General features: G+C 42.6%; 1 protein-coding gene across 1 annotated transcript; it reads left to right on the top strand.

The window, feature by feature from the left end:
* Positions 1–14,618: 14,618 nt before the first annotated feature.
* LOC308304017 (transmembrane protein 47-like) lies at positions 14,619–38,967 on the top strand (the record flags this gene model as incomplete). Its single annotated transcript, XM_080748572.1, has 3 exons — positions 14,619–14,826; positions 26,009–26,149; positions 38,786–38,967. 3 exons carry the CDS (start codon positions 14,619–14,621, stop codon positions 38,965–38,967), a joined length of 531 nt encoding a protein of 176 aa, XP_080604698.1.
* Positions 38,968–72,089: the final 33,122 nt, after the last annotated feature.

The following is a 72,089-nucleotide window of genomic DNA, read 5'->3' as shown; positions in this document are numbered from 1 at the left end:
ACGCTCAGAATTTTAACAGCGTGGATAGGGCTGTCACGATATGACATTTTACATGACGATTAATTGTCACTCAAATAATTGGCGATTAACGATTTAATTGTGTTTTTGTCGTTGACAATTACATTTCTGTTTGGCTTTTAGGCTTTGAAGTTGCACATGGCAGATATGACACAAAACCTAAATACATGAAGAAATTACTGACATATTTGACAACTTACTACTTAAAAAATAACATTGATAGTGGAAATAGCCGATCTACAAGCTCACAACGCGTCGCGATGCGACGCATTGTGAGCTTGTAGATCTGCTATTTCCACTATTTATTTCTGACATTTTTCAACATTCACGATTATGACGATTATGACAAAATAATTGCGATAATGTCAAATAATCACGATTAGACGATTATGTAATAATTGTGACAGCCCTAAGCGTGGAAGGTGGATGCTTGAGTGGAAAGACGGATGGATGGATGGATGGATGGATGGATGGATGGACGGACAGACGGATGGATGGATGGACGGACAGACAGACAGATGGATGGATGGGGGATTACAGGGCAGAAAGCAGAGCCTGACAGAATTTCCTTTCTTGGTTCTCCCAAGAAAGGAATTGGACCATGTGGGGGAGTCATGCTTGCTGCTGGGTCTCTCAAGTAGCTTTGTGTTGCTCGCTCGGCAGATTTTGTAATGAGGGGGGATTTTCTTTTTTTTTTTGGAAGCGAATGACAGCATGCACTGTGACAGTTCCTACTGAGGGAGGGGCGCTGACAGGAACTGGGCATTACACAGTCCGTGGGTGGGCCTAAAAGACTAGACCCCCCCCAGATAGGTGGCATCAGTCTGAAGCACTTATTTAAATGCCAGCTAACAAAGTGAAAACCCCTAATCCACAGCACCAGATAATGATAGTGGTAAGAGCGGAACAGAACTGGTACACAACAGGGGGGGACAAGAGAAAAGCTACAGTATAGACTGAATTCTTCTATGTATTCAAATTACCCTATTTCTTTTATTTGTTTAAAGCGCTATGGCATTTTCAGGTACAGAGCAATTATTTACTTCACTTGTCTTGGGCATGCTGTCTACCATGACACTTGAAAATTAGAGTGTGTGTGTGTGTGTGTGTGTGTGTGTGTGTGTATATTCTTTATTAGGATGTATGTATATACTAGCCAAGTAAACTGGCAGGAGGAGTCTAGTTTACGAGGATATGTATATGTCACGGTTTGTTAGAGAAACAGGACGGTCGAGAAACGGAGCACTCGTGGTGCCGCACGGGGCGGAGCAAGCAGTCGCCACAACAACGTCCTCCAGGCGGAGCCGCTCGATTGTCCACGACATTGCAAGCGGCGCGAAGGCCAGCGGACCTTGGTCCTGCTCTTCGCGGCCACGAGCGCCGCAGGCGCGAGTGGCCGCGAAGAGCGGGCCAGGGCCGCGCGGCCGGCGGAGCGCCGCGCGAGTTACGAAGCCGTGGTGAATGCAATCGTTATATTTATGCCCAGGCCGTAAGGCCTGGGCAAGCCCACGATAAACGCTCATAGTAAGCTAATGGCTAAGCTAATGGCTAAACACCGCCCAGCTAGGCTAGTAAATAAAGAAAGAGAGTCGCAAACGAGTGACGTCAGCGCCTGCACTAGTGAATGGCTGTCTATGGGCTGTCGTCGCCATCTGGTGGTGATTAGTGTGTGGTGAACGACAAAACAAGCGCTCTTACTCTTACCGTCCTGAGTTACCCAAACATACTGTAACATATATACTGTACTGTATGAATGTACGGTACTTACAGTATTTATGGATGACGTATGTATCCTGTGTACTGTATGTACAGTATGTAGCATAATGTGTATGTAAATCTTGCCCAAATACAGAGGTTAACCTACAATTTACAATAGTAATGATGACAAAGGGACAGTGTAGTGATAAAAGATAGGATCTCATCTCATCTTTTCTATCTTTCTTTTTTTTTTTTTTTTTTTTTGCATAATTCTGAATAGCTGAAATTTAAATGTCTATTTTTAGGGTCATCATTTCCCTGCTCTTCTGTACCTGCCTGAGGCAAAAAAGAATAAAGAAATGAGTGCAGACAGAGTAGACGAGGACGAAGCACATGACAGTCAGACGCTGAACCAAACATCTCAGGAGACCTCCTCCAACAACCCCACTGGGCTCCTATGTCAATGCTGTCGGGGCCCAAAACCTCTTATCTCCGTATTCTGACTGTTTTGTGTTCTTTCTTAAATTAACATCCCTTCTCGATTATCACACTACAGCGTCACGCAAAAGCATCAAAAGTAGCAGATCTACAAGCTCGAAACGTGGCGCGAAGCGACACGTTTTGAGCTTGTAGATCTGTTGCTTTTGATGCTTTTGAAGAGAAGTAACAGCTGGACATGTGAGGTTTCCACCCCGACAGAGAGGATATAAATGTATGAGCTACTGTACTGTATATGCATGAGGAAAAGGTCTCCAGATGAAAGCTGGACAGGAGATGATGACATGTTGTTCTGCATCCATGCTCTCCAACAGAGGGGGTGGATCCTGTCATCTTGACATGTGTCACTACTGGATTGTCTTACAACTGTCTGCTTATGTTTGTAATAATGAAGACCAGTAAGACTCCCTAATCGGGAGATAAGCGACCGTAGGTGGCTTATCTCCACAAATAGGGCAAAAATGTGTTTTTCCAAAATCTTCCTGATCCATGTTGATGACATGAGTGTAGACATGCTGTGTAGTGATATTCGTGATTTTAGGGCCAAAACTGTAGGAGCAGTGTCCAAAAATGTGTTTTAAAAATCGGCCTGAAGGTGGCGCTAGAATAGGGCCATGTGAGAAATGAGGGGTGGGGTCTCCGCGTTGCCTTGGCGGACGAATAGGTACCGGCCCCGGCTCTCCCGGACGCTCCTAGCCCGAGTTACGGCATTTTATGTGCGCTGCAGTGGCAGGGGGTCCTCCACTGGGGGCGCCACCACTTTTGCATCCGTTCTGGAGCAGCAGGAGTCGGTGGTCCCCGGGAATTCCCCATGAGCAGCCCCGTTGGGGTGGTCATTTGGTCATTTTTGCACATTTGGTCATTTTTTACATCTGGGGGTCCCCCAGGGACCCCAGGTCCCTGGGACTCCGGGGGTCCTTGGAGGTTGTAGTTTGGCAGGCAAGGAGTGTGTGTGTGTAAAATCTGGCATGGATCGGGTCAACGGGTGCGGAGATATAAGCAGGGAAAAAGTGTGACGTGTGACGTGTGACGGACTCACTGACTCACTCACAGACAGCCTGTGGAGGTTTTGGTAGTAAATGCGACCTACGGTCGCAATAAAGACATTTTAATAACTGGCAGGTCCTTGCCAGGAGGAGTTACTTGGAGCTATTGCCCTCAGGGTCGTCGTTAACTCTGTCTGAACAAAATAGAACCAAATGGAATGGATCCATTTGCCATTTTGCTTATGCTCGCGCCTCTTGGTTCTCGGGACTCCCTTTTTTGCAGGTCTTTCAGTCCGAGTGTATCAAAAAAGCACCTCGGTTAAGGCAGCGGAAGCTTGTGATTGGCTGCGCGGAGGTGCCTGTTAGGTCCGACCACCTAAACCTAACCCTAACCCTAACCTCAGTAAAACTAACGCTGGTGAATGTTAACCTGGTGAAATGCTAACCTGAAGACGCTGGTGAATGCTAACCTGGTGAATGTTAACCTGGTATGTTGCTGCTTTTTTGATACTCTCGGACTGAAAGACCTGCAAAAAGGGGAGTCCCCTTGGTTCTCCAACATCCCAACGTCACTAAGACTAACACTAAGCTTCGGACCTCCCAAAACAAACCGATTTTAGACTTCTTCTCTGCCTTTGAGCCCATGACCCACCTAGTTCCAACACACTACTGCTAGTTTGGGATAGCTCAGGGTAGAAGAAAGGGTTAAGCAAATATAACTGAGATAGGTATTTAAGATAGTCAAAGGGAAACAGTGCCCTCAATTACCCTCATACCTGTCTAACTACTTCCCCAAAGTGAGGGACACTAGAGGGAGCCTCCATTATCTGGTAGCGCTCAAATATAGAACAAACAAAGTTCTCGTTCTACAGCTCTGAAACTGTGTGGAAATGTGGAATGATCTGACACCATCCATCTAAGCAGTGGTTCTCAACCTTTTCAGGCCGCGACCCCCCAAAATTATCATATTTTAACTGGCACCCTGAAAAGCACTAACACTTGAGGCATTACATTTTGTATAACACGGTTCTATTGTGAAAATAGCAGATCTACATGCTCATTGCTCACAAGCATGTAGATCGGCTATTTTCACAATTGCTGCCTCTAATATTTGACAATTTGGCCAATGTTTCATTTGTCATTTTAGAGGTACTAGAAGCAAGCGTCTAGTCGGCGACCTGGCCAACTCGGAACAATGTAAATAGGGAATGAATGCCCCGCCCTTTAATGCAAACCCCATTATACCTGTTTTCATAGGACCCGTTTTGACCATCTGTCTGCCTGTGTCCATTTATGCCCATATATGGAGATATCTGTATCTGTCTGTCTGTCTGTCGGCGTCCATTTTATGTCCATATATGGAGATCACTGCAGTTATAGTTCTGGGTCCATTTTATGCCCATATATGGAGATATCTGTCTATCTGCGTCCATTTTATGCCCATATATGGAGTATCTGTCTGTGCCTCCAACTGTGTTGCAGACACAGTGCCGGTTCCCCCTTAAATGCAAACCTCATTATACCTGTTGTCATAGGACCCGTTTTGAACATCTGTTTGCCTGTGTCCATTTATGCCCATATATGGAGATATCTGTATCTGTCTGTCTGCGTCCATTTTATGCCCATATATGGAGATCTTTGACCATCTGTTTGCCTCTGTCCATTTATGTCCATATATGGAGATATCTGTATCTGTCTGTCTGCAATCCATTTTATGCCCATATATGGGGGCATTCATTTTATGCCCATATATGGAGAACGCGCGTGCCCGTGGGACGAACGGTTCTCGAGATACGCGGATTACATACATACATACACACTCACACACTCACAGAGATTTTTTGTTGACTCATGTGGCGTACGTGATGTCAGAGCCTTTTATGAAGTGATGTCACAATGAGTCAGAGCTTTCGCCGATTTCCTCCGGAACAGCCTGATGTCAACAATCAACCCCGCATAAGGAGATTCCGAACGTTTCGCGCCGGTTCGGGAAAACCGCGCGTCGGGTCGGGTCGAGACCCGGCACTGCACTCCGTCCCGCGGCGGGGAACGCGCGTGCCGAATCTGAAGCCGGTGGGACGAACGGTTCTCGAGATACGCGGATTACAGACAGACGCACAGACAGACAGACAGACAGACACGCAGAGACTTCTCGCATTTATAGATAGATTAAAAGGTCCTTAAATTGTGACTTTAGAAATGTGCCAATACCATCTACACACTTAAACTTTATGTTGGTTTGTTTACTGTTGAGTGAGAAAACAATGTTGGACATTAACTCATTGCATGCCAGGCCCGATAGTCCCGAGATTATTTCAATGTCTTTCCCTGCCAGGCCCGATAGTCCCGAGAATTTCCGCCATTTTGAAAAAAAAAAAAAAAAAAAAACATTTCAAAAAAAAAAAATTTTCAAAAAAAATTTCTGACCCCAAAAAATGTAGTAGGCATGATAGAAATCGCGAAATTGCATGTTTAACCCCCATAGCAACCCCATCTATCAAACATGGCAGCCATCTTTGTTTACATTTTAGGAAAACATAATGGCTTCTATCTCATGAATGCCTGAACGGATTTCCATTCGGATTTTTTTGTTTGAAAGCTGTGAGCAATGTGGACACACGTGGTGCATTATCTAGGCATGGGTGTGCATGATCCGTGCACTATGAATTACATGGAAGTCTATGGAGACCAGAGGCACCGTAGAGTACGAAGGTATGTTAAAATGGCGGGGAATGTGTTAAGTTAATCATCTGGGGACCCCCAAAATGATTTGGGGGTCCCAACCCCCAGGTTGAGAACCACTGCATTAAAGGATATGTAACTCTGGTTTCTTTAAAATATTGATCTATCAGATCAAAGGGGGAGGTAAATGTAAATGTCCAATATATTGTTTTGTACATGTAGTGTTTGTATTTGTTGATGACATATATTATTTTGTTAATTTTGTATGACATGTTGATGAATTGAATACATAGGACCACAGTGAAAACAGGTCCCCACTCCCCAGGACTTTTTTTTGTATTATCCTTTTAGATTTAATTACTGTGTGACATGCTGTTTACATTTCTGACTAATAAAAGTATTCAATCAATCAGTAGGCCTATATCAAATTGTCTTGCACGCGCATGTGCAAGACACCAGTCATGTTGCCATACCTTAGCAACAGGCATGATGAGTTTATTTTAAGTAAATGTCCCCCTGTAGCCAAGGTATGGCAGCTGCTTTACCTTGCCATACCCAATTGACACCTCTGCCAGGTCTCCCACATGACAGTCCAATATCTCCAACCACCAAAGGGATATCCTATGGACTGTGGAAGATGTTAGGCTTCTAAGTCATCGGGCTGAGGCAGCGAGTCACTCTGCTACACTCACCCCCCTTTTGACCTCCTCCCACGGGGAAACTCCATCTGGGTCACTGCACCATTGTAACGCCCGGGATTCGAACCCGGGTCTCCCACATGAAAAGTCTAATATCTTGGACATAAGTCGTCAGTATTTCCCGTCCTCGTATTTTTATGTGTGAACACTGGCTGCTAAACCCTTTCACCCTAATAGGATAATAAAGATAACTTTGAAGAACATCGAAGGATAGGTTATTTATTTTACCGTTATAGCACATAATGGTAAAATAACCACCCTTGTAGGCCTACAGTTGTAGGCTCCAGAAATCAATGAGACATGTTCATTTTTGCTTTATATCCACTAGATGGTACTGTTGTATTTCACACAAAGTGCTTGCCTGCTTGGCCAGACAATGGCCATAATATGAGGTACTTATAGGTTTAACCTTGTGTAATTTAATAGCCCACTTGTCTTTTGATTAAGGGTTGATCTAGTAGCCTACATTTAAGAATCTGAAAAAAAGAAAGAAAAAGAAAAAATATTTCAACCTTCATAGGAGATAAAAATAAAAAAAGAATAAAAGAAAGAAAACAGTGATGCATACAAGAGTGTAATGATTGATCTCATAAAATATCCTTTATAGCCTATGACATCAAGTATGGATACTAATGACAAACACAACTTTGAGAAATTAGCAAAGTGTTTCACTGTTTCATAAATCTGAGATATCAACATTATTCTTATTATGATTAGACTATTATTAGCCTAAATGTTTCTTGGAAGAAACTGCACTTTGCTGGTTTAATTGAAACATCCCAGTAACCTACTGACTGAGCTAATTCTGTAATTCTGAATTTCTAAATGTCACAATACCGCCATCTGCTGGATACTTAAGCAATTGCTAAATGTTCAGATCGCAGAGGGACCATTATTATATTTTTGGACCAATCTCTGCTCATCTTTCTGACCAGCTGAAAATACACCACTGCGTCACAACAGCGTTGGCCCTACAAACGATACTTCCAGCTTTTTCTTCAAAATAAAAGTTATCTTGATGTTTCTGTAATTGAGTAATTGAGTATGTCAAAAGTGCCACAAAATACCAGCATGCGTTTCACTGTATGACGACACAGTCATTTACATTTGTTTTTGTTGTTATGTTATTATTGCAGTTGTTCAGTATGAGGAATCATGCACTAGCAGCTACCTCCTATCATTTGAATTCTCCAGTTATTAATTAATTACCGGTAATCAATTCATTGGCAGGCTAATGCTACAGAGCATGAAGATGAGATGCTGCAGAAGAATTTGATTGATTGATTGATTGATTGATTGATTGATTGATTGATTGATTGATTTTTGATTGATTGATTGATTGATTGACTGACTGAATACTTTAAGGTACAGGGAAGTAGGCCTACAGTACAGTACCAGTAAGACGCCTAAGGGCGACAAGCGACAATGTCTTGGCCATCTGGCCAGTGATGAATATCGGACAGTTACACATATGGAGACCCCTGGTACTCATATATGGAGATCCATGTAGCCTACTGTATATATGGATAGGCCTATATGCTGTGCGACCCCAAACATGCTTACTCAGTTATTCGTTATGTGAAAGTCCTATGACGTCTATGACATCTGACATCATATGATACGATCCCTTTTACGCCCATATATGGAGATCCCTGTCTGTAACCGCCACATATATGGGCATTCCCATATGAAGTCCTGTTAGATATGGGCTTAATATTGATGACATCAAGGATCTCCATATATGGGCATAAAAGCGATTCTGTTAGTGTGGTTCCCCTGACATTACAGTGATGTCAGAGAGTGATGTCAGAGAGGCAAAACCATAGACCGTAAAAAAACGTACACGGACAGACGGCCAGAGACATGATGTGCCGTTTCTTATACTAAACTGCGACCTTCGGTTGCAACAATGCTGGTCACGTGGGTAGTCGCCGTCCCGTTTCTTTTCTGATCAGAGTCACGCCTCTCACGTATGGACATCCATTGATGCCAAACAACCCCCAAGTTGACACCTCGACAACGCTTTAGTGTCACAACAGGGTGTTTTAACAAGGAAACGAGCCTGCATATCAATAGTCATAGTATAGTAGGTATTAAGTGACGTGCGCGTGACGTCATGAAAATCGCGTACCCCCAAACATTGAATCAGCAATGCAACACTGGTCGGGGGCACCTGGGCTCCGGCCCCATTGCCCTGGTCTACGCCTGAAAAAATATCACAATGCAGCTACTCCAAAGTAATCCACCCACCCACTGGACTCAATCAAAACATCAAAATATACTTTGAGTAGGCCTACAGTACCAAATGAACTAATTTAATGTCGTCTTGCTCAAGTTATTCCCAATCGGCCACGCTGGCGCTGCCACCGACGAGTGGCACGAGTTGCTTATTTTTTTTACTCTGGAGGGAGTTGTTTGTTTATGGATCACCAATTATGTCCGGGGTAACTGGAAGGTCGCAATCGGAACAAAACCAGCTTTCACTTTTGTTTAAAAATAAAAGCCTTATATAGTCTATGGGACGAGTGGTGGAAACGAGGTGGACGTGGAAACGGATATCTTTTGAGTGGACAGGGATTATTTTCCAACTGTGAGGTGCCCTAGGGCGACCTATAGTTGGGTCGAAAATGGCAGTTCCGTGACCGTGGAGAGCAAAGGTCCGTTTCTCAATGGATTTGTCATCTAGGAGGGTTATTAAACAAATTTGGCTGGGGTGTCTTTTTTAAAATAGCTGGGAAAATGTTTGACAGCTAGGGTAATTTTCAGTCTCATTCACTTGCTATACACTACACTATAAAGGCAAAAATGACTCCCAAAAAATCTGCTTTAAGTGGGATGTGAGGGGTCAAACTAGGGGTTTTTAATTATTCTGAATTCATTGCAAGCATTTGTTTTGCATGAAAAACATTCCTTGGGCTAAAAACGGACCCCAAAAGGCTGTGAAAATTGATGACTCATCACTAAACCATCGTATTGTGGGGTCATTTCTTGCCCAAGGAATGTTTTTCATGCCAAACAAATGCTTGCAATGGATTCAGAATAATTAATGACCCCTAGTTTGACCCCTCACATCCCACTTAAAGCAGAGTCTTTGGGAGTCATTTCTTCCTTTATAGTGTAGTGTATAGTAAGTGAATGACTCCCAAAAAATCTGCTTTAAGTGGGATTTGTTTAATAACCCTCCTAGATGACAAATTCATTGAGAAACGGACCTTTGCAGATGTGAGCGTGGAGAAGCAGCTCCACTCGGGCTGGTCCGTGGCAGCGGACTGGGTGCAGGACTGCCACAGGGACAGGGAGAAGTGGTCCGCGGACCGGAAATGACCGGATACAGTTAGGGGGGCGGGCCTAAAGAGCCAGAATCAGCGAAAATCTGCGCTAATACTTTTAATCCTTTCATAATGATTAAAGCTAATTAAACTATGCGGGCTCTACGGGCATGGCAGCGCGGTACAGCGGGAAATCTACGGGCTCTACGGGGATCGCGAGGTATGAGTTAATGCCCCCCCACCCCTCCCCGCACGAGCGCGCACACACACATGCACGCGTGCACGCACGCACACGATCTAAACACCATAGATTTATTGGCAGTACAAATTCAACAAATATGATACCATAACAGACCAAAAAAAGCAACCAGCAACTACCAATATTTACAAGCAACTTCACAGAAAAATAAGTCCAAAGTTGCTTATAATAAGCAGACATGGCAACCCAACACACACACACACACACACACACACACACACACACACACACACACACACACACACACACACACACACACACACACAACTTCAATGTATTTATTTTACTATGGCTCTAAACACCATAGCTTTGCATGAGATAAATGGTTACAGACCAAAAAAAGCCCAACGTTGCTTATAATAAGCAGACATGGCATGGCAACCCTGACACACTCACAATTTACACTTTAAGCATTTAGCAGACGCTTTCAGAGCAATATACAATAAGCAAGGTAATACATCAACATCAAATGCATAGAAATAGTACTGTAAGAAAAAGAACGTAGACCAAGAAGCACAGACACTCACTCTCACTCACTCACTATCACACACACACACACACACACACACACACACACACACACACACACACACACACACACACACACACACACAAAGGAGAAAAAAGACTGGCTAACTTCACAGTGCAGTTAAATAATAAAGCCATACTGTATGTCTTACCTTGCCTCAAAATATCCAATTTTATGTGGAGGTGATCAGATGTCCCCACATTACTGACACAGGGGCACACAACAATGTGTCATCCAGCCTCGTAGAACATCGCCGAAAACTTTAGTACGTAGGTAGGTATCATAAATGTAAAAGTAAAAGTCCTGCGGATGTCTGTAGTTAATCCAAGGTGGTAAAAGCTGTGAAACAGCTGTTTAATTCGAGTATTTCGATGCACTCGTGTCATTGTGTTTGTTTACACCGCGCTTCAGGAAACAGACGTTCAGTCACTGACTGTGATTGGTTGAGAAAGACCCGGGCGCAGTGATTGGTTTAGAGGCCATGCTATGGGTGCTTCAAAGGGTCAAAAAGGCTAGCTTGGGTTGATAGAGGACGGACAGCCCCGCCCCCAGCCATTCACTTTCACTGCTCTTATGCTCGTGCATGCATGTATGTTTCACCCCGCCTGAAGTTCCAGCTTTGGCCAGTAGGGCGGCCGCTTCAATATTTACAAGCCGGTCTGGGGGCTTGGTTAGAATCCATGCTACGTTTAATCTGGGTTCCCAGAAGTTTCTCTGTTCTGCCCAAGCAAGCCCCCAGAACCACGGTAGAACATTGAAGCAGCCATTAGCCTAGTGGTCAAACCTGGGGCTGCAGTTAAACGCTACTGCACGTGCGTATGCTAACTGCTAAGGCTAATGTTTACCCTAGTGCGCCTGCTCAGTGCCTCGGCCAATCAAATTTTTGGCCTATAATTTTGGCCAACCAATCAGTGTGCAATATACAGATACTTCCGGCAGTCTTCCGGGTGCTTCAAACGCCACTGAGCAACTTACGTTGAAATGAATAGCTGGGGGCGGGGCTGTCCGTCCTCTGTTTAATTGCAACCGTCAGGGAGCAGTTTACTATGAAAACCTCCACCGGCCGTCCGTCCGTCCGTCCGTCCGTCCGTCGGTCACACGTCACACGTCACACCTTTGCCCTGCTCATATCTCCGCATCAGTATGACATCACACCACATGTGTACACAAACCTTTGTGTACGTTGCTGTGGCAACAGTCTGTTGTTGCTGGTTTGTTAGTGTACGTTAGCAACCACCTTAGCAACCATGGTTTTACCCTAGCAACCAACTGTTTACCCTAGCAACCAACTGTTTACCATAGCAACCATGTTTTTTTACCCTAGCAACCAACTGTTTACCATAGCAACCAGATACGCAGAGCAGGGATCTCCATATATGCGCATAAACAGGTGACATCACACTGATGTCAGATACTCAGAGCAGGGATTTCTCCATAATATATGGGCATAAAAGGGATTCTGTTAGGGATCTCCATATATGGGCATAAAAGGGATTCTGTTAGGGATCTCCATATATGGGCATACAAGGGATTCTGTTAGGGATCTCCATATATGGGCATAAAAGGGATTCTGTTAGGGATCTCCATATATGGGCATAAAAGGGATTCTGTTAGGGATCTCCATATATGGGCATAAAAGGGATTCTGTTAGGGATCTCCATATATGGGCATAAAAGGGATTCTGTTAGCTGTTAGTGATCTCCATATATGGGCATAAACGGGATGCTGTTAGGGATCTCCATATATGGGCATAAAAGGGATTCTGTTAGGGATCTCCATATATGGGCATGAAAGGGATTCTGTTAGGGATCTCCATATATGGGCATAAAAGGGATTGTATCCCAGATGATGCCCTGTTAGGAGATCCACACTAACAGAATCCATATATGGTCCTACCGACAGCTGCTATAAGCCAACCCTGGCGATAAGGTCTGAGTCGAAGAAATGCTTCTTTCCTGGCAAGAATTGCCCCTTTATACTGTAGGGCTCGTTTGTGTATTGTATGACATCACGCCACATCATCGGCTGAGGACTGTGTGATGTCATCATATCTCCATATATGGAGACATAAGTTGCTCATGCCCAAATATGGGCTGGTGAGGTCAGACTTAGTGTGATGCGTAGGTTATCTCCATATATGGAGATTCAACTTCAATGAGTAACCATGGCAAACTGTCAACTGCCCGTATGTCTTGATAATTGGTAAAACAAACTTTTGGCCTATTTGTGTCGCTTATCTCCCGATTAGGGAGTCTTACTGGTATATAACTCTATGGTTTCGCCACTATGCTACGGGTGCTTCAAAGGGCGAATTTCCGTAATTTTATTTTTTATTTTCTCTCTCAATATGTGCCCCATTGGCATGTGTGCCCCGGCATATGCCCGACGAGGCCTATGGTAGATCCAGCTCTTGAGAAATCGGAGCAACCGGGATTTTAGTGAAAATGAGGTTAGTGAAAATGTCTGAAAGCGTGGCAGGGAACGACATAAGTCGAAAAACAATTGGCAGTCATCTGTACAGGCAGACTATTAAGCAATACCGTAGTAGGCCTACGACAGAGTATAAAACAAGCTACTATTGCTTTTACTTTGAAAACCATAGACCAGAGAAAACCATACTAGACCATTGATGACTCACCCACCCTTCTAAATACCGGGTATAAAACCAGTAAGACTCCCTAATCGGGAGATAAGCGACCGTAGGTCACATGTATACACAAAGAGTAGGGAGCAGTGTCCCCAAAAAATGTGGAGGGATCCATGTTGATGACATGAGTGTAGACATACTGTGTAGCGAGTTTCGTGATAATAGGGGAAAAATTGGAGGAGCAGTGTCCAAAAATGTGCTTTCAAAAATCGGCCTGAAGGTGGCGCTATATGGGACAGATCCATGTTGATGACATGAGTGTAGACATATGTGTACCGATTTGAGTGATTTTAGGGGCAAAATTGTAGGAGCAGTGTCCAAAAATGTGTTTTGCAAGAATCGGCCTCATGGTGGCGCTAGAAGAGGGCCATGTGAGAAATGAGGGGTGGGGTCTCCGCGCCGCCGAGGCGGACGAATAGGTACCGGCCCCGGCTCTCCCGGTCGCTCCTAGCCCAAGTTACGGCATTTTATGTGCGCTGCAGTGGCAGGGGGTCCTCCACTGGGGGCGCCAGCACTTTTGCATCCGTTCTGGAGCACCAGGAGTTGGTGGTCCCCGGGAATTCCCCGTGAGCAGCCCCGTTGGGGTGGTCATTTGGTCATTTTTGCACATTTGGTCATTTTTTACATCTGGGGGTCCCCCAGGGACCTGGGGGTCCCTGGGGCTCCGGGGGTCCTTGGAGGTTGTAGTTTGGCAGGCAAGGAGTGTGTGTGTAAAATCTGGCATGGATCGGGTCAACGGGTGCGGAGATATAAGCAGGGAAAAAGTGTGACGTGTGACGTGTGAGCACATTTGGTCATTTTTTACATCTGGGGGTTTTACATCTGGGGGTCCCTGGGGCTCCGGGGGTCCTTGGAGGTTGTAGTTTGGCAGTCAAGGAGTGTGTGTGCAAAATTTGGCATGGATGGGGGCAACGGTTGTGGAGATATGAGCAGGGCAAAAGTGTGACGGACTCACTGACTGACGCACGGACAGCCGGTGGAGCTTTTGATAGTAAATGCGACCTACGGTCGCAACAAGCTACTATCGCTTTTACTTTGAAAACCATAGACCATTGAAAACCATACTATACCATTGATGACTCACCTCTTCTAAAGACGGAGTATAAAACAAGCTACTATGGCTTTTACTTTGAAAACCATAGACCAGAGAAAACCATACTAGACCATTGATGACTCACCTCTTCTAGCTTGACGCTCCGTTTAACGTTCACACTGACTGAGGCTTTAGCAGCAGCAGCACCAGCTCCACGGCACGGTGTCGTGTGCGTGTGGTGTGTATGTGTATGTAGTTACACAGTGTGTGTGTGTTTAGTATGCTATAGAAGAAGATAAAGATGTCCGTGGACGAGGTGTATGTGTTCAGACCCTTCAAGCTGATCGCTCTGTTCAGTGTGTTCCTGGCATTGTGTCTGGACGTGGTGGCCGTGCTCAGCCCAGCCTGGGTCACCGCGGACCACTTCTCCCTGTCCCTGTGGCAGTCCTGCACCCAGTCCGCTGCCACGGACCAGCCCGAGTGGAGCTGCTTCTCCACGCTCACATCTGGTAAGAAGAGATGGAGAAATTCAGCATCGTTTCATATAAATTCCATAAAATGTGTGCGTTTTGTTAATTTCATTTGTTTTAAATCGATGCTTTATTGTTGCAACGTGGCCGCAGCTGGATGCCGCGTGTAGACGCTTTGTTTGTTTATTATTGGTTCTCAAAACAATTTTCATGGCAAGGATCCCCAAATGTATGTATTTATGTCCATATAGGCCTATTTGTGTTAAAATATTTTTTAAATGTCACAATTTAGGCTATAAACATTTACATTTTTCCGAAATATTTTTTGACCACATTTTGCCCAAATATGGAGGTAGGTATATACCTCATATATCACTGTCTATGGCTATAATCATCATTACACTGCCACATGTATCCTTTAGCTGACTTTTGTAGCCTAATATAGCAGATCTACAAGCTCACAACCCTTCACAATGATATGCATTTTGAGGTTGAAGATCAGCAATTTTGAATAGCCCATATGTGTTCTATTGGGTTAAAGTGGTTAAACTGATTATGACCCCCTATAGAACCCTGCAAAGACCCCTGGGGGTCACCAGACCCCACTTTGAGAACCATACCATATTGCCTGCTGCTGGCTATAGTGTGATAAGTGATGTTGAATCAATATCCACACGTCAATGCAGAGTCAAATATGACATCAGTCTAACAACAGGCTTTACCATTTATGTAAGGTGGATTACTATGAAGAAAATGAATCACATACACATAATGTAACAGTAAAAACTGTTGAATTCCCTCATCTTCATTTGAACTGAAATAGTGGTATTATATTCAGGGTGTACTATATGAATCTTGGTAACAGCAAAATATCTATATTTTGCAAACCATGTTTGTATTTTTTATTCACAAATTCATGTTTAATCCATTATGGTTCTCACACTGTGGGCTGGGACCCACCAGAGGTTGCATCAAGAAGAGGGGGATTTTTAATAAGCATCCCCATTCGTCTACTACACCGTAGTACACCATATTCTTCCTGGGGTCTAGGCACAAAAACACACAAAAAAGAAAAGAAAAAAAGAAAAAACATCACAGTACAAATCATGACATTCAGTACAGCATGGGCAGTGTTGGTGACATAAACACACAATGAGATAAATACATTTACATTAAAAATCAAAACAGGTTTGTCTGTCTGAAAATACCAATAAAATATCAACCGAATCTAAACTCATTTCCTTTCTGATTATTGCTTCCTTAAGCTTGCCTTTGAAACCACATGTATTTCTAGCTGGAGTCAAATGTGGGGGGAGCGACATTCCAGTATGGAATGGCTCTGTACATTGGAATGTGCCCCCCCAAACCCCACCCCACCCCACCACCATGTGTGTTGGGTGTTATTATGGGACGAGATGGTTCAAATAATTAGCGCCCATTTACTCAAATGATGGGGGATACATCCATAATAATACCCTGACGTGATGTTTACGACCTCACAGCCTGTGTTGTACTATGACAAATGTTGTCACATTATGGATGATAACAGGATATCAGCGTGGCTCACGCCAGTGTATCTCAAACATTTTCATGTCAAGGTCAACAACCCCTAAACTGATATGCATTTGGCCGCAAACCCCCTTTTGAAAAGACGTTGTGGTACAGGGAACGGCCGATCTACAAGCTTGTAGTAGTAGATCAGCTATCTGGCTTTGCATGCTTGGATCGGGTACAGCTGAAAAATAAAATGGGACTGTTCCTCATTTAGCTGTAAAGTACCCCCCCAAGGACCCCTGGGGGTTCCCTGACCGCCAAAACATCCCTGTCTACCTAAAACAAGGAGTCAAAACACCAAAATACAGTGAGAGGGCAATGTGTTGCTGCAGGTAAACACTATATAGAGGGAAATGATTGATGAAGAACGTATTCATTGTTTTTGGAGCGGTGAAAGCGCTCCCAATAGACAGGTATGTCCGTGGGTATGTCCGTGGGTGGGTGGGTGGCTGGGTGGCTGGGTGGCTGGCTGGCCGTGTCCGTAGCCTGGCAATACCTTGAGTGGCCACACACAACACACTAGTTAAAGGAGGGGCGCTGTTGTGCAGGCACACACACACACAGCTTCTATGGCACTATTGTGCAGACTAGACACACACACACACACACACACACACACACACACACACACACACACGGTATAGCTGCTCAGATTCACTGCTCCACTTCGAACCGAGGTTTGATTTTTTATGTAAACAATAGAACAAAGTTACATATTACTGGTATGCCTTTTAACCCATTGTCTTTGTCGCTTTAGATTTTAACCACTTTAACCATTATTTTATGCTTTAACTATTGGAAAAATAGCAGATCTACAAGCTTGCAGCGCGGCACCGCACTGCAAGCTTGTAGATCTTCTATTTTTGGAGCGGTGAAAGCGCTCCCAATAGACAGGTATGTCCGTGGGTATGTGGGTGGGTGGGTGGGTGGCTGGGTGGCTGGGTGGCTGGCTGGCCATGTCCGTAGCCTGGCAATACCTTGAGTGGCCACACACAACACACTAGTTAAAGGAGGGGCGCTGTTTTGTGCAGGCCAGGCACACTCACCACTCACTCACAGGCACAGTTTACACTCACTCACATAGGGTACAGCTGCTCAAATTCACCGCTCCACTTCGAACCGAGGTTTGATTTTTTTAAAACGTGAACAAAATTCTTTGAATATTTTGTCCCGATTCTATAATGTCTTCTAAACCCTTCTAGGGTTTTTGAAAAACTCCTGTTTCTATCATCAGTGATTCTCAAACCTTTTCACGCCAACCCCCGTCTCAAAATATATTATGTATCAGGGACCCCCCAGAAGCAAATATTTTAGTTACAAATGATCACTTTAAAAATACATCAATTCAAAGATTTGCACAAATGTTCACGACTTTTCAAAAATAGCAGATCTACAAGCTCGCAGCGCGGCACTCGGTGCCGTGCTGTGAGCTTGTATATCTGCTATTTTTCAATAGCTAAAGTAAAGTAAGTAAGTAAGCTAAAGTAATTCCAGATTAATGTGACAACAGTGCAACATCTGTTGCTGGTGCAAGTCTTTTCTACCAGCAGCCACTTTGGCAGGTGAACAGAAACCATTATCAATGGTGCTACTGTTCTGTTTCTAAAGCCTGTTTGTCTTATATAAAACGTTAAGGCTGGTGAACTGGTCCCATGGACAAAAGAAGTAGGTCTCCATGTCCCTACCCGGTTCCTCAACAATCATTATTATTGGTTACGCAAAATGTATTGTGCGTTTTTACGACCTAAAAGACTATATTGGAAGCATTCAAGTTTGTTTTTGACCTTGATTTAGAGCTTGTTTTTGTTTATAACTAATTAGATTTGGGGAAAACCAACCCCTTAATATAAAACACAGTCTATGAAGTCACACAACAGAGCCATCCAAGTGAATGAAACGATAATTGGGACTGCATGGGTGGGAGTCAAGTCAGATCATCTCCCCCAAAACAAACCGCATGAACCCTCACCCACTGCTCTGCCATTATGTACGCACGCACATGCGCACGCACACATACACGTGCACGCAAACACACACGCACGCACGCACGCACGCACGCACGCACGCACGCACGCACGCACACACACACACACACACACACACACACACACGTATACATCATGCCACAACACAACGGTCTGGCTGTGATTGATGGCTCTGTGATGCAGAGGAATGCCACGCGTTGAATGGGAGGCGGGCCCAGAGGGGGTTTTGGGGACGTCCCCAGACCCCAGCTGAAGGGTGCATGATGATAATGATGCCTGATGGAGCTCACTATGACCACAATAGGAAGGGGTGTGACCAAGGTCACCGGGGTCAAAGTTCTCCCCCCCAAAAAACGAAACGAAGAAAAAACAAAAAAACAACTAGGGACATTGGGATCCGGAACCGGATCCAACAACGAGGAACCCAGGAAACGGTTCCATCAGATTTTGGAACGGATTTTGGAACTTGTTTCATCACACTGTCAGAGTTGGTTATGTGGACGTCACATCTGCTGTACACAGTTACAATACTAACTTCTATCTTAACTCAGGGTTACAGACTGTAAGAGTCCCCCGTCAGGTGATAAGAAGCGGCCTGCTCACTCCTCATACATTGAAGAAAGCATGAGCTCAGTTCTGGGCCCTTCCCAGGTTGGCAGAGGGAGAGTAGCACCCAGGAGTACAGCTTAGGCTATTGGCACTGGTGAAAAATGGCTTACAAAATCGTGAGATAAAAAAAGGATCTCTGGCTATTAAGCCAGCTATAATATGGTTGGAGCCGTAATACATTAAAATTGCCCTCTATCCACCTGTTTCCGCGAGAATTTACTGTTGCATTATTTGCGGGACACTTCCGGTTAACAGCAGACATACAAGCTCACGTTGCGTCGCAGATGCAACCGTTGTGAGCTTGTAGATCACTCTCGGCTGCGGCGCCGGAAGCTGCCTGCACATTCTGCGCAATGCATGATGGGATTTTGGAAAGTTGTGGATAACTAAAAATTGTAATTTAAAAACACCTTCAATATTTTAATGCGCACATGCATTCCATACATTTCATAGGGCTGGACCAAAAATGACATCACCAACTTGCAACGGGAGCAGTCTCTATTGAGTGAAAGAAGATTTTTTTGGAGCTGTGTGAAGCACAGGCTCCCTATACGTGGCTGTGTGGGTCTGTCTGTCTGTCTGTCTGTCTGTGTGTGTGTCTGTGTGTATGTAGCCTGAACTTCCTAAACTTCGGCACGCTACTAGTCCCACAGTTTTGCCACCACACACTCGCGCCATATGTCAAATCGACCGGCTTACTCGGGAATCGTGGGCTAGTAACTTGCTAAGAGAAAGGTTCAATAGTTTAATTGATATTAATTTATTAGTGAATTAATTTTCCCCATTGACTTATAATGGGAATCGCAAAAACTCACATTCAATTATTTGTCTCTCGCAAACCATAGGGGCTAGAGTTTCAAGACTTGGAGAGGAGGTTCATAATGATTTCAAGGATTAAATAAAAAATAATTGTGTCATTTGGCCACATGGTGGCGCCATAACACCCCACTTTACGTTTTGGCCTGTAACTCTTGAACCGTAGGTCGGAAAATTAAAAATATTTTTTCCCTGGATTCCTTGGGTCATGACGCATCCCCCCATATAGGCCACGCCCATTTGCGCCATGATAGATTTTCCGCCATCTTGAATTTTCTCCAAAACACACTTTTTGCTCCTTTTCCTACATATTTTCTTCAAATGTCACAAAAATCGGTACACATGATCCACACACACACACACACACACACACACACACACACACACACACACACACACACACACACACACACACACACACAGCTCCACTTCACACGGGTGTGATTTTATTTAATACATTTTAGTTATCAAGGGCAATTATAATGTATAATGTAGGCTTATAATTTAACCAGGGATCCTTTTTAAGGAATCTGACCTTTTTAAGAGGGAATCGTTAAGGAACCCTATAAACAACCCCAAGCCGATTTGTTATGCACAGAATTTCACCACCATCCTCCAAACCCTCTGAACTGTGCTCTGTCTCACATTGTTTTGGTCTGCTGGCGGTTTATGATGATGTCTTTCATCTAATGATGTCATCTGTAGGACATTCTTTCCAAAAGAAAACAAAAAAACAGTTTATTACATTATAAGAATGAATAACATTCCCTGAATTCAGAGAGAGAGAGAGAGAGAGGGAGGGAAAGAGAGAGGGAGGGAAAGAGAGAGAGAGAGAGGGAGGGAGGGAGAGAGGGACTTGTTGTGGAAAGCCAATTATAAGTTGTAACCTTAGAGAATACAATAGTGGATTTTATGTCCTCATTGTCTGACCTACCGGTTTGTGTTATTATATCTAATAAGTCAAAAAATCCCCAAACGGAGAGCAGTAGCCTTTTAATTAAATATTGGCATTGCATGCTAAAATTCTTATTTGGAACTTAAAGCGCACATTGTGCAGTAGAGCTGTCAGACGACGGTTCAAATGGTTTCTACTCCTACTGAGGACAGGCTATAGCCAGAAAGTAGGTTATTGACACACACACACACACACACACACACACACACACACACACACACACACACACACACACACACACACACACACACACACACACACACTACACTTTGGTGAGAGCTCAATGGCTTCTTCCGGTGAACATTGACCTGTTTTATTCTGGCCTAGGTACTGCTGTGCTGTGCTGGGTCACCAGACTGGGAAGGTCCCAGCTGGGACTGGTAATGGTAGCACTCACATGACTCCAGACTAACTTTTCACAGGAGAGGACGTGAGTAGGGATGTGACGAAAAGCGATATTATCGTTTATCGTGATAAAAAACACTCACGATAATCATATTGTGGAGATTTAATTTATTGTGATATCGTCCTCCGTCATGCACTGGGTTCAATTCACCTTTTATTTGCCGAGCTGCATATCCGGTACCATTTAAACCCATTATAATTGGTAAAAGGTACTTAATATACGTACTTGATACAGTCTTTTTTTCAATCTCTACCAAATGTCTTTGCCAAAAAATACCTGATCTACAAGCTTGTAGATCTGCTATTTTTGGGCAAATGTTCCACCCCAGGATAATTAATGTTGGGGATATTTTGATATCCCCAACAATATCGTAAATCGCGATTTCTCTTGTCACAATAATCGTGATATAACATTTTCATATCGTCCCATCCCTATAGACGTGAGACACTGGTGAACATGAGGTGAAGTGATAGTAAGACCAAGGAAATGTTTCTGGAGTGCAGACGGGTTCCACCGGTCAACTGCGCTGCCTCTGAGCAACCATTTGGACTGGACTGATAACTGGGCTGCCCTCAGTAGAAGGGCTGCAGGCTGTTGTTTGTAGCTGAGGAAGCTCATGAGGTTCTTTGGCGAGTGTTAACAGGATGCTGCAGATGCTCCATCAGTCTGTAATGGCTAGTGCTCTCTTTTTAGTGGTTGCCTGCTGGGGGCAGCCTAAACAGGCTGGTGAGAAAGGCTGGCTCTGTCGTGAGGGGGGGGGGGGGTACACTAGACAGGGTGGAGCATGTGTTGATGGTGCAGGTACCGACGGAAGCGATGGGCCATCAGGATCGATCTTTCGAATATTCTTCCAAATTCGTTTTTGTTTAAAGGACAGAGATGCCCCCAAACACTGAAATCAAAATCATTAAAATGGCTAAAACAATAGAAAGCAGTAGGGTAAATGAAAACATTTCAACACTCATCTTTTCTTTTCTCTAATTACAATCTAAAATATGAACCCTTGTTGTAAAAAAAAGAAAAGAAAGTTGTCCTTTAAAGGAAATACAAATAATTACAGCCCAAATAGGCTAATACTACTGTACAGTAAATCGCCATTGATTTATTGTCACTCGAAAAGTAACTATGATGACTGAGAACGCTGTACAAGGTCTCCACAAAAGTTTACTAGTCAAAACTGGTTATAACACTGTAACCATCAAAGCATGTACAGCGCTCAATGTAGCAGAGTGACTCACTGCCCCCAGTCCATAGGGATGTCCCTTTGTATCTAGTGGTTAAGATATTAGACTTCCACACTGGAGACTCCAGTACGAATCCTGGGCATTACATCATGTGAGTATGTGAGTAAAATATACTAAACACAAAAAAATATATAGGTCTATACTAATTTGAAGTTGTATAATATCACATGATTGAAGAGTTAGTGAGCAAGAGGAAGGATTTGTTCAAGCTTCCAGCTACAATTTACAATTTAGGCATCATCCAGAGCTCACAACGTGTCGCGTTGTGATCTTATAGATCGGCACATTTTTCACTATTAAGTGGTTAATTCGGTCCCGGGTAGACGCCACATTTCTCCCTTGGGTTTTTTTTGCTGAAAGGTTTGAGAAACACTGACTGTCATAACTCCCTCCAGAAGGCTCCGTGGTGAACCCCTCCCTCTTTCTACCCAACTGTTACTGATTAGGTTTCGATTGCTTCAGTCCTAAACAAATGCCTTCTGTTGCTTCACGGCCGTATTTTATAATCGCCGCAACCGATCGCAGCTGCCGTTTTGTTTTTTAACTCTGTGGCTGCGAGGCGACAGTGAGCCGTCCAGAGCACTGGGTCTCAACGTGTGGTCCGAGGAACCACCAGGGAACCCAATTGGACTCTTAACGGGGTCTGTGACTGAGAGAATGTATAGTCTCGTCGTGTAGCCAGACAACTATTCCACGAAAAAATGATTCATACCTTCATCATGCAATATCTCCAAAATAAGGTCAAATCCTCTTTTAGGCTCAAATGCGCAATACATTTTGTGTAATCAATAGTAATGGCTGTTGAAGACCAGGGTAGATGGAGACCTACTTCTTTTGTCCATCGGAACAGTTCACCGGCCTTTGGCACCATTTTATAAAAGCCAAACAGGCTTTTGAAACAGAACAGTAGCACCATTGAATGGTTCCTGTTCACCTGCCAGAGTAGCTGCTGGTAGAAAAGACTTGTAGCAGTGTACTGTAGCCGCAACAGAGGATGTTGTGTTATGTTGTTCCCACCTTGCAGTACACTCAGTCAGCACTGCTGTCACTTCAGATTGTGAAGATCAGATTTACTAAATAAATCTTTGTGTCTTCATTTGGATGAGTTTTGTCACGCTCTTGTCACGGTCCAGACAGAGCAGGTTTTTAACGTAGCTTTTATAGTGTAGCTCAGAAGTTGCATTTTACTTATAGATCCTCTGCAGCCATTGGTTCACAAGCCACTGTTCTTGAGCAAGGCACTGAATTTGTTCCTCCGATTCCTCCGGTTCCAGATCCCAACCCACCGCACCGCACTGCCCCCTCCACATCAGATGACTGACGTCACACCTGACAGGTCACATACAATCTACCGGGAAGCCATGCCATGATTAGACCCCTAGTCTTGTTTTTTAGTATCTTTTATAATCAGACATTAAAGTACAGGGTAAACTGTTGCACCCTTCTTCGTCCTTTGTGCAGGGCTGACTGCGGTGGACCGAAACGTTTGCTACTTTTTTGTTTTGTTGCACCCCTCACTTTGAGCAAATAAATACTCTTTTCTTAGTCTCCGTCTAAGGAGTCTTCCTTAACAGTTAATGCAGAGAGTGCAGGCTTTTTCCCTCCCAGTTTTCCTTCCTATAATCAGACATGTAATTGTATTCCGTGTGACCTGGTTGTCCCCACACTGTGACAAAGCTCCACTCCTACGGCCTCAGAGTCGTCACATGTGTGCTGTTTGTTGTTTGTGACACATTGTTGTTCCCTCACTCACCTCCCTCTGTGGGATTTAGTCCTTGTTTCATGTTTGTCAGCACAGCGCTTCCATTCAGCGCAGGCCTCTCAATCATGCTTTTGTTAGCAACACTCTCTCTCCCCTGTAACCTGTGTGTGTGTGTGTGTGTGTGTGTGTGTGTGTGTGTGTGTGTGTGTGTGTGTGTGTGTGTGTGTGTGTGTGTGTGTGTGTGTGTGTGTGTACTTTTATTACTATAGTTGTGAGGAGGACTAAATGTCCCCACATGAATAGTAGAAATGCATATTTTCCTGGTCCTCACAAGAAGAAAAAAAAATGTTTTATGTTTAAAAATGTATTTGTGGACTTAAGATGAATACAATAATGCTCGCCCCAAAACACACTCGCCCCGGGTCTAATCGGGTACCGGGTATTCCTAAACGTAACCTCAATTAAACGACACCTAAACCTGTCCCGGACCGCTGGCCTTGCGGTACGGGCACTTCGACTGCAATGCCTCACAGCGTGTGGGTTGGAATCCTGATGCCTTCTCTCTCTCTCTCCCGATTTCCTGTCTGTCTACTATATAATATCAATAACAAAAAAGTACCTTTTAGAGGTTAGGTGTAGGGGTTGTGGTTCGACTTGTAATTAGTTGTGCACTGGTGTTATGCACCAAAAATAGCATTCCGGCTTTAGGCTTAGAGTTAAAAATGTCAAGACAAACATTTTTGTTTTAATGGCATTCATTCGGTCATCAGCTTCAGGCATGCCTGAAGAAGGTCTAGAACAGTGTTTCTCAAACTTTCACATTTCAAGGTCTCCCCTTAACTCTGAAAGTGTACAAATGGACCCTAACGGGTCCATTTGGCTCCATTTGTACACTGTCATGGCTACAGACTTGTACGGGTCAATTTAGACCCCCATAAAGGAACCCACAAAGTCCCTGGAATCCACTTTGAGAACCACTGGTCTAGAAGGTCTTCGGATTTTTGCAGGCTGACCTTTTTATTCTTTATTTGGTTTCCTTTTGGCTCCAGCACCTCACCCAAGTTTACTGGGTGAGGTGCCGCTGAAAATGGCATCCATAAAATCGGTGTCCCGAAACACAAGTGGGGTTCGGTCCAGCAAAAAAAGTTAATGTGGCATCACAATCATTTTAACCACATTTATCCAAACCCTTTCAAAGCCAAAGGGGGCCCCTTAAAAACAGGGGTACAGAGGTACTGCCGTGCAATCTTCTATTTATTTATAAACATGTTTTAAAAAAGCAATGCACCAAATGATAACAACACGCTCGGATCGCTCAGTGCAAGCCAGCAAAACGTGCATGAAGAACGTTTTTTGGTCGGCCAACCTACTTTGATGCTGCTGAAGGCTGTTTTCCACCGTGCTCTCTTAAAGAGACAGAGCACGACCGGCGACTGTTTTTAAAAATTATAATTAATTTCATTTTTACGATAAAAGTACGGGAAAGTACGAGCGGCTGATTGCGTGGTCCGGACAAGTACGGGCAAGTACGGCCGGCTTAGAAAGTGTTAAGTTGGCTATTCAAATAGCAGATAGTACGAGCTCACAGCGCCACACACTGCCAGCTTGTACATGTCTCCTGGGGGTCCTTGGCGCAAAACCTTTTCAGATGGGGGGGGGGGGGGGGGGTTTGCGACCAAATTATGAATCAATTTGGGGGTCCCTTCTTGAATCATTGTTTTTCTCATGCTGTAAGCTGTGACAATCCTTCAATACAAATTATGTTAAAATGAAAATTTGGGGGTCCTTGATTGATTTGAGAACCACTGTCCTAGTAAAATGTTGATGTAATGTGTTTCTCCTGCCTGGCAGACTGGCAGATTGTAATAGCAACGTGTGTGTGTGTGTGTGTGTGTGTGTGTGTGTGTGTGTGTGTGTGTGTGTGTGTGTGTGTGTGTGTTTCTCCTGCAGACTGGCAGATTGCCACCCTGGTCCTGCTGATGGCCGGTGCCGTGTCAACACTGGTGGCCTTCCTGGTGGCTCTGATCTCCCTGTGCCGGGGGACCCAGAGACGACACTACCGCCTGGTGGCCGTCTTCCTGCTCACTGCAGGTGAACAACACCGCTTGCTTTCTGTCATTTCATTTCATTTCAACCTTGATTCAATTCTCGGAAAGCAAACTAAGACCATAGTTCCTCTTTTCCAGTGGTGCAGAGGTTACAAGAACAGCACAAACAATATAAAGAAAATATTTTAGAAAATAACAACATCAATTAAAACAGGTGCAATTTAGACGGACTAAAGCTGATATTATCCGACTGAAAGTGACCTACAGTATATGGGAACAAGAGAGCTTTACTTTAGCAGGGTAAAATCTCGCTCTTTCGAACGACATCATTTCGACAACGGAGTGCCGGGAGGGTTGGCGACTCACCCCACGGAGGTTAGGGTTAGGGTAAGGGTTAGGTTTGGGTGTCGAAAAGATGACACGCTAAACCCCTTAAGCAAACCCTGTAAGGTGTTCCAGTTATGCATGGCACAACACTTTCCAAACTCAGTGGAGACAACGTGGAATGTCATGCATCAGTAACAGTCCTGAGAGCGCTTATGATAGGTACTAAATGCTATATTCTGTAGAGTCTGGAACTACACCTCCTGAAAGCCGAGAACGGAAGCCGTCGTCTGTTCGTCATTTCCGTTCACGAAAATATATTCTAAAATATCTTTAAGTTTTATTTTGGAAATTCCATTTCTGATAAGCAGCAAGCTATATATGCTTAGATTATTAATGTGGTTGCCTATAAGGCAACTCAGTATTGTTCTCTTCCAACTTTATAGAGTAAACCCCAAAACCCCAAAAGTCCTTTGAGTTCAATGTAGGAGTGGTGCTAGCTTGAGGATTGGTCAATCTTCACCTGACATTTTGGCTATCCAGACTATGAATAGGAAACCACACTTGCAATTTCCAATTGCATCTTTCTAGTTTTGATTTATATTAGGGCGACTGTAAAAAACGAAACGGAAGTGGGTTAGGAGGAGGTGTCACATCCGCTTTATCCTCTGATCCGTTTCAGAGTTTCCGTTGCTCCAGACTGTTACGGCTCAAGCATCTGAAAATTGTGGGAGGCGGCAACAGTCTGGTTCGCGGGACTCTACTCACCTCATAATAACTCAAAATGTGTGCAAATCTCACCAAATAGACCCTTTGTGTCCATTCCGTTACACTTGTTAGTGATTACCCTACTGTTCCATTGCTTCAGTCCTGCAGTCTGACATGAGTTCTGTTGATATTCACGGACGTATTTTATAATCGCCGCAACCGATCGCAGCTGCCGTCATTATTCTTTACACCGAGCTAACAAAATACATTTGTGTCAGCATGTCAAATGCTGTAAAAGTGATCTGTGTCACTGTCTTTGGCAATGTTTAAAAGTCAACCAAAATATACAGAATGTAAAAGAGGGGTGTTATTCAAAGAACCATAGCGGCGTCACTGCGTCATTGTCTATTCACAACTCCTGCTCTGTAAACATAGACCATCTCTTTCCGTAAATGACGGTTCCGTGGTTTGTACTTGAGCGTAAAGGAGGAACGATGTGTGCTTCCATACAGACAGACAGACAGGCCCTCTTGTTCCTGAGGAGACTAAAAGTGAGCGCTGCTGCCGCAGGGACAGAGGAATGAGGCGTTTTGGGGTGAGCTCACTTTCTGTGGTGTGGAACGGAGAGTCCCATGTGAGCCTCAGTGAACGAGCTCTCATGCCAGAAAAAAAAGAAGCAAGGCAGCCGCAGAATGATCACACTTACCCCAAAAAATGTGTTCCCACAGGCTGGCTCCCAACAGCCTCTCTCTCTCTCTCTCTCTCCCCCTCACCGCCACTAACACCACCCTTAAAATGGGCTTCTCTCTTAGGAAGTGTTATGGGTAAAGTCTTGTTTATATACTTTGTCGTAGGACACTGTCGTGTGCTGAACGTCGCCGATCTACAAGCTCACAACACGTTGTGATGCAATTAACAACTTAGTAGAGGTGTAACGAATACGATACGACGAGACAGTAACCTCATAGACGCATTGATTTTTCAAACAGCAAAATATCGTATTGTTTGACTATCGTATCTACCGGTAATCGTTTTGAAATACAAATAATCCTACTGAATCATTTTGCTATGCAAATAATCATTAATGTTATCAATACTAAGTACTTGTGCGCTGTATTTAGCAATTTTAAGAAGAACTTCAGTTACTTTTCCATTACATATTGCTACACTTTGTTTATCGATAAGTGAATTTAGGCATTTAGCAGACACTCTTAAAGCGATTTACAGTAAGCAAGGTAATGCATCAACTGTATAGAGACAGTGTAGTACCTCAGTAATCTAGGATCATACTGTAGTAGGTAAACCAAGAACCCTATCATCAGTATAAACATTATAATACTGTATTAAAAATAACAATAAGTAGGCCTACATTGAAATTGTACAAACTATAGGATGGCTGGTCAACAAGTGCACCTGGCATCAGTCTACATAACATGCTATCTAAATGAAATATTAAAGAGTTGTCCACCCCCAAAATGACTTTTTTCCCATTGCTTACTCAAGCCATGGAGACTTGAGTTCAATAATATTGGCTTGAGTAAACTACTCCTTTAACCTTTGGATAAGCATCTAAGGTGTACAGTTTATGAAACTTTCTGCTCTTTCTGCCCTGAACTAAGCAACAAGCCGAGTGTCGATATGTAAAGACGGCCGTGCCGTGCCAGGCTGTACTGATTTATTCCTCTCGTTTCAAAGCAAAACGGTACCCCCTCGCGCTACGAAAAGAATGATTTGTCGCCAGTGTGTTTGTGAATGGAAAATGGTGCATTTATATAGCGCCTTTGTGCCCGGGTAGCTCAGTCGGTAGAGCTCTTGCCTTTGTACCGCAAGGTCATGGGTTCGATTCCGGGCACCGCCAACTCAGCGTATGAGTAGCACGGTTTGGCAAGTCGTGCGGCAAGTACTGGGAGCTGATGGTAGGTGTGGCAGTCCATCTCCCAGGGGTCTAGCGCATTGTAACGGGGACAGACTCCCGCGTGTTACCGGCTGATACCGACAATAAGCCACTCCCGACCTACTTGTTTGTCCAAGGTGCTTTACAGTGTATAATACATTTACTCTTTTCACACACACATTCACACTCAGACGGCAGAGGAAACCATGCAAGGCACCAACCTGCTCATCGGGAGCAATTAGGGGTTCATTGTCTTGCTCAAGGACTCTTCGACCATAACTCTGGGGGAGGCTGGGATCGAACAGGGACGCTTCCGGTTCCCTGGCGGCCGCCCTACCTCCTAAGCCACTGCCACCGGTTGTTGGTTGGCGTGTGTTCTTGGTGGATGGTGGAATCTCAACCGTCAGCAGCGCTGGCAAACAAATTGCAGTCTAATCTAACCGCATTTCTAACACCAGCAATTAAACACATCCTGTCAGACACAAAAATAGGAATATGAAAACAAACAAGGCGTAACAGCCATGACCTGCAAGCTAAAAGCTGTGTCCCGCATTTTTTTTTTTAAATCTTTCTGTGCTGACACAGCTGTGAGTGAGGATTCTCTGACCAATCAGTAGTCACAAACTTTACATTTACATCTAGTTCTACGGGTAGTTCATAACCTCGGCTGAGTGGGGTAAAAATCGGTGAACCCCGAAGGGACCCGGGGGTCGGGGGTTCCTTGCATAATTATGGAAACGACTGCAAATGCAGGCTTTGCGGTGCCTGCTATATGGAAACCAGGCAATATTTCAGGATTCACTCTTGACTTTTTCACTTCGCTTCCAACGTCTCCTATTGAGCCGTGGCAGTACTGCGAGGTTCCCCTGTAAACACAGTGAATGGAGAACAAGCAGCTACTTTATGCTAGTTGACGTGTTGCTGCGTGGCGCCCTCATTTGTACTGAAAGCCCCCCAAAACAAAACCTACGAGCATCAGACCACAGTTTGTTGTTGGAAACATGGGTTCACTTAACTCGCTGTGTGATGTCATTGATGCTCGTGTAGAAGCAAGAATCCGCCCGCGACTGGAAAGAAAATCAAACCTATTTGATTCAAGTGTTTGACAAACTGTCGCGTGGCGAAAATAACTGATCTACGAACTCACAGCGGGTCGCGTCTTGACACGGTGGGATCTTGTAGATCTGCAGTTTTCTGTATTTTTAGAACATGTCTTTTGCAAATGTTTGCCCATAGTGACATGCCTTAAAAATAGGGCAAGTTTTAGTGTCTGTTAAAGGAGTAGTTCACCCCCAAAATGACTTTTTTTCTATTGATTAGTCACGCCATGGAGACTAGAGTTCAATAATATTTTTAGTTTTTTCTCGCATTCCTTGGACAAAAAATAAATTTACCCCATTCGTTCCGGATGGGGACCCGTTTTGAAACGGGTCCCCATGATTCCGGATGGGGGTAAATTTACTCAAATCAAATTTTTGTCTTAGGAATGTGACAAAAAACAAATAATATTATTGAACTCTACTCTCTATGGCGTGACTAATCAATAGAAAAAAAGTCATTTTGGGGGTGAACTACTCCTTTAGGGCAGCTCTGTGGAAGTCAACGCTACTAAAAAGGACTGATGGTTGTGTCTAAGTTCTGCCAGAGCAGAGCCAAGGCCCACAGCGAGCCTGGCTGTGGAACCACTGACGCATCATGGGTTCAACGTGAAGCCAATATTATACAGCAATGGTTTCCAAACAACCGTCAAAACACAGCCGCAGCCTCACTTATTATAAACTTTGTGCCCTGACCCAGAGTTTGCCAGAGTTTTCCAATACAAAATGTGGACAGTTTAACAAAGCGATGTCATGTTTATGTAATCCACATAAATGATCATACTACTGTGTCACGCAAAAGCATCAAAAGTAGCAGATCCACAATCCACAACGCGTTGTGGGCTTGTAGATCTGCTACTTTTGCTCTTTTTGAATTTGAATCCTGAAAAGCAGTTTTCCACTCAACAGAGGCGTTATGTTAAACTGGAGTCTTTTCTGAAGTGTGTCAAGCGATGAAACAAGACAAAACGCAGGAGTAGCAGTGACTTTTAAATCCTAAGGGTTACTTTTGACTCTTGGGTTGAGGACAATAATGGACCCTTACAGGTCCCCCAGGTCCCCCCCCCCCCCTTCCTTCTTTTAGCGTACAAGTAATCTTTGTCTTGTTGTGTCCATCTGGGCCGGGCCGGGGCCGTCTTTCAAAGGGGACCAGTGTGAATGGGGTTTAAATTGCAGGGGAGACGTAATCTCCGTGGCTTTGGCTGTTTTCCATTTAGTGAAAACATGCAGATGCTGTGTTTTCCTTTCCGTGTGTGTGTGTGTGTGTGTGTGTGTGTGTGTGTGTGTGTGTGTGTGTGTGTGTGTGTGTGTGTGTGTGTGTGTGTGTGTGTGTGTGTGTGTGTGTGTAATTGCCTGGAGGGGCCCTGTGAGAATAATGTCTCCCCTTATAGCTTCAGGACCTGACGAGGAGGAGGTCATGGAGTCCTTGTGTTAAAACCACTTAAACCATACATGGGCAACTGGTGGCCCGGGGGACACATGCGGCCCCCACCTTCACTTAATGCGGCCCACAGGTTAATATAGGAATACTGATATATTATTGCTGTTACAATTCCAAACATGCTGATCACCATTAATGATTCCCGAGCGCGGCACGGCTTCAGCTCACCACTCCAACAGATAGTAGTATTAAAATGTATTTTTTTATGTCCAATGTATTTGTATTTAAGTTCATAAAGTTAACTTGAGTATATAACTAAATGTGTTTCAATTCAATCAAAATGTTACATTTCAGGATTCCAATTCAAAAATAACAAAAAATAATTCAGGATTCCAATTCAAAAGAGGCAAAAATAGCCGATCTACAAGCTCGTAGCTTGTAGATCTGCTATTTTTGCTTCTTTTGTATGGCAAAGTAGGACGTAGCAATATGCATTGTGGCCCTCTGGAGTGAAGGTGGAAATATAGTGTCCCTCGCCATCATCAAAGTTGCCCACCCCTGACTTAAACCCTCTCTTCTGGACACTGTAAACCAGTAGTGGACAAAGTGCTGGAGTTATAAGCAGGGGTGGAAAAAAGTACTCAAAGGTTTTACTTCAGTAAAAGTACTAGTAAGACACCTGAGGGTGGAATGCGACCTCAGGGTGACATGCAACCTCGCCCTAAAGGGCGAGGTCGCGCCAATTCTTGACCATCTGGCCAACCACAGCGTTTCTCTGACGATTCTAGTTGTTGTCATTCTGGGGGGAGTTTGTTCATGTTTTTGTGAGGAAATCAACCCTAGGAGACACGGGGAGAACATGCAAACTCCACACAGAAAGGCCCTATCGCTCACACCCTAGGTTGGGTTGGCGATAGGGCCTTTCTGTGTGGAGTTTGCCTAAACATGGAGATGTGGTACAGAAGGACTCATATATGGGCATTAAAAGTATGTCATGTGACATCACTTCCTGTACAGACAGTCAGACAGACAGCCATTGACTCCGACCTAACAATGGCTACTGTCTATGACGGTAGTTCCATATGACATATTGGACTACTAGACTATCTCCATATATAGTGTTATCCACATCTCCATGTTAGGACTCATATATGGGCATAAAAAGTATGTCATGTGACATCACTTCCTGTACAGACAGTCAGCCATTGACTCCGGATTAACAATGGCTACTGTCTATGACGGTAGTCCCATATGACATATTGGACTAGACTATCTCCATATATAGTGTTATCCACATCTCCATGTTTAGACAGCCATTGACTCCGGCCTAACAATGGCTACTTTCTATGACGGTAGTCCCATATGACATGATGGACTGGACTATCTCCATATACTGTATAGTGTTATCCACATTTCGTGTAGCCGCCCTGTACAGGAAGTGATGTCACAACTCGCTGACATCACACTGACATCACAGAGGATACGGAAGGAAGGTCACAAGGATACGGAAGGAAGGTCACTCAAGCGACACGGTTCTTCAGAGTATATGCGACCTTCGGTCGCAATCAATATTGCAATGTAGAAATGCTTAAAAATACAAAAAGATGTATAAAACTCTCCTGAGCCTTGTAGATCTTCTATTTTCAAATGGCCTAAATGTGTATATAGGGCTGAAGTGGTTAATGTATGTTTTGTAATAATAATCAAAATCTACAAGGTAACTAGTACTTGTAAAAGTAAGTACCATATTTGCCTCTTGAGATGTACTGGAGTAGAAGTAAAAGTACTGAAAACTGGGAATACTCCAATAAAGTAAAAAAAAAAAAACTCAAAATGTAAATGTGAGTAAATGTACTTAGTTACTTTACACCACTGAGTATAGGATACTCAAATGTTACTCGACTACAAGTGAAAGTTGTTTTCCACTGTGTGCTTGAGTTAAATTAGCCTACTGGAGTACTTGCCTTTTGCAAGACACTTACAGTATGTATTCAATAGTAAATGCTTATAGAAATACTATGAAAAATACCAAAGTACATTGTCTTTTTTTATGTCATTGCATTGCTGTATGGAAATTTAGACATCCCCCCGAAAAGAAAATATTAATCGTGAAAACAGACAATCATCTACGTAGCTGACAAAGCGCCGCGCTTAAGACACGTTGTCAGCTATAGTATGTAGTTCTTGGCTATTTACGCCCAAACGTTTTAGGCCCCCAGAATACCGATGATGCTAGGGTTCACAAGTGGTTAAACGGACCATTTTAGTAGTAGTAGTAGTAAGTAAGCACAGCTCCTCTGTCTGTGCGCAGCTTGCGTGTGTGTGTGTGTGCGTGCGTGCATGTGTTTTCGTGAGCCAGAAATATGAGCTCAGCAGTCAGCCAGCCAGCTCAGCCTGGGCTGCATCAACACCGCGACTCACATTCTTGGGCAGCAGAAATGACTTCCCTGCTGCACACAGGCTGCGCTCTGCACGCTCCATCTGTCCTGCTGCAGGGGAAGGAGAGCTGGTGCAGAGAGAGAGAGAGAGAGAGAGAGCTCTGGAAATTACACAACCCCCCTTGTGTCTTTTAGAGGCCTTGCTGCTAGCACGGCACGCCAGGGCCGCCGAGCAATTAATGGAAGAAAGGAAGAAAGAAATTGCTAAACGTGAAAAAGGAACTACAGCTATTTTCCAAACTGTAAGAGTCTGCAGTAAATTTAATTCCATGTGGTGGGGAGAGGGGGGGAAGGGGGGGGGGGGGGCTACAAAGTGGTCTTCTAAAAGGTGTTCTAGCGCTGTCAGAGGAATCAACTTGGTTGTCACATCACTGCTTTACAGGTTTAAAGACGTTGGGTTTTGTTCCGTCGTTTGTAGTTTTGGTGAGAGACGGAGGAGGATGGAGGGGAGAGCAAGGAGAAAAACACGGGAATAGAAAGGGGTAAAATGGCTAGGCCTAGCGGTACGAACACCTTGGCTTTGACAGCGTGCGTCGCAGGTTCGAGTCCCGTTGCAGATGTGCTATTTTCAGCATGCAACCAAGTGTCAAATCTGCCATTACGCCGCCATCAAGGCGTGCCAAAATACAGTTTATTTTGTCGACAAAATAAACTGTAAATTTAGTTGACTAAAACTAGAATAAAACTACAACTTTTCAGATACTAAAATATTACTAAAAACTAAATGAAATGTATTCAAAAGACTAAATCTAAATTTGCTGTCAAAATCAACTCAAAAGCACCACAGCCGGCAGAGTAGTGGATATCAAAGGCTTGTATTAATGGGTTATGGTTACTAGTCCTGTGCCGGGGGGTGTGCGATGAGGGATTGGATGTAGGCGTCTCAGAAGTAATGTTGGAGAACCCAGACCGGTGCCCGTTGGGCAGAATAGTCACCATTGATGTCCAGTTGTGCAATACCCGTTATATCCGTCTGTCTGGCTGGCACTCTTTTATGCCCATATATGGTTTTCCGTGTCCAGGCCAGCCTGTAATGTCATCTACAAATTTGGGCACTGTAGTGATGTCAGTCAGTGATGTCAGTTAGGCTTTGTTGATGTCAGTTGGGCATTGTTACCATGGTGGCGACACTGTGTAGTATCAGTGATGTCAGCATGCAGACAGACGGAAAATTAATAGTTAGATGACTTCTCGTGCGGGGCATAACGACAGTTTAAAAGCCCTGCTAGTGGCATTAAGGTGCAAGGCCTCTCATTCGCAAATGAAATTCGCAGTCGCAATATCGCTTTGAAAAATGGCACACTTCCCCCAAAATCGTTCTGCCTCATAGCGCACACCCGTTTAAACTGATATATATAAAAAGGAATTGTAGCCACTGGTATTTAAGCAGGCCACAGTGTGCTCTCTGCTCTGTGCACATGCACACACACGTGCGTGCGTGCACTTTCACTAACTGGCGCGCACGCACACACACACACACACACGCGCACACACACGATCGTTCAGCGCTGCCAAGTCATTTAACCACAATCTCCACGGGGAGATTTGGCTCTTGGATGGCTTTAAAAGAAGTCATTAGCGTGATAGCAGGGTTAAAGTTATTGCACCTCTGTGGTTGCAACTCATTGATGTGGATTGTTAGACCGTCGTACCGCAAGCACACTGGAATGGAATGGAATGCATCGAGGTGGAAGGAAAGGAAAATGAAATGCTGCTTTACTAAAGAGTAGTTGGTAGACAAAGTACTCAAGTATAATACTAAGTGAGTAATAATAGTAAGTAATCAAAGTATATATACCAATTATGTACTGGAGTACATGCTTATCTATTCAAAAGTACATGCTTTAAAGAAATACTACAGTAAGTGTTCAAATGTGCAAATTACAAAGTATATTTTCTTTTTTTTTATTGCGTTGCTGTATTGCAATCTTGACATTTCCCCCCAGAAATGCTCTAAAATACCAATAATTGTGACAATAGTAGATCTACAAGCTAAATCTTCTAGTTTCACTATAATAGCTTAAGTTGTTCATAATGCACTTTTTCCTTTCCTAGAAAAGTAGTGGAGTCAAAAGCACAATATCTGCCTTTTTTGTAATAAATGTTGTGCTGTGAAAGTCATATGTATCTAGAAATACAAATACTCAAGTATTCGTACAGTTACCAAAGGACAAAAAAAACACGTAATTACAGTACTCAAGTAAATGTACTTTCAGTAGCTACTTAGCTGCTGCTAAAGACCAACAGCATGGCAAAAGTAGGGTTCCGTTAAGAGTTGATGGGAAGCAGATATCATGTAATTGGGCCTGGTGTATCTTGATTCTTGCCTTATTTTGACACAATTCCTGTTTTTAAATTGGTTATTTAGGCGGGCCCATAAAGAATTGCCTTAATATCCTCATTGATAGTATTTTACGGGAATAGTAGATAAGCCTACTGCGAATTTGATTTGGAACCGTTTCCACTTGAGCGATTATAATCACCCCCTTTTTCGCCCTGAGCAATAATACCGTCAGTGTGTTTGTTGTGAACATGGAACTTTATAAGGCTCTGACAGATGGAAACCAACATCAGCAACACATGCATCACAAGAAACCTGAGAGGTGTCAGCATTTGAAGTGTCAAAGCATCTCTATTTGGCTTCATCATAGATAGAACAGGGAACTGAACTGAAGACATTTATAAGTCTCTCTCTCATCCATAATGTTTGCCTTTTAAAGTGCTGACATCACCAGCTCATCGTGCAAAGGGAGACAGAACTACTGTGGAACAAACCTGTTATTATTCAGAATCTTTACAGACCTTTGTCTAATATAATTTACAAAACTTACATTTGCCACTTCAGTGCACTGCATGGTGTTACTACAGGCTCAGATCAAATCAACTCTACCTGACTCGCTGGTACTTTGTTTTACACTGCAGATGGTATCTGCATCTGCATCCAACATGCTTTGAACTGAGCAGATTGGACTTTTCGTTTAAGACACAACGGCCAAAACATTGTGAAAATGTCCACTTTAACAAATTTTCAGGCGCCGATTTTCGATGGAGTTTTGGCCATTGTTTTTTCCTGCGGAATGCGAGGCCTGGCCCAGCCCAACTAATAAGCACACGTTTTGGACCCGGCCCGGCCCGAAAACGTTGGGTCGGGTGGGGTCGGGTTCGGGTAGAATTTGAGAACTTTAATATAGGAGAGCACCAAAACAAAACGATGGGAACTTGTCTGGAAACCATGAACAAAACTCACCTGTACAGTCCCAACAAATGCTGAACGTTCCATAACCCCAGCCTAGACCTTTCTGGCATAATTCTCGTCCAGCGTGAGAGGATCAAAGATCCAATATCTTAAAGGGATATTACACTTTCAAAAAAACGTTTAGGTCTAATCAGGCTTGTATGAACACCCTGAACAGTTTTTAATTTGCTTCATTCAGTATTTAGATATTTGATGTAAATGTTACCAGCTCCAACACGCCCAGGCCCTCTCCACATACACACCCATTGTAACTTCAAACTCCATTTTAACCATGATAGATTCATTAAAAACACACATTATTTTTTCTGGTGACTCATAATACCCTCCTAATACGTGAGCAGACCGTGTTTTTTCAATAACTTTTTTCATTTATTTTCAATAAAATATTATTGTATTTAATGTTTTCCATTTTCCCAAAGAATTATTAAAAATAAAAGAAAAAGGTTATTGAAAAAACACGGTCTGCTCACGTATTAGGAGGGTATTATGAGTCACCAGAAACAATAATGTGTGTTTTTAATGAATCTATCATGGTTAAAATGGAGTTTGAAGTTACAATGGGTGTGTATGTGGAGAGGGCCTGGGCGTGTTGGAGCTGGTAACATTTACATCAAATATCTAAATACTGAATGAAGCAAATTAAAAACTGTTCAGGGTGTTCATACAAGCCTGATTAGACCTAAAAGTTTTTTTGAAAGTGTAATATCCCTTTAAGCCTTCCGAAAATTACACAGATTATCTTGGTAGTGCGATTCCAGCTTAAGTCATCTTTCCCTGGACGGATAAAGCTTTAAAAATACAGTTTTATTGAACAAAATAGTTTGGGAAGCCAGTTTCAGATGTCATAACCGTTCTTGCATATCGGTGCCAATCCAGGCCTTATTTAAAAAACACATAAATCCTTTACTTAGTTGACTGCATTTACAATGGCTCTTACTAGAGCCCCTCCGGTTTTTACAATACACTAAAATAGGCCTTTTTCACCAGATGTCAGCCCCTGAATAGGAATGCTAGGGTTCGAGTGGTTTTAAAATGGTGTGTTACACAGGTGAACAGGGTAAACAGGCCAGCATCAGCTTAAGGTAGCTCTCCACCAAACAGACTACTACAGATTACTACAGACTGTTAGGCGAATGAAGTCAGGAGCTCAGGCAATAGGTGTGTAAAAAGTAGCTGAATTCACCCGAGAGCTGACCCTTTTTCAACAACAAGCCCGCTACTATCCGATGGTCGAAAGTCGACAACAACTTGCAACCCGACAGTGTTGCAAGACAGTGCCCATTTGACAGCAGGTAGTAGTGAAAACAGCAGATCTACAAGCGCACAACGCCTCGCGGTGCGAGGCGTTGTGTGCTTGTAGATCGGCTGTTTTCACTAGTTTAAATCATTTTTTAAATGAAAAATGCAAAACGAACGGTTTTGGACATACAAGGTTTTCACCCGACAACGACGATATGCTATTTTTAATAGTTAAAGCATACAATAATCGTTAAAGTGGTTAAAATATAGAGTAACACAATTGCGTTCCAAGTACCTGTATAAGCTCCAAGGTTAATGTATTTTGTGTGTGTGTGTTTGCAGTGGTGCTGCAGGCCTGTGCGCTGGTCCTCTACCCCATCAAGTTCATCGACGGCACCGTCCTGCAGACGTACCACGAGTTCAACTGGGGCTACGGTCTGGGCTGGGGGGCCACCATCTTCATGCTGGGCGGGGGCATCCTGTTCTGTCTGCGCACGGACATCTACGAGGACGCCACCTACTGAGAGACACCGCCAGGGACATGCTGTGCTCTAGAGAGAGATCTCTCTCTATAGCGCTGCTGCTACTTTGCCATTTCAGATCATGACAAGTGACAAGCCAATTACATGAGTTATATTTCGTTGTTGTCGGGTGGAAACCTTGTATGTCCAAAACCGTTTGTTTTGTATTTATCATTTTAAAAATGATTTAAACTATTGAAAACAGCCGATCTACAAGCACACAACGCCTCGCACCGCGAGGCATTGTGTGCTTGTAGATCTGCTGTTTTCACTACTTTTGTGCGACGGCCTTGTATGATGAAGCAGGGCTTTGCTTTGCAAAAAAATGTACAAATTTGAAACTTGGAGATACAAGGTTTCTGCCCGACAGTGACGATTTACTTTGTTGGCCGCGAAGCCCCCAAAATGGAACGAAGGCCGACATTTTATTTTAAATATTTTCCTAATGGCCGGCCTAGACCGGCCAGGAATTAACCGGACGTTCGGGAGTTGTCACGCTTTTCCCAATGGCCAGCACGTCCCTGGACACCGCTCACACTCCGTTAGGGGACACACGCACAGACCCTTTTCATGACGTCGCCAGGACACACGCACAGACCCTCTGCTTCGCTCACAGCGGGGTTCTTTATACGCTGGGGCTGCGTGCCATCGGTTCTCAAACCTTTTCATGTCGAGGACCCCCAAATTGATGTGTGTTTGGCTGCGGACCCCCCTCCCATCTGAAAAGGGGTTGTGGCAGGGAGGACCCCCAGAAGAGAAGATTTATGTCAAGATGATTCATAAACAGCAGATGTACAAGCTCACAAGTGTGGCACAAAGTGACCTGCTGTGAGCTTGTTGATCTGCTGTTTTTGAATAACTCAACTCCACAATGACCCCTGGGGGTCCCCGGACCCCACTTTGAGAAGCAATGCCTCATACCACACAGTGTCTCTCTCTCTCCATCTCTGTCTCGCCCTACTGTTTTTCTCCCTTCTCTTTAGGGCTGCAGCTATCGATTATTTTCTTGGCGGATTATTCCATTGATCAATTAAGGGTCAATTAACCCTAACCCTAACCCCACCCCCCAAAAAATTAAATAGCAGATCTACACACTCTCATGCGACATGTTGAGAGCTCGTTAGATCTGGTATTTCCAAAAATAATGTAATCATTTTTTAAGTTTTTTTCCCAACATGCCCAAAATAGGGACGTTTACTAATCGATTATTTTATTTGAATATTTATAATTGATTATATACAGTATATATTTTTGATATTGTTCGAGTAGATTTTATAGTTTCGATTTAAAAGTTGCAGCCAATCATACATCTCTTTCTCTTCCTCTCTCTTCCTCACTCTGGCATGTTGATATCTTTTCAGGTTGGAGTGTGAGGACGTATTTTTAGACCCTGGTTTGCGTGGATCAGGGATCTTCAACAGGCGGTCCGGGGACCCATAGGGGATCCTCACAGATACTGCAGGGGGCCTGCAGTATCTCTTTATTATTTTCTATCTTTACATTAACCACTTCAACCCTCACATCCCTATTTCGAGGGGGGGGGGGACAATCTACAAGCTTGTAGATCAGGCTATTTTCAGCAAAGAGGTTTGGTGTAGGGCGGAAGAAAGAGCAGACCAAGTACAGAGCCAAAGGTCAAGTTTACAAAGTATCGAGGGTTTAAGTAGTTAAATGTCTAAAAACACACATTTAACATGAATCTAATATGTAGTTATTGGGGATCCCTGCTTCATCTCTCAGCTAAGGGGTCCTTGGCCTGAAAAACATTGTAGACCTCCCTCCCTCCCTCCCGTACGGCCAGTGGCAGCCCCAGCCCTGCCCACATCAGGGTCAGAGATCGCGGGATGAAGTGGAACCCCGGGAGAGCTTTCTGGACGAGGGGTGGAACCAGCCGAGCTCTGGACCTTTCTGCAGCACACTGCCCTGGATGAAACTCTTTTGTTAAGGACAAACAAACAAAACAAGGCGGATGTTTTCTTTTTTTTAAGGGGACAGATTTTTAGTTATTTTATTCTCTCTTCTGTTATTTTGTATTCTGTTTTGTAGCGTGTCTGTTGTGGCAATGAAGTATTGTTAATTGTATCAACGACGCTGTCGTTTTCTACTTGCTTAACATTTAGAAAGGGTACACATTATTTTATGCTTTAACTATTGAAAGATAGCAGATATACAAGCTCACAGCGCGGCACCGAGTGCCGCGCTGCGAGCTTGTAGATCTGCTATTTTTGAAAAATTGTGAAAATTTGAATTTTGACCCGATTCTATAAGTGTCTTTTGAATCCTTCTAAGGTTTTTTGAAAAACCTGTGTTTCTATGTCAGCAATCTGGCTGGCCATCGTCAAAGAAAAGGTCCTTTTCACTCAACTGGAGCTCATTTAGTCTGTTCTTGAGAGACTACTATGTCAGTGGTTCTCAAAACTTTTCATGTGAAGGACCCCCAAAAGGATATGTATTTGGCCACGGACCCCCATCTCAACATATTTAGTTCCAGGGACCACCCAGAAGCAAAGTTTGAGTTACAAACGTTCGCTTTGAAAATACATATATTCAAATATTTGCTCACATTTTCACGACTTTTTCAAAAATAGCAGATCTACAAGCTTGCAGCTGTGAGCTTGTATATCTGCTATTTTTCAATAGTTAAAGCATAAAATAATGATACACAATAATGTGTACCCGTTCTAATTGGGTTTTTAATGATAATGATGCTGATCGACCGGACGGAGAGGGAGCTGTGGGGACGAACTGCAGCCCGTTGTGTTGTTGTTGTTAGCCTTGCGTCTCTCCTTCATCGCCTGAAAACATATTTACTTTTTGCTGTTTCCTGCCTCTGGACAGCTGGTACGAGTGTAAAGTGATACCAGTCACACTGACACATTCTATATGATATATTATATAGGTCCACCAGTGGTGAGACCACTCTGCACTCTGGTATCACATTGCTGTAGTGCAGGGATTCCCAAACTGGGAGGTCGGGAACCCCAGATTATTTCAGGGAGATCCCCAGATGATTATCTTAATGTGCAACATTGTTTTGTCACAATCGGTAAACAAGTTTGTATGTACTGTACAGGGTATCTGTACATTTCTAAAGTTACAATTATTACGTTAGAAATAGGCCAACATTGTGAAAATTGACGATCTGTAATCTCACACTGTCTATGTGAGGCGTTGTAAGTTTGTTCCACAGAGAAATATTGTGAAAATAGCTGAGCTACAGAGTCAAACTAAATGTAATGCCTACAATTTCAAGTGTTTATCAGGGTGGGAGGGTGGGGGTGGTCCCCAGTTAAAAAAAAAGATTATTTTGAGGGGGGTCGCGGTCGCGTCGCAGCATGGTAAAGTTTGGGAATCCTTCCTGTAGTGTATGCTGGTAAACTGAACACAGATGATGAGCATTGTAACCATTTCTACTGGGAGAAAAAAAGCACTTATATGCATTTGTAAAGTTATTATGGCAAGTAAAAACTAATAAAGGTACATGGCAAAATAAAAAAATATATATTAATAATTGAACGTGGAGCATTGCACTGCCAACAGTCTTAACCTCTTTGTAATGTTGTGAAGGGTTGGTATTTGGAAATCCAGCGTCATATGAATGGTTTTAGTTAGGACATAAAAACGGATGATGATGTTAATGGCTTTAATGTTCCACACGCACACAGGCACGCCATGTGTGTCGCGTGCCTAAAACGGCAGATCTACAAGCTCACACTGCATCACATTGCAAGACGCTTTATGAGCTTATAGATCATCTCTTTACGGTGAACAGACGCTGGCACGCATTAAGCATTAAACAAAAGCACCACAGCCAGCAACGTAGGGACTATCACCACAGCACTAGTGAAGGATTGCATATTTGTGGACCTCTTTTTACGTGGAGCATACAGTAATACCAGCAGGTTTTTATTGTCACATGCACTTAAACAATACAGCTGCTGTGGCAACAGAGCAGGACGGAAAATTATAGGGCCTCCCTCAATGGTGTGACAACATTTAAAATACAATAACCAGATCAGACCGTCGATAGAGCAAAGAACTGTGGAAATAGCCTGTGTGGGGCTGCGAAATCGAATAAAAGTGAATCTGTGTATCGTAAGACTGTAGTCCTGTAAAATCTGTACATGGCCATAATATATACAGTGTAATGCAGAGGCACAAGTCACAAAATGAGTTGCCGTGATGGCAGTTAAGTGAACTATGCAGTATAAATAATACTGAATAGTTTCATAGGTTTGGGATTTGTAGTGCGCCCCCCATCCAGTTATTACACTGGCCTGGGGGCCCAGTCTGGAGAAAGAGAAGAGAAGGAGACAAGAGAAAAACAACAGGACAAGACGAAGAAGACCAGACTATAGGACAACATAAAGGACTCAGTCACACTGTCAGTCAGTCACAGCGGGAGGCTCTCTCCATTCCGACATGTCGCCACTCCGAAATTGGCTTCTTATTGTCGGAGTGGCAACACTCCCATGGGGGTTCGGTTTAGGGTTAGGGTTAGAGATAGGGTTAGTGTCGGAATGGAGACATGTCGGAAAGGAGACATGTCGGAGTGGCGGGATGCACTCAGTCACAGCATGAGGGAGAAGAAACAAAACACAACCCACAAAACAACAAAGTGAACCTAGGAGTTCTCTGCAATGAAAAGGTTGGTCTTACTAGCCTGTTTCTAAAAGTCCCTATAGGGTATGGGCCGCCCCCTCTGAATACAGGTGTGCTTCAGGAGGCTCCAGATGGGCAGGGGGAATTCCCCAGAAAAATGATAATCACTTTAACCACTTAAAGGGACTACACCATGAATTTTCATTTTTCCAATTTTTATGTATTTTCTTGGTGTCCCACCAGCAACTTCTATCCTCACAAAGTCCTATTTCTGACCATTGTGTCTTTCTCAGTTTATGGGCAGATCTATGTTAGCATGTCTCAGAACGGTCCTGATTGTGAAATGTCAGATTTGTGATGTCACAAGGCCTGAGAAGGAGGCAGGAGGAGCTGGGAGAGGGTTGGGGAGGGGTGGGCAGGCCTGAGAAGGAGGCAGGAGGAGCTGGGAGAGGGTTGGGGAGGGGTGGGCAGGCCTGCTGAGCAGGAGGTGGGGAGGAGTGTGGGGCCAAAACTAGCTCAATAGCGCAGTCCTCCCACTCAGGACAAGGTGGTACTGCAGCTGAAAATGCTCTGAAAGCCAGGCAGAAATGACAGGGGCTCTGTATTCAGGAGTGGTAATTTAGCCTCAAACCTTTTCAAAAACGTTTTTGGGACACAATGTGTTATATAAATTATTTTTAAATTCATGGTGTAGGACCTTTAAGAAGCACTATTTTTTTTTTTTTTAAATAGTAGAAATAACCGATATCTATACTGTTTTTACCACCTTATATTGCTCTCATATTTTGGTCATCTTACACTTACAGTAGCCTGGGATCGCTTCCAATTTCGGGGTTTGATCCGGTCGGGAGCGGAAACCACTCTACGTCGTGTTGTAGTCCTCAAAGGACTACAATTTGGCCAGAAAGATCGAACTGGATTCAGCTTTAACCCAAAATAATTCACGCTCAAGGACATACTTTTAGGGCCTACCTAATAAACCCCTTGATGCGGTGTAGTTTTGCTTTTGGAAAAATGTGTTTGGTATATGCATCTTTTAGTCCAACTCGTAGCGACTGGCAAGACTACACTAGGCTACTCCAGCATTTTAATAGGGATTGGGGAAACAAAACAAAGTGACGCCGCTTCTTCTGCTTGTGGTTTCCGCCTGGACCGGATCAAACGGCCTGTTGTAAACGAATACCAGGCTTTCCTCTTAGGAAAGACTGGTGACGTGAGGTTACACTTACAGTATGATACAGTATTCTATTGTGCACCTGAGGAAAAAGTTCCACAGTAAATCCAGGAGGCCACGGCAGACTCTTAAGACTTGTTCTGCTATGACTCCCAGGAGAGGGTTTTCATTTTGAAAATTAATTTAACCACTTTCAACCTGACGTCCCTATTTTGGGTTTGTCAAAAAATAGCCAATAGGCCTGTAGCCGACCTACAAGCAATGTATAAAATAGGCTTAAAGGATGTTATATAACATGCCTTGTATACATATTAAAGAGTTTATATATTTACAAGAAGATTGACACTTCTATAAATACTGTGTGTTTGTGTGTTGCCCCATAATAGATCTGACCTTTCAGGAATGTGTGTGTGTGTGTGTGTGTGTGTGTGTGTGTGTGTGTGTGTGTGTGTGTGTGTGTGTGTGTGTGTGTGTGTGTGTGTGTGTGTGTGTGTGTGTGTGTGTTAGAGGTGACATGTTCACAGTGCAGAGGGAACATACATGGCATGATGACACCATGTGACACTGGTGTCGTGTCATGTCCCACACACACACACACACACACACACACACACACACACACACACACACACACACACACACACACACACACACACACACACACACACACGTGTTTACTATACTATACTTATGAGGACATCATCAACGTATTATGGCAGTGATTTTATGAATGACATTTTGCCATATTGAAGCACCGAAGTCTAGCGTCATTTACACATCCTACTGGGTCCTGTTTTTACATTCAGAACCATAGACTTTTTTTATATTGTGTCAAATAAGAACTGTGTTCCAAAATATAAACAAATGATCCCGGTGGTTTGACTCATATCGATATGAAGAATCAACATGACGGCGAGAAAACGCTAATGTTACCGCTGCCAAATGAGTTACATTTTTGCCCTGAAACAGACTGTATCAAATATGAGCGACTGACTATCATAAACGATACAGACAGTTTGTTCATTTTTGGACCACGATTCTAAGATGACCCAATGTTATTCTCTGTATAGAAATGACTTCCGGGAACCAGGGAATGAACGAGTGGCGTCAGGACTTCACTACTCTAATTTTATATTTAAAAGAATAGTTTTGAACCTTTAATCAACCATTTTTTCTTGTGAGGCCCAGGAAAATCACGCCATCATAACATCTATTTCTCATATTCTACTATACCCTTTTTTTATGACAGGAAATGGGAAGAGAGATGGGGAGTGCGTGAAGCCACAATAATTATCACTTGTATGATAATTTTCCCCTCTGTATCCACAAGTTTCCGCTGGAGTTGACTGGAGACTATCAGGACCAAACTTCCGGGTTTAACAGCAGACATACAAGCTCACGTCGCGTCGCAGATGCAACCCGTTGTGAGCTTGTAAATCGGCGGCGGAACCTCGGTGCAGACGTTTGCGCAATGCACTATGGGGCGTAGGAAACCCGTGGATACAACGCACGATCAATAATTCCAAAAATGCCCAAATGTGTGATAACTTTGCCATTTCACAAAAATGTGAATTTACTAGATTCCATGCATGGCTGCTGATTCTGAATCAGATTTGGTTTTTCAAAATCTCTACTTAATTAAAGACACCGGTCGCATCTTTCCAGTCCAGCTATAAGCTTTTAAATGTGCAAGGTCCAGGAAGTTGCCTGCCTATACTCTTAGTTTTTGTCACGTAGGAGACTCAAACAAGATTGTTTCTTACACTAAATATGCATGTCTTTGTGAAATAGCTTTTTTTACACATATGATTTCTCTTTTTTGGCTGTGTACGATACTCTTCTTTCAATTTTAAGCCTCTGGTACGATAATTCAACATTTCCCATCTGGCAACACTGATTAGATTAGAGTTTATTTGTCATTGTAACAGTACAGTACAGGTACACAGGCACAGTTTCATTTGTCAACGATCAACTCATTTTCAAAGAACAGTACACATACAAGTACATTCACAGTACAACGAAAATGTATATGTACACTGGTGACCCGTACAGTAGCAAAGGTCATCCAGATTGGGATTTGAAGGCTGGCATTGCAGCCTATTTTACTATACTTGCGGGGACATTTGATCCTCACAGCTCCTGTTGTACTGCAGCCAATAGCAGTTTCAGCTGCACTGTGACACGTTACATTGGTCTTCTTAATGCAGCCAGGCAGTTGCTGTAGTATTGATCTGTGCGTTATGTTAACCCCCGTGAGAATAGCGACACAAAGCAGTCAATGAAATCTCCACATCCACTTTAAGCCTTCACACAGCATAAAATGGCCATGGTCTACACACTGGCTGTCCCTGTGACATACTGTACTAACTAGTGTGTCACCATGTCCAGGGGGTGTATTTATGCGCCAGGCTGCCTCAAACTATATGGAAACAGTGACATACTGGTGTCATGTCCGGAGGGTGTACTTTATACACAGTGGCGTAAAGCCACTTTATGCAACAGGCCGCCTCAATCTATTCATGGGTTTCATTTTTAAATCTGTGTAACAGATTTCTTTCTTTCCTGTGTGTGAGTGCACTACCTTTACGCGACTCTTTGCCCATTAGCTGTCTCGGTGTCACATGGTCGGTGACGTCATTACGTGCGCATCCCGTGTCTTAGACGCGTTCACGTTGCCTAGAGACGCATTCACGTCATTGTCCTGGAGTCCACGTTAAAATAATTTACCACGTCGCGAAAAAATATATATTTTAAAAAGTCCACAGACGCCACCATTGTTCATGGGTGAAGGCATGCTACTTTACCCTGCGTTAACACAAATGAAATCCGCGTAGAAAGTCTTAAAACAGACGATAGAACTAACAGTGTGTGTTTTGAATCCATTTTGTGCGACCGCACATGGTCACAGAATTCAATGGGTGCCTGAGTTTTAGTGTAGCACCGGGCCGCTCTCTGACCATAGTGGCACAGCGTGTCAGGTGATACACCAAAAAGGGTTCCCCCACAGAACGTGTTCCCCCACAGGCGTACAAACGTGACGTCTTTACACTGCAGCTGCTACGTTTAGCTACATGCTAAAGCTACTGCCGTTTCTGGCTGCTCTTCTGAGGCAGAGTGAGGCTGGCAGAGGGTCATAAACTCATTAAGTCATAAAAAGACGTCTGATTTTCAAAGCGGAGAAACTAATTATCTGTGATTTACAACAGCCGTTTTCCCGAGCGCTCCACGTTCTCATAGTATTACGTCTCTCCCACAGAGTGGTCTCTCCATACACAGTGGTGAGAAAAGTATACTCAAATGTTTTACTTAAGTAAAAGTATCTATACTGCAAGTAAAAGTCCGGAATTCAAAATGTACTTGAGTAAAAGTATAGGCTACACTTAGGACTAAAAGTAAAAGTACTCATTATGCACAATTATTCTGTATCACATGTTACCAAATAATATCCTTTGAAAATAGCCATGGCTGAAGTGGTTATGTAGGCTATACTTTTCAAAGTAACTAGTAAAGTTTTCAAATAATTGTAGTGGAATAAGTACAATATTTGCCTCTGAGATGTAGTGGAGTAGAAGTAAAAGTAATGAAAATTGGAAATACTCCAGTAAAGTAAAAGTACCTTAAATTGTACGTATAAGTACAGTACTTGAGAAAATTACCTTTTTATTACCCCAAGAAAAGAAAAAAAAATACCATTATTGCACCAAAGTAATCAACAAGCTAAAACTATACTATCAAAAATGTCCAAGCATTAGCCTAATTGTAAAATAATATAAGATAGAGGCAAACATTTTATAAATAGCCGATCTAAAAGCTCACAATGCAAAAAATAAATAAAATGGGGACCCAAATTATACCAAGGCTATTTGAAAATAGCCGATCTACAAGCTCACAACGCATTGCGGTGCGACGTGTTGTGAGCTTGTAGATCTGCTATTTTCAAACATTTTGTACTTTTACTTTTGGTACTTTAAGTACATTTGGATACCAATACTTTTGTACTTTTACTCAAGTACATTTGTAATTCTGGACTTTTACTTGTAACAGAGTGATTCTACATTGCAGAATTGATACTTTTACTTAATTATAAAAATGTAGGTACTTTTTCCACCACTGTGTAAACGTTTGTGTTCTCATGCCAATAAAGCTTCTTTGAATTGAAGATTGAATTGAAGATTGCTCCCCATGTGGCGGAGTACACAATAATGGTAAATAAAGTAGCTTACTCTAAAATAATCCATCCATCCATCCATCCATCTTCAACCGCTTATCCAGCATCGGGTCACTGGGGTAACAGTTCCAACTGAGATTTCTAGAGTTCCTTAATAATAATAATTAAAATAAACAATACTAATGATTATAATTGCAGTTACTATGAAAACCTCCACCGCCTGTCTGTCCGTCAGTCTGTCTGTCACGTCACATCACACTTTTTTGCCCCTATCCATGTGAAATTTTCCACACACAATCCTTGTCTGCCAATCCACAACCTCCACCCTTCCAGGGACCCCCGCAGCTCCAGGGACCCCCGCCAAATTTTTTAAAACACATTTTTGAATACTGCTCCTGCAGTTTTTGCCCTAAAATCACACAAATCGCTACACAGTATGTCTACACTTATCTCATCGACATGGATCTGTCCCATATAGAGCCACCATCCGGTCGATTTTTTAACACATTTTTGGACCTAAACTTTTTTTTTTCTAAATTTTTTTTTCAAACTTTTTTTTTTTTCAAAAAAAAATGTTTTCAAACTTTTTTTAACACTAAAACGAGCACACAGATTTTATATTGACTGTGTCAATTCTTGTTAGTCCTACACGGCCATGTTGAGGACCAACACAAGTGTTTCAATGTGTCTGATTGGCATAGAACTAATGTTCTACGCCAGGGATCTTCATCAGGGGGTCCGGGACCCCTAGGGGGTCCTCAGAGTTACTACAGGGGGGCCACCAAATCCTTGTGTGATAGGATTATTATTTTCAATTAAAAACTTTGAACCCTCGCATGAGTCGCATCCCTATTCTGAGGAGAACTTTAGCCAAAAATAGCAGACCTAGAGCTTGTAGATCGGCTATTTTCAGCAAAGAGGTTTGGTGTAGAGGTAAAAAAAAGCAGACCAAGAACAAAGTGAAAGGTCAAGTTTACTACATATAGACGATTGAAGTGGCTAAATGTCTGAAAAAACATTGACACGAATCCAACATAGACTGATGATGACAGATGAAAGATTTGCATAACACATTTATACAATATGTAGAGGGGGTCCCTGCTTCATCTCTCTCTCAGTTAGGGGGTCCTTGGCCTGAAAACGTTGACGACCCCTGTTCTACGCCAATCAGAACACCTGTGTTGGTCCTCAACATGGCCAGTGATACTACAAATGAAATGTACCATGAATATGGAAACAGGAGATAACCTTTGAGCCACCATGTAGGCTAAGTAGCCTTACATGCTTACGATCTATTGTGAGCTTGCAAATCTGGCACAAAAAAACACGCCAGGTTGAAAGTGGTTAAATCCGCAATGAGTAACTTTCATGTCCTGCCAGATTCCAGATCTCCAGTTTCTACAATTGAGTGAAAGGGAAAGCTCATTTTGAACAAGAGCAACCCAATTTCAGCATTGTGCAACTGCAACATAATTTAATATTGACAACTAAGTGCTAAGTGCTAAACTAAAGTCTTTAGCCAGAATGTAGCTCAACATGATTTACAATGTTGGTATACAGTACACTTGTTAAAGTCATTAGAATTGGCTGAAATGACAAATATTAGATGAATGGGAGCAGTTAACTGCAATGTACAATGCTGAACAAAATTACTAACATCCTGTGTGTGTGTGTGTGTGTGTGTGTGTGTGTGTGTGTGTGTGAGAGAGTGTGTGTGTGTGAGTGAGTGTGTGTGTGTGTGTGTGTGTGTGTGTGTGTGTGTGTGTGTGTGTGTGTGTGTGTCACTATACTTGTGAGGACCAAACGTCCCCACACAAGCAGTGGTGTAAAGTAACTAAGTACATTTACTCAAGTACTGTACTTGACAATTTTGAGTTATTTGTACTTTACTGGAGTATTTCCGATTTCCAATACTTTTACTTCTACTCCAATACATCTCGGATCCAAATATTATACTTTTACTCCACTACATTTATTTGAAAACTTGAGTTAACTATAGTTACTTTGAAGATTGATTATTATTACAAAACACGCATCTTCAGCCCTATACATTTTGGCAATTCGAAAATAGAAGATCTACAAGCTCACAATGCGTCGCATCGTGACGCATTGTGAGCTTGTAGATCTGCGTCAAAAGATTTTTATACATTTGAAAACTTGTAACAGAGTGTTTCTACATTGAAACTTTTACTTAAAGGTATATTCAGTGATTGTATTTCATTCAAATAAAAATATATTTTCAATTCATTCTCCTAGAATCTCACTATGTGTGCTGACCATATAAAGACTTCCACCAATACCATGGCCCGTGTTACGAGCCTAGCTAGATTTGGTTTTCAGAGGTGTCCAGCTCGACCAATCAGTGTAGAGTATGGCCGTAGTTATGTTATGACGTTTAATTATGATGGTCAAAATAAAAGTTTTGAGAACCACAGTCGCTCTGAATTAAGAATGTCTGGCTAAATGCCTAGATTGTAAACTACTGAACTCATAAAATGCCACAGTCTCGTAGTAAATCAGTATCATACATATCCTGAAGCTGGAGACGTAGGCCTACCTACCGATATTCAGTGATTGGGTCTAATGATCAAAACGACATTATGTAAAAAATCTATAAACAAATAAACATTTCCACACTGTAAGGCCAGCATGGACAAGATGACCCCCGGCCACTTTCATTATCACTGAATACACCTTTAAGAAATGTGAGTAGGCCTAGGCCTACCTTTCCACCACTGAACACAAGTAGCCTACTGTATAGTAGAATCTGAGAAATACTTTGTAATTTGTGAGGAGCATTTCCTGGTCCTCACGGGTAAGTAACCTTGAGCACTGGAGATCCACCGTTCCCACCTGAGCAAGCATTTGGCGATGGAAGCTCGAGCAGAAGAACCATCTGTGGGTGGGAGGCCATCTGCCTCTAAACACTGTTCTCCTTCATCACTGTCCTTCAGTGAGTCTACCTCGAATCACAGCATTCTACCCAGATCTGTCACTGATGACTGATACCATTGTAAAGCAATGTTGGAACACATTTTCTGTCCATGTCCATGTCCTGCAACATCTAGAGCCTACTGTAATTCAGTGGTTCTCAACCTTTTTAGGCCACGACCCTCAGTCAAAATACCAGATCTACAAGCTCACAACGCCTTGCACTGCGGCGTAATTTTAATTTGGGGGCCCTCAAAAACGGAGTTTGAAGTTACAATGGGTTTGTATAGGAAGGGGGCGTGTCTGATAAAATGAATATCAAATACTGAATCAAGCAACTTAAAAACTGTCCCGCGTGTTCCCAAAAGCCTGAGTAGACGATAAAAGGACCCCAAACATGTTTGAAAGTGAAATATCCCTTTAAGTGAATACTTAATTGGTTATTTTATATACCCTGAATGTGCTTATCAATTATTCGACTAATCGAAAAACTAAGCGATAGAATAATCTCTATAGAGAATTATGTTTAGTTGTACCCCACAGTTACTCACACTAGTTCACACTAGTTCTGTCCTGATTATATTATGGTGATGAAATGTGGGTCAAAAGCAGGCCAAGATGGCTGTTCTCAGGAGGGTGGCTGGCATGGAATCTGCTTTAGGGTATGGTTGAGCACAGTCAGTGTTGCCACGTCTGCTTATTATAAGAGACTCGTTCTTTTCTGTAAAGTTGATTTAAATATTAGCAGTTGCATGGGCTTGTTTGTAAAGTATAATTGCTTATTTGGGCTTCCTTTTTAATATTGTAATGTTGTTTAAACCAGTGGTTCTGAAACATGTTCATGTCAAGGGCCCCCAAATGAAGACGTATTTGCCTAGCCTAGCACAGCTAAACAATCCACCCATGTTAAAACAAGGTGGGGACTATACTGCATTTAGTTAGCTGCATTGGTATATAGTCTGGCCAAGCCAGGCTAGTGTTGGCCCCCACCTGAAAAATGTTGTAAATGGCTGCCTCAGGCATAGGCCTACCAGTGGCTGCTGTGTCGCAAGACACATTTCAGTGCAAACTGACAATAAAGTACTATTATAGATATCATATCAACCCTGTACCTACGGAGCATGTATTTATGTCCACATTTTCATTAAAACTAAATATTTTTGAAAACAGCCGATGTATAGTAGGTTTAAAGTACTCATTATAGTCGCTTCTTTTGGGCTTCAAAGACATGGTTGCTTAATTTTCTCGCAAAAGCTGGCAACACTAGGTGAGTGACCCGTGAGGGACTCTGAGTAGAGCTGCTGCTTCTATCAGAGAAGGTTGGTTGGGGGGCATCCATAGAAGGACGCCACCTGGTGGTCTCCCCGGGGAGAAGGAGGTTTTCCATGCAGACACACCCAGCTGGGAAGAGGCCATGAGGGGGCAGCTCTGCCCAGGACCACATGGGGGATTATGTGTCCATACACTGGCCTGGGAATGCCTCAGGCTCTCTCTCTCTCTCTCTCTCTCTCTCTCTCTCTTTATTTGCCAAGACAGACTACTACCAGCTATGCTGTAATAAGTGTCTGTCTGTGTGTCAATCAGTCTAACAATCTATCTGTCTGTTTGTTGCTAATCATGTAATCTTCTGGAGCGGTGAAGGCCAAATCTCTTATACACACTGATAGACTAGACTAATGCCAGAACCACCCCACGACATGTGTTCTCCACCTCTTTAAAATATTTAACATGATTAATATTAGAATGGAACAGTGGTGCCAGGATTGTCTAGATTTGGGCAAGGATGATGTATTATATATGCAGTGGTTCTCAACCTTTTCTCCTTTTCAGACTGTGACCCCCAAAATAATCCTACATGGGGACCCCCCAACCCGACAAGCACTTGGAATTTGAGGCATTGCATTTTGTTTGACTCGGCTCCACAAAAGCTGATGCAGTAATGGTCTTTTTCTCTTCTTTCTTTATTTTAGGTAGGGATGGTCCGATCAGGTTTTTTGGAACCGATCACCGAGCACCGATCACAAAAGTTTGATCACCCGATCCCGATCAATCACCGATCCGATCAAGTTATTATTTATATTTTCTAAATGTTAATGTTTTAACTTTATTTCATTCATTCACTCATGAATTCATTTATATATTTGCCTTATAGTTATTTACCAGCATTACTATGTATTTATTATCATAGCAGTAACTAATTATTCCTTCAGCACTGTGGAAATCAATACCCCAAAATGGCCTCAAGTGGGCATACTGAACGGCTGGTTGATCAGATGCACCGATCCGATCGGATCGGTGAATTTACCTTTTGATCTAAACCACCGATTATCGCCGATCATGCTTTGATCGGCCCGATCCGATCCATTGCCGATTGATCGGTAACATCTCTAATTTTAGGTTTTAAAAAGGTCTTGAAAGCCCTTAAATTGTCACTTCAATGTCATCTGTGGACGACCCACCAAATCATGTGACAGGTAGAGAATCACTGATGTGTTGTATGTACTGTATGTTGTCATCGATACGTTTAGCTATACATTCTCTTGCATTACATATCTATTCTAGAGGAAGTGAATGGTGGTTGAATTGGGGTGAAGCGTGCTCACATGTATGTCATCATCATGGATTACAGTTTCATCATTTGGGCTTCATCGTCGTAACATATGACAATATACTTTATATTATGCTGTGTATTATACAGGACACTTACAGCAGGGTAGCCTAGCAAAAAAAAACATTTAGTTGCAATACAAACTCAACAACAACAACAACAAAAGACCAATGAAGAACATTTCAGCAATTTCCGAATTCGAAACATGTGTCAGTAGAAATTTAAAGTATGTCTTGGATATTACCACAGAGGTCTGGAACAAAACCAAACAATTCCTGTGTTCCACAGATACTGCACATAAATACTCTCAAACTAAATCGATCTGTAACTCTGGCAGGGTACAAATGAGACATTTTGGTTACATTTTGGGTTGAGGGACCTTTGGGGTTGCTTGAAGGAGGTCCAAAAGGACCACAGAGTGTACAAATGTACAGAGTGTACAAATGGAACCAAATGGACCCTTACAGATCCATTTGGTTCATTTGTACACTCTGAGAGTTATGGGGGTCCTTGAAAATAAAACATTTGAGTATACACTAGTACTAGTGGACTCCTAATATATGCCATACATAGTGTCGTAGTAAAATCAGTGTCATATTCTGAAGAAAACACCTTTCTACCTCTCCGACCTCCTCATTCACTATGTCCCCTCCCGCTCCCTCAGGTCTGGTGATGCAAATCTCCTCATAGTCTCTAAGACCACGTACCGTACCTGGGGTGACAGAGCCTTTGCTTTTGCTGCCCCAACCCTCTGGAATGCACTCCCCAAAACCATCAGAGATGCCCCCACCCTCCAAACCTTCAAAACCAACCTCAAAACCCACCTCTTCCATATTGCATACCCCAGCTAACTCAGTCCACTGTCCTTTTTGATCTCTATTGTTTTTAATGGTTTTATCCTTTAGTTTTAAAGTGTTTTTCTATTAAAGTTGTTTTTACTTTTTAGTTTTCTCTTGCCCCCATGTAAAGCGTCTTTGGGTACTTAGAAAAGCGCTATATAAATCTGAGTTATTATTATTATTATTATAAAACCTAGTAGACTGAGACATTCAGTAATTGGGTCTTATATGATCAAAATAAGAACGTTATAATGTTATGTAAAAACAATTTAAAATTTGCCACAGACAACAAGCACAAGTCCTGCAACAGACACATTTTGTCCATGTGTGGACACATTGATGAGCGCTGCCCTGGAGAGCGACCTGAGCCCTGGGCACAGTAACCAGACAGCCCTGCACTGTGACACTCTGCAGGGACAGATTCCAGTTACTGAGCCCTGGGGACAGAGGGACAGAGGGACACAAGGACACCGGCCCCCTGGGGGGCGTTGGTCTCAGCCTGGGGATGTTGGTCTCAGCCGGGGGGCTCTGGGGGGGGACAGAAGAACAACCGTCATGGGGGGCTGGCCTCAACCAGGGGGACTTTGACAGCTGTTGGCATCAACACACCGGATACAAGAGGAGTGGGCACTTCATCCTAAATGTTAGACAAAATAGAACGGGTACACATTATAGTGTATTATTATTTTATGCTTTAACTATTGAAAAATAGCAGATATACAAGCTCACAGCGCGGCACCAAGTGCCGCACTGCGAACTTGTAGATCTGCTATTTTTGAAAAAATCATGAAAATTAGAATTTTGACCCGATTCTATAAGTATCTTTTTTGGAAAAACCCTAGGTTTCTATGTCAGCAATCTGGCCAGCCAGCATCGTCAAAGAAAAGGTCCTTTTCACTTAACTGGAGCTCAGTTAGTCTGTTCTTGAGAGACTACTATGTCAGTGGTGCTCAAACCTTTTCATGTGAAGGACCCCCAAAATGATATTTATTTGGCCACGGACCCGCATCTCAAAATATTTAGTTCCAGGGACCCCCCAGAAGCAAAATTTGAGTTACGAACGTTCGCTTTGAAAATACATCTATTCAAAGATTTGCACACATTTTCACGACTTTTTCCAAAAATAACAGATCTACAAGCTCGCAGCGCGAGCTGTGAGCTTGTATCTGCTATTTTTCACTGGTTAAAGCATTAAATAATTCTAGGCCTAAATGGGTTCATGATCAGAATTGTTTATGCCCGAAATTATTGAATTATACAGGTTTTGGAGCAATCAAATGTTCAATCATGTTCTAATCATGTCTACTTTACATTACTTAAGACCATTTTCTGTTGGACAAAATTTGACAATTTTACATCGAGGCACCCACTCTTCCTTAGTGCCCAATCCTCCTGTTATCAACACACCAGTGGTGGAAGCACAATGGTAAATGTAGCGTACAAGTTATCATTCAAACATTATACTTACAGTGCCAAATGAGTAAAAGCACTCATTATGCAGAATGGTCCATTTCACAATCATTATTGCGTTAATGTGCTTTAAGGTTTAATCTACGGTATGTTTTGTATTAAAAATAATCTAGCTCTGCAAAGTAACTCGTAAACTATGTCTACTACTAAAGTTAAAAGTACAATATTTGCCCCCAGTGGAGTACAAAGTAAAAGTAAAACAAATTTACTTTTCACAAAATTATATCGAAATTGTATTTAAGTATAGTTACAGTACTTGCTAAATTTAGATTGTTACTTTCCATCAACTGCAAAATGTGAAGAGATCTAAAAAGAAAAGGGCCATCCATCGTTCACCACCACAGTTCATCACTGCACATAGTTGAGTGCTACAAAGTCCAAAAGGGCCAGTTAGTTTTTGGCTGGTATAGAAATGCTAACCTCTGTGTTATAATCCCTTGTGTGGATATCCTGGATCCTGGCTCTAGTCTGGAGCGTCCGCAGGCAGCTGGATGTTCTTCTGCAGAGAATGGACACGCTGAATAACGGATCACTTACACACACACTGGTGCTTAATACCAGGGCTATACCTACCGCCCAGAAAAATTACACATTAACCTTAGATAAAGATACACCCTCTGGCTCTAAACCTCTCTGTGCATGCTGTAAGCATCATCTAGTCTGCCTTGTCTATTCCATTTACATTTTAAGGCTTTAAAGAAAAATTTAAATAGTGAAATAGCTCACTCACTTATGAGTGCTTTACAGTGTTTTTGTGTAATTATAATGCATTTTAAGTATGTTTCTAATGCATTATTATGACAGCACTTCTTCTCTTTGACTTCCCCACACCCTGAGTTATACCAGCCAGTTAATTACATCATCATCACTTAATAGAGAAATCACTTCTATTAACAGCAAGACAAATTATGCAAAAGCATGACAAATAACCATGCAAATATACAAGTCACACACCTACGCACACCCATGCGCACCCACACACACACACACACACACACACACACACACACACACACACACACACACACACACACACACACACACACACACACACACACACACACACACACACACACACACACACACACACACACACACACACACACACGCACGCAGGCACGTGCACTTACCTAGCAGACTTGGGAGACATTGGATTGACATTCAATCCATAACTCCTTACCCTAATCCTAACCCTACCATACAAACCTATATAAAAATAATTAAAATACAATAGCAGAAGGCAATTTTGTGCCCAATTTGGACACACTTTGGCAACAAATATGGCCTGGGTCAGGTTCACTGTATGAACTGGCAGCAAGGAATATCAGAGGGGCAATTTCTAAAAGGGCACTTTTGTCCAGAATTATTAGTGGCCAAGGCCACGAAGTGGCAATGCCTTGGCCACTCATTGTTATTGGACTTCATCACTATTATTATTATTATTATTATTATTCCGCCACTTTTGCTCTAGCGGCTAGACCGTGCAGTCGCTTTTTACGAAACTCGGCAGTATGGCAGAGGCCTATGCCAAACGGCTAAAACGCGAAGCTCGCAACAATCGGCCAAAGGGTGGCGCTGTAGGAAGCCTTCGAAAGTGCAAACTTTGAACTGGTGTAGCTCATGCCCTGTTTCAGGTACAGCAATGAAACCTGTATACACTTATGCGTCTCCTCATGCCGAACAACTTTTACGCTCTGACTTTTGACCTCTGACCTTTACTTCTCCCACAATTTTGAATTATATGAAAAACAGTCAAAATCTATCTCCTCCTGGGATTTTCGCGTAACGTGCGCGAAACTTTTTTTACATGAACTTTGGACCAACACGGTCATCGCACAGCGGCCGGATTTTCTTTAAAGCGAAACATTATTTTTTAATAATTAACCGTATAATGCAGTTTCATGCAAATTATTCTTCTGCCTCTAAATCATACATGCAAAGTGACACGTTCATGGCAGTATGGCAGAGGACTATGCCAAACGGCTAAAACGCGAAGCTCGCAACAATTGGCCAAAAGGTGGCGCTGTAGGAAGCCTTCGAAAGTGCAAACTTTGAACTGGTGTAGCTCATGCCCTGTTTCAGGTACAGCAATGAAACCTGTATACAAGTATGCGTCTCCTCATGCCGAACAACTTTTACGCTCTGACTTTTGACCTCTGACCTTTACCTCTCCCACAATTTTGAATTATATGAAAAACAGTAAAAATCTATCTCCTCCTGGGATTTTCGCGTAACGTGCGCGAAACTTTTTTTACATGAACTTTGGACCAACACGGTCATCGCACAGCGGCCGGATTTCTTTTAAAGCGAAACATTATGTTTTAATAATTCACTCAATGTTGCAGTTATATGCAAATTATTCTTCTGCCTCTAAATCATACATGCAAAGTGACACGTTCATGGCATTTGGCAAATATGTAGAGGGTTAGTCCAAATATCACTGAAAGCAATCTTACTCCAATTGGCCAAAGGGGGGCGCTATACGAAGCGTTTGAAAACTCAAACTTTAAAGGGGCATAAGTCATGCCTCGTTTCGTTTAAAGACATGCAACTTGGTTACACGCGTGCCTTGACTCAAGCGGAAGCCATCCGTGTCTTTGTTAAGTAAGCTCCGTCCTTAGATTTTCCGCAATTTTGAGCAGTTTGTAAAACACTTAAATCCGCTTTTATTCCTGAACTTTCGCGTCACGTGCACGGAACTTTTTTTACATGAACTTTGGACCAATATCTAAAGATCTGTCAGATCGGATTTTGAAAAAATTGAAACATGCATTTTTAATAATTCAATAAATATTGCAAGTTGTATGCAAATTATTCTTCTGCCTCTAAAACATACATGCAAAGTAAAATTTTCATGATGAACTACTGTAAAGGGTTAGTCCAAACATCGCTGAAACCAATCTTACCCCAATTGGCCAAAGGGGGGCACTATATAATTTAGAAAGAAGGCGTCAAGTACAAATTCATTGAAACTTTTTCTTTTTTCTTTTCTTTTTAAAAAAAATGACAAGTCCATAATGTGTGGCTGCTGTAGTGTAGTGGTCAGTGCCTGTGCCTGGTATACGGATGGTTGTCAGTTCAAACCCCACATCGGGTTGAGTTGATGTTAATATCCTGGATGCCATGGTATGTGCATATGTCAAACTCTTTAATGTTGACACGTCTGATCTAACTCCAGATCACGTTCATGTTTAAAATGAGCCCCACAACTACTGTAGATTTACATGAAACTTTTTCTTTTTTCTTTTTTTTTTAAATGACGGGTCCATAATGTGTGACTGTTGTAGTGTAGTGGTCAGTGCCTGTGCCTGGTATACGGATGGTTGGCAGTTCAGACCCCACGTCGGGTTGAGTTGATGTTAACATTCTGGATGCCCATGGCATGTGCATATGTCAAACTCTTTAATGTTGACACGTCTGATCTAGCTCCAGATCACGTTCATGTTTAAAATGAGCCCTTCTCTACCGGCTGTTTTTTTCTGTTTTGAGTAAAATGAGCCCTTCTCTACCGGCTGTTTTTTTCTGTTTTGAGTAAAAGAAAATATGATCACTCGAAAATGTCAGAAATACTCAGATTACATTTACTCAGATTGATTTCACCCCAAGCCTCCAAAATATAAAAAATAAATCAATAAAATCAAGGCACTCAAACTACATAGAACTTTTTTTTTAAACAAACATGGTTAACAGATCCTGTGGCTGCCTAGTGTAGTGGTCAGGGCATATGCCTTTCATGCAGAAGGTTGTTGGATCGAATCCCGCTTGGGGTTTATATAAGCATAATACCATGACATTTAGTAGACTTTACAGTTTGGTTCCTTGAACAATGTCTGATATGGAGCCTTCCTAAAAATGTCCCCCAACCCCCCTTGATGCGTATTTTAATATCCGCCATTACTAAATAATGTATTTTGCATCATAAATCCTGAAACAAGCATTATAATACAAACTGTCATGTCTACACCTATGTTGTGATTTTCAAGGATTGCAATGATATCATGTACCAGCTCCAGTGGCCTAGTGGTTTGAGTGTCTGCCCTGAGACTAGGAGATCCGGGTTCAAACCCAGGTCTCGTCATACCAAAGATTCTAAAAAATGGGACCCATTGCCTCCCTCCTTGAAACTCAGCATCAAGGGTTGGATTGGGGGTAACTCCCTGCGACATACTAGCGTCATGATGTACTTGTACATCAAGCTGCCTTACGCTACAGAAACAGGAGATAGGCTCCCGCCCTATGAGATTCATAACCTGGCTGATTCATATGGTCTTCATAGCTCAGCAAGGCTTACTATGTACATCATCAAACTGTGCATAGTATCACAGTATTTTTTATGTCTGTTGCATATAGGCCTACAGTCTTTTGCATACATGTTGTGTAGAGGCCAATTTGTGCTTTTACCTATAACCACCGATTAGTGTAAAACTTTGTATGCACACTTCCCAGAGGCCAAGGAAAAACCTGTGCCCTGCATTTTTCACATCTGCCATTTATAGCGCCACCAGAAGGCCGACTTACAGTATGTAAAACACATTCTTCGATATTACTCCTTCAGATTTTATCAGAAAATCACACAAATCAGTACACAGTAGTCTCTACAGTGATGTAATCATGACAGATTTGTCAGATATCATATTCTATCTAATTGGCTAACATTGAATTCCAAGGTTTGCAGGATTGCTCCTTTTTGAACAAAATGTCTCAAATCATGAACGTAGCCTGCTATGTGTGTGAAATTTTGCACACACATTCCCACTAGGCCAAGGAACAGATGCCACCCTTCTCACATTGGCCTGTTATAGCGCCACCAGCGGGTCAATTTTTGCAAAACCCATTTTTGGAACAAAATGCTTCAAATCCTGCATGCAGCGTACGATTGCCGTGAAAGGCCCAAGAACGCGTGGCACCCTTTTCACTTTGGCCTATTATAGAGTCACCACTAGGCCAAAAAAACCTACCTGACCTGCCGGAGTCCTGTTCGGAAGAACACTGCTTCTAGTTTTTCTTTGATGTCTTCGTTGCTTTCCCTTGATGCCTTTTTGCTTTCCTGCTTTTTATGCCTTGGCCACTTTATCGCTGCTTGCAGCTATATTTATAATTATTTCTATCCTGAAAATAGCTGATCTACAAGCTTGTAGGTCTGCTATTTCCAGTGTGCAAGACCGAGCTCAACTAAGTATAATCAATGGATCATGGATTTCTACACAGAGCACAAGGATTTCTCAATATATATTTTTTTATTTTTACATAAAATGCATGCATTCTAGTTCAGGAATGTTTTAGGAAAGGCAATTCTCTTATTCTTCCTTCGTGTATCACCGTCCTTGATGATTGAGTGGCGATATTTGTTTCACAAGATTCTATACGCCATGTAAAGGAGGGGAATTTGCTTTTTTTCACCATATAGTAAATGCTGCATTCATGGTCTGGAGTACACAGAGCAGAGGACATGCACTTTCTAAAGACAGGTAAAAGGGCAGGGGCTCGAGCCCCCTTTGATGATGTCTAAATGTGTGCTGACTGGTAGAGCTGCTGTGTGAATCACCACAGCTGAGCTGACGTGTTGTTGGCCTTGACTTGAGAGTTTCCATGGATGTTGAAACAGGTCAGCCTGCAGAGACCAACCAGATGGCTGTTTTCCCATTAGAACCAGGGGTCTTCAACGCCCAAGGATCCCTTTAGCTGAGATGAAGCAGGGAGGGACCCCACTACATGTTGGACATTGTGTTAAATGTGTTAAGTTAAACACTTGTTTAACAGCTTGTTTGACAGCCCTATCATGTTGGATTCATGTCAATATGTATATTTTCAGACATTTAACCACATAATACTCAGTCAATACTTCAATCAATACACATACTTAGTGAACTCTATAACCTCTTGGCCGAAAATAGACAATCTACAAGCTCACAACGCCTCGCAGGGCGAGGCATTGTGAGCTTGTAGATCTGCTATTTTTGGCTCTCCTCAGAATAGGGATTGCAGAGTTTGGCAGACCCCCATGTACTAACATAAGGGTCCCCGGACCGCTTGTTGAAGACCCCTGTCATGCTGTAGAGTAGACACTAAATTGCATAGATATGTTACACAAGTTGGACTATTTTCACGATGTGTCGCATCTCATATCAGGCCTGTGAGCTTGTATCGTCTATTTTTGGCAAATGTTCCCCCCAGAATAATAGGCATGCTGCGGTTCAAGTGCTTTAATGTGCAGCTTTAACATCATCAACACGGGGGATGCTGACAAACCCAACAACCGGAGAGGAAGGCCAGCTCCGTGGTTGGCAGTTAAAGATGCACACTGTACCATTCATGTCTCACCTGGGATTCAAACAGACAGAAAGCCTGTTTGGGAAGAGGATATATAGTGCTTTGAGCTTCATGAAATACCACTTGTCTACCAGTAGTGGTCCTACTATAACTGACCACAGGTTTACATGTCATAATCTATACAAATTGGTCAAAATTACATTTTATTCACTACAAAAGGTTGTGGATGGCAGCATTAAACTGGACAGCTGGCACAGGCACGCAAGTGCACAGGCAGGCACGCAGGCATGCACACACGCACGCATGCATGCACACACACACGCACGCATCATGCATGCACAAAGTGCTTGGTTCAGTAACTGTAAGGCTCTGCAACCTGTCCTGTTCCGGAATGAATGACTCCTGCTTGATTCTGGCACATTATGTTCAGTGCACTGTGCAGGTGATGCACTACTGGGATGCTACCCTACAGCAGTGGTGGAAAAAGCACTGTGCACTGAATACTATAACTACTGTAAAAACAAAATCTAGAATTTGCCCCCCGAACAAGAAAAGTCTTGGGCCTGGACACAGGCCCATCGTTTTGGAAACACAGCACTAAAACAACCAGAATAGAGGCCTGTTGTTGAGTATAACTGTTGTGAGATAGTGTATATTCACTGTTGACAGACTGTACATACATTATCCATAAACCTACTGTAAGAACATCGGCTGACACTGTCTCATTTCCACTGTTGACAGTATATGCAGTTCATAAGATGCAACACATTGTCATCCATTCATTATTCATTGGCGATAGATAGGGATAAACATAGAGACTACTCATGCATACATCCACGGGTGCAAAAACGCACATTTACACTTATAACTTATGTATTGATATTTAAATACACATAGACTGTTAACATTTTACGCCCAACTCATTCAGCCCATTTGTCTAGTGCAGGGTTTCTCAAAGTGGGTGCTGTGTCACCCTAGGGTGCCATGATCTCAAGTCCAGGGGTGCCCCAGAATACTTTGATAACATATGGAATTTATCACTTCAGTCTAACCACTTGTACTCGGTGCGTTCTTTTTCGATCTACACCAACTCTCTTCGCCAAAAATAACAGATCTACAAACTCACAACGCATCACATTGTGATGCGTTGTGAGCTTGTAGCCTAGATCTGTTGTTTTTGGTGAATGTTCCCCTCAGAATAGGGATGATGGGTTCAAGTTACTTCAAGTATAAAGTCATTTTCAATCTGTCTGTCCTATAATGGAAATGGGTATTCTCTCAAGTTTTCATATTGTATCTTAAGGCAAGGTGAACGATTTACATGTTTTGTACCATAATATGACATAAATGTAAGGTACTATAATTCAGAAGTGTCGTGGATGAAAAAGTTATTTACAGGGGTGACCTGAGACAAAAAGAAAGTCACTGGTCTAGTGCATGTCAGAGAAGTCTATGTGGATTATTTATAAAATAAATAAAGAAACACTTTCTTGTACTACTCTTGCCTGTTACTGTCCTGCATTTCAGTCCTACTGCTGTTTGCTGTCACAACACCTGCGTTTACCCACAGGGATCAATAAAGCTTCATCTTTTTATTTCAGAATGAGTAAGATGCATAAAAAAAAGATAATGCTATGGTTCCATCTAGTGGAAATGTATGGCACGTCATGCTGAATAAGCATGCTTATATACTGTATGTTTTGGACCTGATCTGTAATGTGTGTCTGGAATTACTACAGTATGCAACTCAAATATTTCAGTGGTATGATGATTAAGCACAGGCAGTGGTGAAAAAAGTAACCAAGTACATTTACTCAAGTACTGTAGCCTAGGTAAGTACAATTTTGAGTTTTTTTTTTTTTTTTTTTACTTCACTGGAGTAATGTTCAGTAAGTTACTTTTATTCTACTCCACATCTCAGAGGCAAATACTCCACTACAATTATTGGACAACTTGGTTACTGCAGATTTAGATTATCATTACAAAAGATGCATCATCCCTATATTTCAGCCATTTGAAAATAGCCAATATAAAATGAACTGAACTGGTGAAATGGGACATTCTGCACAATGAGTAGGCTACTTTTACTATTGGTACTTACTACTTTGTGTATGTTTTGATTTATTAGACTGGCTGTTCAATAATGAAATATCGTAAGTGTAGGGCATGTAGGCTACCTCACACTTAATCAGTTCTTAGGCAATCTCTTCAGTTAAAGATTAGAGACAGATAAACTGGGAAAACAACGGACGGATTTGAACCAAGAATCTTTTGCACTGACTTTTCTCCCCTGCTTTACTGTAGTTAAATTCTTGTGACTTTACTCTGATAGGAATTAAAGGCAAACTAACAACTTGGCCTACTTACTGGCTACGGTTTAGATGTGAAAATAAAAAAAATAAAAAATAAATAGTGGGTTCAAACCAGGGACCTTGTGAGAACCAAAACACTTAACCTTTTATAGTTCAGATGACCTTTTTTAATGCCACAAAGCCATGGAAGATACGCCTTGGGGTGTTTTTTTGTCACAGTACATTTGCACATACGTGAAATTTGTCCTCTGCATTTTAGACCCATCCTATAACTATGAGCAGTGAGCAACCATATGTGGCGCAATTAGGGGTTAAGAGTCTTGTTCAGGGACACAGATTGAGGGTGAAAATGTTCCTTTAGAGACAAAGGAACATCTTTTTGAAGCCTACACTTTTGGTTTATAAACCTCTGTCACGTCACTTGTGCTGCATGGAAGAAGGTGCACATGAGAACCAAAATTAACGTTAAAGAGTTTAGATACTCAAATAGCTGAAGATAAAATGAAAATCTTTACTGCTGCTCTGAATGGACTCAGGGTCCAAGGTGTCTTGCATCCGCCCCACGGTTCCACAGCGTTTGATGAGTGCACACAGTTTTCCCTTCCTGGATGATTATTCATCTAATGGTAATGTAATTAAAAATATATAGAATAATAACTACAAAAATAAAATTAAAAGTTTTGTTTTGATTTCATATTTTTTTCATTTTTTGAATCGATTGATTGATTGGTGGTCCAGTAGATTTTGCCACAGGCCGGAAGTGGTCCGCAGGCCTAAGTTTGATTATCACTTAGAGATGACCTTTTAGACTAGTTTACACTATAGCTGCCCTCTTTACACTTGCTTTGATCTTTCACACATAATTTTTTGTCTCTGCCACGAATGGTATTATTACTGATAACATCAACTTCTCAAACAGGCTGAGGGATAGTTCACCCCCAAGATACTGTTTTTTCTATCAATATTCTCACCCCATAGAGACTTGAATTCATGGATTCCCCATGGAGACACAAAGAGCCTGCTTTGTTCCCTATGGAGACACAAAGAGTCTGCTTTGTTCCCTATGGAGACACAAAGAGTCTGCTTTGTTCCCTATGGAGACACAAAGAGTCTGCTTTGTTCCCTATGGAGACACAAAGAGCCTGCTTTGTTCCCTATGGAGACACAAAGAGCCTGCTTTGTTCCCTATGGAGACACAAAGAGCCTACTTTGTTCCCTATGGAGACACAAAGAGCCTGCTTTGTTCCCTATGGAGACACAAAGAGCCTGCTTTGTTCCCTATGGAGACACAAAGAGTCTCCTCAAATTATTTATTGGTTTAGGAATGCGACAAAAAACAAAGCAATATCCATGAATTCAAGTCTGAATGGGGTGAGTAATTGATAGGGAAAGAAAGTATTTTTTCACATTTAAAATCTTCACTTATTTATCAAATTATGAATTTAAAATGTTGTCAAAAATGTGCTATTGGTGCTACAACAGAGTATACAGGGTTTAAAGGGGGTATTATTCCAAATATAAAATATATAAATATAAAAATTTAAGGACACTTCATGCATTTAGAAGGACAATTTCAGTCACCAGAACCAGGGACGTGTGTTTTCAGTGAGTCAACATGGAGTTTGAAGTTGAATGCGGGCTTACGGTATAGGAGGAGGGTGCGTGTCCGCTCAAATGAACATCAACCATCTAATATTGAATCAAGCAAGCAGCTTAACTGTCTGGGAGTGCACACAAAAGCCAGAGCAGTAGGTTACAATGACAGCAGGTTGTTTTGTCTTTGTCTCTGAAATGCCCTTTTAAGTGGTTAAGGCAGGTTAAGCCATCTATTGTCCAGGAGCCCCACTCCTGTCTGCAGTTAAAAGAGTGTGTTGTTTACTCTGAAAACAAACATTTCATGCCTGAGGCATATATTATTAGTGCAACTGTGGGAATGACAGTTGGGTCTTGTTACTTTGCATGTGTGTGTGTGTGTGTGTGTGTGTGTGTGTGTTTTGGGTAGAGTATCCCAGGACGACACACACAACACCCTGTTGAGAAAAGTGGATCAATGGTCAACTATCAAATACAGTATTATCAAATTGAAATATTTAAAACCTCAATACTTAGTAAACTTGACCTTTCACTCTATACTTGGTCTGTTCTTTTCCCCCCTCTCTAAACCTCTTTACCAAAAATAGCCGATCTGCAAGCCAAGTATGAATGAATAAATGAATGATTTTATTTAGTGTCTGGCTGCCTTTCACAGCCCATCCCTTACGGGATTATTCAGACACATTTTAAATAACAGTTTTTCCAGTGCCAACATGCTGACACAAAAACGAATAAATAATCAAAATAAAGTAATACTGCATACTGTATACTTCTGATCAAAAATATAGTCCGATATTCTGAACGAGAGAGAGGGGCACAAGTCAGGGGGCTCAAGTCCGAAGTCGACCACCTTGTACTTGACCATCCTCAAGTCTGAGGATAGTCCTCAAACTTTGGGCTGGTGTGGGCTGTGTGCCGCCTGGGACCTGGGACAGTGACCACAATCTGTGCAAGTGTGGTTGCCGTCTCGTGTCCTGGGTGGTGTTCGGCCAGCGCCGGTTTGAGGTTCAGGCAAAGTCCAGGATGTGGGGTTGGTCAGACTTTGTCCTCGGACTTTGCCTGGGTTTTGGGCTTTTTGTTTGGGGTCCAATACATTTGGATCTCTCCTTGTATGGAGATCCGTACTTGTAACTGACGCCACGGACAGAACGGCCCATGATTGGTCAGTGCAAATTCTTTGGCTAAAACTTTGCCTGGGTTTTGGGTTGGTGTCGCCTGGGACCTGGGACAGTGACCAGAATCTGTTAGTGTGGTTGCTGTTACTGTGGTAACTAAAGGTCTTGGGTGGTGTTCGCCGGCCGTTGCCGGTTTGAGGTTCAGGCGAAGTCCAGTATGTGAGGCTGGTCAGACTTTGCCCCCGGACCCCGGAGGACCCCCTGGCTGTGGACCCATGAATCAGAAGGCAAAATCAAGCGGACACATTTGAAACCGATCTATCAAATCATATTTATTGGTCTTTAAAGGGGTGTTCTGCATTCAGAAAGTTGCAACTAAAACAGTTCCTCTCAGCTAATACTTAGGTTATTCTTCATAAAAGAGCAAGTTCTCTTTCAAGATAGGAAATTCTCCTCAAAAAGGTCACACTAAAAATCTTAACCTATAGAGAGAAAAAAAGAAAAGAAAAAACGAAATCATATATGTATACATCAAATCTTGATATATAAATATATCATGTACGAAAATCATAACGGTTATCAAAAATAATTGCGGGGCAGGGAGTGTTAACGGTTGTGTGAGGATGCTGCATAGAAGTCAATTATAAGCCAAATCTATGCTTCGTCACACGACAAGTATTATTGGAGCGCCGGTAAAATGGCAGACTTACAAGCTCACAAGGCATCGTAGATGCGACACGCTTAGAGCTTGGCGATCGTAATTTTTTTTTTACAGAGTGCAACACTGTCGTGTCCCGAAGGATAAATTGGGCTTTTCTTTTTTTTTTTTTACAAACCCAGGAGGGAACAGCAATGACAGACTATGGGGAAGGTAGTTCTGGTCCAGAGCGTTTTGAGAGTTCTCTCCAAGGAGCGCTGCTATTCCCAAAGACAGAAACTTCCATTGCCGTGAGAAGTCTCCAAACTGTGGTTAAAAATAGAGAAAACTATTTTGCTTCTCACCGAAAACAAATTATGATGCTGAAAGACGATTCTCATTGGTGGGAAACATCTCAGAACCCCATCTTTTGTGTAAATTACACTTTTTGGGCAGAATCGCCAATAAGGAGATTGTTTTCTCTACTCAACTGCGTCCTCAACATCATTTCATTGTCATGGTCAATTATATTGATCAGATCTGCAGATTGCTTTATTGAGTAAGTAAAATAAGTTCCGTCTGACGGACCGGACATATTTTATTTTCTGCCCAAAAAGTGTATTTTACACAAAAAGGTGGGGTTCTAAAAGGAGAACAGTCTTTCAACATCATAAAAGTGCCTTTGTTTCGGTGAGAAGCTTAACAGTTTTCTTTATCTTTACCAGAGAACTGGCTTGCCAACGCTCTGGACCAGATCCATGGGGAAGGATAAAACCCAAATCAATTTGAACATATAGCTACTATACAGCCCGAACACCTGAATCGAACACAAGCACAGCAAACACATTTGGAAAAAAGTATATGCATTTTAGTACGCATTTATAAGCGGGTTCAAGCCAAACCATTCTGGGGAAATAAAGTGACCCTAATATTACTGAAAATATAGATGGTTTACGTACTAAACAACGTGGCTTGTTTGTATACAAAGAGCTTAAAGATTTGCTAATAATTTCAGTAATATTACATTTATTTTCATGCCCCCACCCTCCCCTCACCAGTCATTTCACAGACAACATACACCTTTTTTCCGTCTCATTTTGAGACAAAGCTTTTTGTAGATAACAAAACCTAAATGAAAAGACATTAAAATATTAAATATATATATCCTTTTTTTAAAGAAGAAGAAAAAGAAGAGTGGGGCCTTTGAACAGGAGATGCACACACTACTGCTGACACGAGCGATGCTTTACTATGCATGGCAAACAAACAAACAAACGAAAAAGATATGACATTGACAATGCTTTATGTTTAGAAAAAGAAGCAAATTAAGTTCACTCAAAAATAAATACAGCCACAACCTGTAAACACTACCTGCCAACCTTTTTCACATTGAGCTTTTTTTGTGTGTGTGTGTGTGTGTGTGGGTGGGGAGGGTGGGTGGGTGGGGTATCACATAAAGACTTCTCACAAGGCACTGAAGACCAATAAGCGTGGTCCACGGCCCAGAGTTTAAAATCAATCTGGGTAACACCCTTTTTCCTGCAGAGCTTCATCACATCTACGAGACTACGACAATCCAAGAAATCTGGACAAACAAGATGTTTTCAGAGCGGATTTTTACAGCGCTTTTTTATTATTATTAGCATTTCATCTGTTTAAGTAGGCATATTAGTTTCATCCCTGTCCAAAACATGTAACGCGGGTCAAGATTCAAAGTCTCATCCATCTCGCCGCACATCCCAGGTCCTATATGACGAAGGGCTCCGGGGTTGGACAAACCCCGGGCGGGCGAGCGGGCGACTGTCACGAAGATGCAAGGACAAGTCAAAGCTACAAAAGCCTTTTCTCTAACAATAAGGGCCTGTGCACCGGCCATGAACGGATATGTGAGAAGAAATCAAAAGCCGTGCAAGGCTAAAAAGTGGAAGTGACCGAAAACCTCGTTAAGGCTAATTCATACAAGTCGGTAACGACTGTGTCAAGACAGTCGGCCCCGACAAGAAGTTACACTTTTCTCCAGATGACAATACGCCCACACGCACCGACACGGTCATTCCCAAGTATACTGTAAGCCTATCATATTCGCCTGTAAGACTGGTGTATACGACAGTTCGCCAAATAGGCTCACGTCTACGAGCTCACAGTGGCAGCATGTGTGAGCTTGTAGATCTGCTGTTTTCGCAGAGCGCGGTACGGTCAGTAGGTGAATCAAGCATTGCTGTCCCTGTAACAGACACACTCCATGACACACTGATAAGCTACCTACCCCACACCCACACCCACACACACACACACACACACACACACACACACACACACACACACTTCGGCTCCTACTGTACAAGTCGAGCTTCATTTTGGCACCATACTCTTATTATTATGGATGTGAAAATGACACAATAAATCTGAGGTTAAAAGTTGGGATTGTAGGCTCAATGTGCAGCAAGAAAATGATGACTCGTCTGTGCTCAGAATTATACTTCTAAAAACTTTAAAAGCAGGGGAGGGGTTGGGGGGTGGCTGGGGGCAGTGCGCACACCAAAAAAATTAAAAGCTATAATAATCACTTCACAGATCGTTCACATTATGGTGGAGGATAACTCAAATTAAAGACGGCTTTAACCTCATGAGACAGCATTTACACGACATCCAAAGTAATAAAACTCATGGTGTCTTGAACGTCCATCATCATCACCGCCCCAAAATGGCGGTTTGATGGTTCAGCGCATGGAGGGGAGTTGAGAACGCCATGCGCGCTGCTTTTGTAAGGCATGCATCATCAGCATCATCATCATGGGCTCCTCCTCCTCCATGACCTCATCATAAGGGGACAGGAACACACACAACAAGCCCTAAGAAAAGGGGGGGGGGGGGGGGGGGGTTCTCTTCCTGAGTAAGGTCAAGGAAGATCAAAGAAGGAATGGACACCGATGTCATTTTAGGCTCCATGGCCATCCGCCATGACACTTTGGGTGGCGGAAGTGGCAGGTTCGGTGAATAACATTAGCGGTGCCACTTCCGCCACCCAAAGTGTCATGGCGCATGGACCGTGGTGTGCCAACTTCCGGGTGGGTGTCTTCTCCTTCTTTGAGCCTTCTTGAGTAAGGTTGGGATCCTTTAGGATTTGTACGATTCCTATAAGGGGGTTCCAAATGGACCCCCCCTTAAAAAGGTCTGTAACTCTGAGTGTGTACAAATGGAACCAAATGAACCTTAACGGGGCAATTTGGTTCCATTTGTACACCGTCAGAGTTAAGGCAAGACCTTGAAATTTGAAAGTTTGAGAAACACTGCCTTACGGGACTACTTGTACACTCTCCGAGTTATGGTGGTCCTTGAAATGTAAAAGTTTGAGAGCCAGCGTAATTATTGTAATCTGTGTAGCAGATGTGAAGTACATTACAGC

The sequence above is a fragment of the Nannobrachium achirus genome, assembly GCF_963921795.1.
Source record: "Nannobrachium achirus genome assembly, chromosome: 19".
Classification (NCBI taxonomy): Eukaryota; Metazoa; Chordata; class Actinopteri; order Myctophiformes; family Myctophidae; genus Nannobrachium; species Nannobrachium achirus.
Note: the sequence above shows the minus strand (reverse complement) of the source record. Positions and strands in the feature narration are given on the sequence as shown.